Source organism: Budorcas taxicolor, chromosome 25, assembly GCF_023091745.1.
Source record: "Budorcas taxicolor isolate Tak-1 chromosome 25, Takin1.1, whole genome shotgun sequence".
Lineage (NCBI taxonomy): Eukaryota > Metazoa > Chordata > Mammalia > Artiodactyla > Bovidae > Budorcas > Budorcas taxicolor.
The window spans coordinates 27805824-27877912 of record NC_068934.1 but is presented as its reverse complement, the minus strand read 5'-3'; the positions used below and the strand labels follow the sequence as shown (position 1 = coordinate 27877912).

General features: G+C 37.3%; 7 protein-coding genes and 1 pseudogene across 7 annotated transcripts in view; all 8 read right to left on the bottom strand.

The window, feature by feature from the left end:
• Positions 1 to 1694, bottom strand: part of LOC128068612 (olfactory receptor 8G1-like) — a 1916-nt gene extending 222 nt beyond the window's left edge. Inside the window, exon 1 of the mRNA XM_052661720.1 lies at positions 781 to 1694. Within this exon, the coding sequence (XP_052517680.1) occupies positions 781 to 1694 (914 nt within the window). The remainder of the gene's footprint in view (positions 1 to 780) is intronic.
• A 5522-nt stretch (positions 1695 to 7216) lies between these two features.
• On the bottom strand, positions 7217 to 8176 carry LOC128069249 (olfactory receptor 8G1-like). The gene has a single exon (XM_052662548.1). The coding sequence runs from the start codon at positions 8162 to 8164 to the stop codon at positions 7217 to 7219; it is 948 nt and encodes a 315-aa protein (XP_052518508.1). The 5' UTR covers positions 8165 to 8176.
• A 5270-nt stretch (positions 8177 to 13446) lies between these two features.
• Positions 13447 to 14400, bottom strand: LOC128068872 (putative olfactory receptor 8G3; annotated as a pseudogene).
• Positions 14401 to 21229: 6829 nt separating this feature from the next.
• On the bottom strand, positions 21230 to 22165 carry LOC128068477 (olfactory receptor 8G1-like). The gene has a single exon (XM_052661574.1). The coding sequence runs from the start codon at positions 22163 to 22165 to the stop codon at positions 21230 to 21232; it is 936 nt and encodes a 311-aa protein (XP_052517534.1).
• A 10377-nt stretch (positions 22166 to 32542) lies between these two features.
• Positions 32543 to 33505, bottom strand: LOC128068614 (putative olfactory receptor 8G3). The gene has a single exon (XM_052661722.1). It carries the CDS (start codon positions 33476 to 33478, stop codon positions 32543 to 32545), a length of 936 nt encoding a protein of 311 aa, XP_052517682.1. The 5' UTR covers positions 33479 to 33505.
• Positions 33506 to 46228: 12723 nt separating this feature from the next.
• On the bottom strand, positions 46229 to 47152 carry LOC128069259 (putative olfactory receptor 8G3). Its single transcript, XM_052662560.1, has one exon. The coding sequence runs from the start codon at positions 47150 to 47152 to the stop codon at positions 46229 to 46231; it is 924 nt and encodes a 307-aa protein (XP_052518520.1).
• Positions 47153 to 57136: 9984 nt separating this feature from the next.
• On the bottom strand, positions 57137 to 59713 carry LOC128069226 (putative olfactory receptor 8G2). The gene is made up of 2 exons (XM_052662522.1): positions 59691 to 59713; positions 57137 to 58088 (listed from the first exon to the last, which is right to left on the bottom strand). The coding sequence occupies exons 1-2, from the start codon at positions 59711 to 59713 to the stop codon at positions 57137 to 57139; spliced, it is 975 nt and encodes a 324-aa protein (XP_052518482.1).
• Positions 59714 to 66780: 7067 nt separating this feature from the next.
• Positions 66781 to 67743, bottom strand: LOC128068673 (olfactory receptor 8G1-like). The gene is given in 1 exon segment (XM_052661826.1): positions 66781 to 67743. A coding segment is annotated over 1 exon segment (936 nt). The 5' UTR covers positions 67717 to 67743.
• Between the last annotated feature and the right edge of the window lie 4346 nt (positions 67744 to 72089).

The window sequence follows — 72089 nt, the reverse complement described above, 5'->3', positions numbered from 1 at the left end:
TTATCATAAAAAAGTGCCACTTAAGAAAGCAAAATATGAAACCTGGAAATTACTGTTTATCCATCTATCTACATATATATTAGATGTAAAAATAAAAGTGTATACACTTATCTAAAATCATCTTTTATTTTCTTAACACTGTCTTTGAAAAGCAAAATATTTTAATTTTGATGAAATCCACACTATTAATTTTTATGAGTTATGATTTTGGGATCATATCTAGAAATTTTTTCCAGGCCCAAGGTTGGTTGTCAATGCAACTTAATGACTTGAGGAATCAGATATTCACAAGTTAGGGTTTGGGAAAGGTACTTTTCCAGATTAGATGTGCAAAAGTTAGAGATTACAATCATTATACTGATAGCAGTTTTGCTGTTTTCTTTTCTTTTCTTTTTTTTTTGGACAGAAGAAAGAACATTAGTGCTAACTGCTAGAAGATATTTCATTGACAGAAGGTTTTTTATCAATTGTAGACAAGAACAGAGGGAGGAACGGTGTTGTGGCTTTAAGTGGGCCCATGTATCCAGATCATCCTATTTCTTTTAATCTGTATCTCAGTGATGTTTATGAGAGAAAAACTCAGAGACAAATGGCATCACAGGCCATACAAATATGAAATAATGTCAATAGAATGCCACTAAATGTATGGATATATATTAATAAATATATATTAACATGTGGGTTAAAATTAAATATTAACTTGCACAATAAAACAGCTAGTTAATTAGACTAAAACTTCATTCTCATATTATTTCTGATCAGAAGAATATTCTTCTCTCTAGCATTTTCTTCAGGGCAACATTGACATCCCTGTTCCGTAGACTATAAATCAGGGGGTTCAGCATGGGTACAACAATAGTGTAAAACACAGAGGACACTTTCCCTTCATCCATGGAACTGACTGATGATGGCTGCAAATACATGAATGCTGCAGACCCATAGAAAATAGCAACAGCTGAGATGTGGGAGCTGCATGTGCTGAAGGCTTTAGATCTGCCCTTCACTGAAGGAATGCGGAGGACGCTGGAAATAATGAAGACGTAGGAGCTGACAATGATCAGGCTGGGGGCAAAGATGTTAACTGCGCTAAAACATAGAACCAGCAATTCGTTGACATAGGTGCTAGAGCAGGAAAGCTTTAGGAGGGACAAAAGATCACAGAAATAATGGTTGATCACATCTAATTTGCAGAAATGAACTCTAAGCGTGCAGCCTGTGTGGGCGAAGGCACATATCAATCCCATCATATACAGTCCCGAAATGAGGGAGAAACAGGCCTGATGTGACATGATAATATTATACAGCAAGGGGATACAGATGGCAACATAGCGATCATATGCCATTGCAGCCAACATGTAACACTCAGAGATGGCAAAAAGAAGGAAGAAGTAAAGCTGAGTTATGCATTCAGGGTAGGAGATGATGCTCTTCTCTGTCAAAAAGTTCACCAGCATTCTGGGGGTAATGACAGTGGACTGACAGAGGTCAATGAAAGACAAGCTGCTTAGGAAATAGTACATGGGAGTGTGCAGGCAAGAACTAAGCCCAATCAATATGATCATGCCCAGGTTCCCCACCACCGTGACCACATAGATTCCTAGGAAAAGGAGGAAAAGGGGCAGCTGGAGTCGTGGCTGTTCTGTGAGGCCAGCAAGGATGAATTCAGTCACTGATGAGTGATTTCCAGGGTCCATTTTCTTCTCTGCAGGTTCTAAGTTTGAAAACAGAAAAATGAGTGCACGTGTGTGTGTGTGTGTTTGTGTATGTGTGTGTATGACAGAGATAGAGGCTTATGCATATATGTATGTGTGTGTGTGTGTGTGTGTTTGTTGGTGTGAGAGGCAGAGAATAATTCTGCAGAGATCATTCTTTATCCATCATCAGAGGACACACATAATGAAGGGAATTCTCCAGTATATCCTGCTACTGTAGGATAAACAATCATTCTGGTTGATTTAGAATAGAAATTATAAACTTCAAGCTGTTTATAATTAAGATATTTCATAAAGTTTAAGAGAAACAATTTATAAATTTTTAAAGCCAGTCAAAAGAAATATTTCTAATATTATTTCTGAGTATTCATCTTTCCTCCAAATTTTTATGTTTATATATTAATATCATCAATGTCAAGTGGCATAGAACTTTCCTTTCATTTATAATAAGTAATATAGTGTATGCTTTCTTTTCTTTTTTTTTTTTTTAGTGTATGCTTTCTATAATTAATAAAGAAAGGATTCACAAGTCTTTGAAAAGTAATTATATTAGTTGGGGTTATATTCTTTAGTAACATCTCAACTGGAAATATCTGATGACCAGTATCATTTCACCTGAGATCAATGCTTTAATGGCTCAGCTTCCTTCTCCCTGGATTTTGACTCCAGAGGGCAGAAATGCAACTGCTTGGCAGACATCATGTTTATACCTCAACAGATTTTCCCACCCCAGGAACCATTCATTCTTCTTATCCTAAATAGGATAATCTTAGGGGTGAGAATATAATGGCCTAAATAGAAGCCATGTACTCTACCACTATGACCAGGGCATCACTGTACTGAGATTGATCTATACAGAAACCCTTAAGTATTAGGTATGCCAATATTTTAAAAATATAATCATGTATTTTGTACATGTTCTCAAAAGAATTCAAAGATGGTAGAGATGTGGATGAGTAAAGTACATGCAAAATTTTCAATACTAGTCAACAGTGATATGTTTTTTTAAAGACCAGTGTACCTTTGGTCTAGATTTGCAAAGGAAATGAGTAGGTACTAGAAAATAGAAATTCATATTCTTAACACTCAAGCAATATTTGGACTATTGTGTTCAGTTTGAAGTAAAATACTGTGTGTGATAAAGGAGAAGCTGCACAGTTTCATAAATATGATCTAGAAATATGGTATTTTAAGATGGCTAAAACAATCAAATTTTTTTTTCCAGCAAAGGAAAAATTCTTGTGACACTGGGCAGTTATCTCAATGTTCATTATATGGCAGTGAGAGGTACTGAACTTATTTTATATGTTCAAGAGATTGAGTAAAATTAACTGCTTCAAATTATGGAAAGAAATATTTGGTTTTACAGCAAAGACAAATATCCCTATCATCAGACACACCCCAAGCTGACAATCATAAAATTTGAGCTCAGACTGAGAAACCATGTGCATAGCACGTATTCTTTAAGGACACACCTAATGAGTAGTTGGATTTAACGTACTTCTATTATCTTCATTCTAATGGAACCTGAATATGGTGGACAGTAGGAGACTGAATCCTCAGCTAAACACCATTCTTGCTGTGTGGTCTTGAGATAACATGTTTACTCTCCAACATTCTGAAAAACAGAAACAATAAAATCTACCTTCCATGTAAATTCTGATAAATGATTCCTATGAGATGCTTAGCATGGTCCATACCTTTGGAAAGACCTTAATACTGTCAATGTTATTTAATTTTGATCTATTGAGTTTGTTCCATTATATCTTTTGGTTCAGTGTCATTTTCATTTCTGCTATAATGGCTGGCTGCATATTGTCACTCTGGTTATTTAACTTATATGCATAGTACATCATGAGAATCGCTGGGCTGAATGAAGCACAAGCTGGAATCAAGATTTCTGGGAGAAATATCAATAACCTCAGATATGCAGATGACACCACCCTTATGACAGAAAACGAAGAAGAACTAAAGAGCCTCTTGATGAAAGTGAAAGAGGAGAGTGAAATATCTGGTTTAAAACTCAACATTGAGAAAACTAAGGTCATGGCATCTGATCCCATCACTTCATGGCAAATAGATGGGGAAACAGTGGAAAGAGTGACAGATTCTATTTTTTTGGGCTCCAAAATCATTGCAGATGGTGACTGCAGCCCTGAAATTAAGAGACACTTGTTCCTTGGAAGAAAAGATATGACCAACCTAGACAGCATATTCAAAAGCAGAGACATTACTTTGCCAACAAAGGTTGGTCTGGTCAAAGCTATGGTTTTTCCAGCAGTCATGTATGGATGTGAGAGTTGGACTATAAAGAAAGCTGAGTGCTGAAGAATTGATGCTTTTGAACTGTGGTGTTGGAAAAGACTCTTGAGAGTCCCTTGAACTTCAAGGAGATCCAACAAGTCCACCCTAATGGAAACCAGTCCTGATTATTCATTGGAAGGGCTGATGTTGAATCTGAAACTCCAATAGTTGGCCACCTGATGTGAAGAACTGAATCATTTGAAAAGACCCTGATGCTGGGAAGGGTTGAGGGCAGGAGAAGAAGGGGATGATGGAGGATAAGATGGTTAGATGACATCAATGATTCAATGGACATGAGTTTAGGTAAACTCTGGGAGTTGGTGATGGACAGGGAGGCCTTGTGTGCTGCAGTCCATGGGGTCACAAGTAGTTGGATACAACTGAGCCACTGAACTGAACTGAACTGATGTTGGCTGGAATTTTTTTTTTTCTTAAGACATTTTCTTGTCCCTCCTTTCTACCTAAATACATACAATGATCGTGAAATTTGGAGTTTTTACTAAATATAAACTTCCTAAATATTAATATTTTATAAGGTATCCAAATGAAGTTTGAATAAATTTCTGTCATTCAATGATTTATTTCACCCAACAACAAAAATTTTTATTTTTATGTCTTACCAGGTGTCACATGTTTTAAGTATTATACAAAACAGCATTTGATAGAATTTCTTTTATGACTCATTATATTTCTTTATCTTCTCTCACACAGTCCCAGTGTATCTGATGAAATATATTCAATAGTTAGAGTCCTTGAGTTAAAGGCTTTAATAATGGAAATCCCAGTTATAAGATCATTTTCTGTGTGCTGAGGATACCTTTCTCATGTTTACATTTAGTACGTGCTTAATTCTGTATCAATTATTATGAGTTATTTATCAGCTTTTCTTCTATACTAGACTGTTAACTCAATACAGTGTTTGGCACAATGCCTTATATACAAGTATCAATAAATATGATTTTTAATAAAATTCTTGAAAGGAGTGTAGTGATAAGCTAACATAGACTCCAACACAAGTGAACAAAGCTCTCACACTACCTGAGTTGAAATGAGTAAACAAAGAAATACTGGCCATACTTTTATCCAGCAGACACAGAGAGATGATAAGGGAACCTTTGCTCCTCAGGGAGTGTGGATATTAGAGTGAGGAGTGACAGAGACAGAAAAATAGCTACTCACATCTTTTCATCTGAGGGACCTAGAACAGAAGATTCAACTTTCTAAAGTCCTGGACTGGGATGCAGATACATCTCTCTTTGTCCCCAAAACACCAGTGCTGTGTATTCTTCTCCTCTATTTCTCTGTAGGGAAAATGGTTCTGGTGATGCAGGTGGATAGTTCTGAGTACTAACCTTGCAGAACTTCTTGTTGTAGGGTCATAACCTAGAAGACTCTGTTGAAATAATTGTGAGTCACTGGTCCTAGCTTCTGCTGAAGTCGATGGCCCCATGCAAATGTTGGTTGATGTGAATGGTGACTTATAATCTGAGTATTGATGCTAAGAGTCAGATGAGGAACAGATAATGCTAATGATCTCCCATTAGGATCATATCCCACACATATCAACTCTTGGGAAGAGTTACAATTAGCAATTCCCTCTTCTCCCATTGACTCTCTAGTGTTTAATTGACTCTCTAGTGTTTAATAGTGTCATATCATTGTAATTTATCATTTTTGTTAGATTATAGGTTGGAAGAAAGGCTGGGATAGATCTTATTAGAACTCTGGTGAATTTCATGTCAAGCTATATAAGAACTCAAAATTTTAGGAAAATTTTAAGACCTGCGTTAAAGGAACACTCTAAAGTGATTTCACAAAAGAGATTAAAAAAATAAAAATAAATTTGTGCGCAATATTTGAACAATTTTTTTCTCATTGACATATATTAACTGTATTCAGATGCCATGATGTATTTATAAAGCAGTAGTACTTGAAATATTTTAACATGTAGGCTGCAGGAAGGTTTCAACTGGTTACTGTCATAATCCCATGAAAAGTTCCTAACAAGTAGAATAAGTTAATGACTTTATCTAACTCTATAAAAAAAGAAATATTTAGGAATAATATAGAAATATGTCACTTAATGTGAAAAAGTTTACTAGTTGTTGTTTGCTTAATGCATAGAATAATTAAAAATCATGTTCTGGTTCAAAGTGACAGCCTAGGAAGATCCACAACTCTGATTGCAGCAATATAGCAAAATGTATTGTATTTTCCCTGTATCTTAAAAACAAATTTATTGAACTGTAATTTACATGTGGTAAAATTCTACTTATTAAGAATTTTCTCAATATCAATATAGGTGAAGTTCTTCTGCTTGGGTATAGGAAACCATGATAATCTAGACTGGAGTATTTGAGTTCCAGATACCAATGTATCTCCAAATTTGTTATGTTGACCCATCAGATACCAACCATACATACTATTTTTTAACACATGTAGACTGCATGCTTGAAAACCAAGAGTTTTGTTTCAAGGATATTGGCTTTTTAACTTTATTTAATGACTTAAGAAATCAGCTGTTCACAAGTTATCTTACCTGCACTGGGGCTTGATACAGAAGCTACTTACATTCATGCTTCTAAGTTTTTGTATAGAAATAATTTATGATGTCATCAGTTTTATTGCAGGTCTTTGAAGAACTCATCAAATATAAATTTAATTGATTTTAACTTGGCGGATTCATGTTGATGTATGGCAAAACCAATACAGTATTGTAAAGTAAAATAAAGTAAAAGAAAAAAAAAGAAAAATAAATAAATAAATAAAAATATTGAGAACTGAAAAAAAAAAGTCATATGTAGCTAATTAGAGAAAGTAATGGACAAAGACAGTATGAGATATACACAGCTTCACATAAATGTTTTTAAAAAGGAAATAAGGAAGTTATCAAAGTCTTTCTAGTGTCAAGAACTATTTTAGGTCCTGAAGATATGGAAGTAAAATACAAGCATGGGGGTAACCTTTATGAACATTACAGTAGATATATATTTTGGACAGTAAGCATGCAAGTACACACCAAAAACAATAAATGGCATAGTAGGAGGCATATGGGTTTAAGCAATGTAACAAAGCATGAAACTTTGTTTTTAACTCAGATTTTAAGCTCTGGTAAGGATTTTGAAGTAAGGGAATCATACATCCATTCAATGTAATAAGCAATGACTAGATCTAAAATATCATGCTCATGTTATGTCTGGTCACAAAAATACTCTTCTCTCAAGAATTTTCTTCAGGGCAACATTGACATCTTTATTCCTGAGGCTGTAGATTAGGGGATTCAGCAATGGCACAACAATAGTATAAAACACAGAGGACACTTTCCCTTGGTCCATGGAACTCACAGATGATGGCTGTAGGTACATGAATGCTTCAGATCCATAGAAAATAGTGACAGCTGAGATGTGGGAGCTGCATGTGCTGAAGGCTTTGGACCTGCCCTCCATGGAACGAATGTGGAGGATGCTGGAGATGATGAAGATGTAGGAGCTGAGGATGGTCAGGATGGGGGCAAAGATGTTAAGTGCACCAAAGCATAGAACCAGTATTTCGTTGACATAGGTGCTAGAGCAGGAGAGCTTTAGGAGAGGTAGAAGATCACAGAAATAATGGTTGATCACATCTAATTTGCAGAAATGAACCCTAAGCATGCAGCCTGTGTGAGAGAATGCACATACCAATCCCATCATATACACTCCCGAAATGAGGGAGAAACAGGCCTGATGTGACATGATGGAATTATACAGCAAGGGGCTACAGATGGCAACATAGCGGTCATATGCCATTGCAGCCAACAGGTAACATTCTGCAATTATAAAAACAAGAAAGAAAAAGAGCTGGGTCATGCATTCAGGGTAGGAGATGATGTTCTTCTCTGTCACAAAGTTCGCCAGCATTTTGGGGGTAACGACAGTGGACTGACAGAGGTCAATGAAGGACAAACTGCTTAGGAAATAGTACATGGGGGTGTGCAGGCGAGAACTGAGCCCAATCAGTATGATCATGCCCACATTCCCCACCACCGTGACCACATAGATTCCTAGGAAGAGGAGGAAAAGGGGCAGCTGGAGTCGTGGCTGTTCTGTGAGCCCAGCAAGGATGAACTCAGTCACTGAGGAGTGATTTTCTGCTGCCATTTCCATCTGCATAGTCTCTGGAGGGGAAAGAGTAAAACACTGTCATTGGAGGGAATTCATTCCGTTCTTTTTAATTTGGAGCAGAGTGCTCCATATAAATGATTCACATTTTTGGCATCCTGTCCACCTGTATAATCACTTAACTCTGTGTCTATTTATGGAAGGAAAGTGCATCTAAAGCCAGAAAGAAAGACACCAATACAGTATACTAACGCATATATATAGAATTTAGAAAGACGGTAACGATAACCCTCTATGCGAGATAGCAAAAGAGACACAGATGTATAGAACAGTCTTTTGGACTCTATGGGATAAGGAGAGGGTGGGATGATTTGGGAGAGTGGCATTGAAACATGTATAATATCATATAAGAAATGAATCACCAGTCCGGGTTCAATGCAGGATACAGGATGCTTGGGGCTAGTGCACTGGGATGACCCAGAGTGATGGTACAGGGAGGAAGGAGGGAGGGGGGTTCAGGATGGGGAACATGGGTACACTCGTGGCTGATTCATGTTGATGTATGGCAAAACCAATACAATGTTGTAATTAGCCTCCAATTAAAATAAATAAATTAAAAAAGAAATCTCAATAAAAAATAAATTCAATATTTATAAAGCCTCATTTTCAAATATAATAAATATATTTTCTTTTTTTAAATGTAAATTTATTTATTTTAATTGGAGGTTAATTATATTACCATATTGTATTGATTTTGCTTCTATTAAAGCTTTTAGCCATGTTTATAATAATAAAAACATGCATGGCAGCTTTATGCATAACAATGCAAATTGGAAACAATTCAAATTTATGTCCATCACTGATGAATAGATGAGTGAGTCATAGTATAGTAGGTACATACATAATCATATGCCTATCCACATATATACATATATGTATGTGTATATATAAACATATACAGCAACATATATTGATGGTATCTATAGATTGGATTTAAAGTGTGACATTCAGATCTTTTAATTTATCATCAACCACAAACTGCCTCATCCATCTACCCTTTGATGCCATGTCAGTATTACCATTTTCTATTTATGCCATAAAAACCAACCCTGAATATTCATTGGACAGGATTGTTGCTGAAGCTGAAGCTCCAATACTTTTGCCACCTGATGTGAAGAGCTGACTCATTGGAAAAGACCCTGATGCTGGAAAAGATTGAAGGCTAAAGGAGAAGTAGGCAGCAGCTGTCTGTCTTTTTTTTTTTTCCCACATGAAATAATCCTATCATCTCTCTTTGTCTCTGTTGTGTGGTAAATATGTTCTCTTTTCTTTTCAATCTTACTTAAGTTAGAAATCATCATGAAAACATTCTCTAACACCTTGTAATTGATTTAACTTTCCCACTTTACATTCAGAAAACCGTCATTTCTAAACAGCACATTTTTAGACTTGCGATATATTGTAAGTCAGTTGATACAACGAATCATATTTATTCTCCTCTGTATAACAAGTATATTGCATAGTGTTTAGGACATAGGGGGATATAAATGGGATTTTATAAGTAATTCCATACGAGAATATATGAAGACTATTTGCCTGAATTTTCTTGGTATTATTTCCAGGCTTAATAGTCTCAAGCCACAAATGTGAGATGAATGCACTCACCTTTCTTCTTGCTGGAAATCTCAATACCAAATTTTGTTTGCAACATTCTTCCTTTGACTCAGAAGATAGCTCTGTATTGGTGTCAGGAATGATAGGTACCCAGCTTTCTGCTGTCTTTAGTGTTGAGAGGGCTGGCACAGACCCTTTTGAAGCTGGTCTATATCACAGGTCAGCATCTCTAATTCTAAGTCTTCAGTGTGTGTTTCTTCAGCTTCAAGGTAGCAAACACCTGCACCTTTTTCAGTTCTCCCTTGAGCGGTTGTGATCACTGTGCTATGAAGGTGTGTCACGGATATCAAATAAGCCAGGCAATAAATAACATGGAGTCAAATACTCTCCAAGGATTTCCATTTCTCAGAAGACAAGCTCTTGAGAAAGAAGCAGCTGTGGTTGACATGTCCCCAGTTGTCTATCTTTTTCCTTAAGAGGAATTCTCTGTCAATCCTGAACTCAACAATTAGTGACCAAGATTTCTTCACAGGATCACCTGGAGATTTTTTCAAAATAAAATCCTCAACCAGCATCAGATCCTTCTCAAGAGCATTTGAGATTTTGAAATTCTGCATCTCATACAAGCTCCTGGCCAGTTCTAGTTTTTCCTAGTCCACTCTGTGAGTAAAAGGTTTTAGAGGATTGGGCAACATTCTGACAAGTTATCTTAATGTTAAAATCGAAACAATTTTTAATATGATGAGGTAAATCATTTATCCTTGCAAAAATGTATTTAATCCATTTTACATGTAAATACAAAATATACATATTAATTCAAGTCAAATCTATATGTTATTGGATTTAAAGTTATGGGGTAAGAATTCAGAATATTGACAATTTTTGATCTTTTAGGTGCTCACTATTAATGATTCTTGTGCTAAGCTGCATATATAAAACATTTTGTTAGGCGCTTATGCTTCATGTTTCCTCTGTTCTTATGTATTGTATTTTCACTTTTTGTTCTACAACAGGAAAATTGGAAACAGAAATGATTGAATTAAGGTAAATTGCACACTCAAGTCAGGAGAAATCTTATAGTTAAATATAAGAAGACTCAGTTTTATTTTTTACCAGTTTATACTTTTGTTACATTGAAAGTAAAAGTCACTCAGTTGTTTCTGATTCCTTGTGACCGCATGGACTATGAGTCCACAGAATTCTCCAGGCCAGAATACTGGAGTGGTTAGCCTTTCCCTTCTCCCTGGGATCTTCCCAACCCATGTCTCCTGCTTTGCAGGTGGATTCTTTACAAGCTGAGCCACAAGGGAAGTTAATGCTTCTCAATTTTAGATATTCATTTAAACTCATTAAAAAAATTATCAGGGAAGTTTTTTTTCTTTTAATTTCAATACCGAGGTTGAACCCTATGCCAATTAAGTCAAAATTTCAGGGTGTGAGGTCAGATATCAATATTTTTCAAAAGCTCCTCAACTTTAAATGTGCATGGGAATAACCTAAGGATCTTGATCAAAAGCAGATTCTTATAGTAAGTCTTTTTTTTTTTTTAAGGCTACTAGTTTAAATTTTATTTTATTAATATAAATTTATTTATTTCAATTGGAGGTTAATTACTTTACAATAGATTTGAGATTATACATTTTAAATAAAATCTTTCAGATTTTGCCACTGCTTCTCATCTATCGACCACTCTGAGAAACAAGGTTCTAGAGGGTCTCTTGTTTTGAATACCTTCCACTGGAGTTCTTTCAGATTCAAGGAAAATCCACCCTACCCATGCACCAAAAATCTTTTAGCTTTGTGTGTGCTATGGCTGCAGGATTCTGATATGTTTGGAGAAGAATACTGTGTGTCTGGAATGCCACTGTATAAGTGAACAGACTATGATTGAAGTTGCTTCAGTGTGCCAAATAAAAGAAGTAAAAAAGAGTTGGAATTTGGTAAAGGTCAGATATAGAAAGAATGTAAACAAGAAGTAAAGAGATCATTCCTATACTTATTCAGAAATTAAAAATATGAAGAGATCCAATAAGCCATATGTTCATTTCTGACAGGCTATATGTTCTGATTTAGCTGATTTATATATATATTTATATATTCTGGACTATATATAGCAGACTAGGAATTATGCCTAAGGTAGAAGTTGTAATTGTAGCCATTCTACCTTCTTTTATAGTATTGATGAATAGTAGGTCAAATAATATGAAAATAATAAGACAAATAATATGAAAATTAAGTCAAATAACATGAAATAGATGAAGATGAATGTTTGCCATTGATGAATGAATGGATAATGAAATACACGTGTGGTAAATAAAATTATGTTACATATATATATAGTTGCATATTTGGACACTATAGGTGAATAAGGCAGCACACTACCCAAAGAATGTCGATCTGTCAGTAATGAGTAAGATGGTTTGAACTGAGAAGAGGCTGACGACAACTGGGTATTCAGAGTTTCATGTGAATTTATAGTTACCAGATGTTAATGCCCAGAAGCTTAAAAGGAACAATATGAGGGGAGATATGAGATGTTTCCAAGATAAAACTGACAAGAAATGGCAATTGTTTATAACTTATATAGCAAAAGGCGTGAACCTCATGAAAGTAATACAACTTACAGAATTTGGGTTTATTATGAGTAGCTGTTAACATACATTTATTGTTGTAGTTTAGTGGCAAGGTTATGTTGGATGGACGCTTTGCAACCCTGTGGACTGTAGCCTGCAGGCTCCTCTCTCCATGGGATTTCTCAGGCAAGAATACTGGAGTGGGTTACCAGTTCCTTCTCCAGGGGATCTTTCCCACCCAAGGGCTGAACCCACGTCTCCTGCATTGGCAGCTGTCTTCTTTACCGCTGAGCCACCAGGGAAGCACCTGTTACATAAACAGTATAGCACTAATGGTTTAAAGATAAAAATGTGTTGAGCTACTTGTGTAGAAATTGTTGGTATTGAACATGATAATTTGAATCTCTTTGATAAGTCTTATCATAAGATTCTGCAGTCACTCTGCATTTGGTGTTTTTGCTTGATCAACACAGGTTTGAAATATTTTGATTATTTTCATTAAATCAAATGAAATAAAAGTAAAAATAGCATTGGAGAGATCTAACAAAAAGCAATACAATCTCACACAAAAGGTAGATGCTTAATGTGTAGAAAGAAATTACTGGGAAGGCCTTACACCTACCCACAATTACATAGAGCCAATAGATTACTTTGAGTAAAATTACCATTCTCGGAGCCAGACATTCTAGCCTCTGTCTTTATTATGTTTGGGACTATGGGGACATTTACTCAAAGTAAACAGGCTTCAGTTGATTAATCTCTCAAATGGAAACAATACTAAGGCTTGCCTTGAGGGAATATCATAAATATTAAAGAAAGTTGTCTAATATAAAGTGCTGGGCACATTGTTTGATATTTTATACTATCTCAATAATAATATGTCATAACTTTATGATGATCATCATAGTTATTCTTGTTTTTTTTAATATTACACTGAAACTTTAAATCTTGAGTCTCTGACTTTATTCTTGATATTTCTCCATAGTCATATAACACAAATTCAAAAGTTTTAGCCTGAAGAGAATTTGGGAAATGTATTGTCTGAGAAAACGATCCTGAATTTCCAAAAATTTGAACAATAAAAATAAAATATTACATATCTCAGTAAAGCAAAGGTTTATTTCTGATATGGCACCAACACTGAGTCTATTCATCTACATTTTCAACTGTCCAGAATTTTCTTCAGGGCCAATTTGACATCCTTATTCTGCAGAGTGTAGATCAGAGGGTTCAGCATGGGCACAGTGCAGGTATAAAACCCTTGTCTTTATATGAGCCCCTTGGTCCATGGGACTCACAGATGATGACTGCAGGTACATGAATGTTGCAGATCCATGGAAAACAGCAACAGGAAAGATGTGGGAACTGCAGGTGCTAAAGGCTTTGGACCTGCCCTCCGTGGAGTGTATGTGGAAGGTTTTGTAGAGAATGAAGATGGAGAAGATAAGAATAGTTAAGACAGAAATCAGGACATTGAAAGAACTGTAGACTAGAGCCAAAAAATTGTTGAAATAGATGCTAGAACAGGATAGCTCCAAGAGTGAAAAAACATTGCAGAAATAATGGTTAACCACATTGGCCTTGCAGAAATAGAGTCTCAAGATAAGGCAAGTATGGAAGGTCGACTGAGTGATTCACAAGACATAAATTGCTGCTGTGAGCTGGAAGCACCTATAATAAGACATGAATGCATTATAAAGCAAGGGGTTACAGATAGCAACGTAGTAGTCATATGCCATTTCAGCCAACAAATAACTCTCTGCAATAATAAAAAGAAGAAAGAAATAGAGCTGAGTCAAGCATTCAGGGTAGGAGACGACATTTTTCTCTGTAACAAAGTTCACCAGCATTTTGAGGGTAATGACAGTGGACTGACAGAGATCAATAAAGGACAAGTTGCCAAGGAAATAGTACATGCGGGTGTTCAGGTGAGAACTGACCCCCATCAGTGTGATCATGCCCTGGTTCCCCACTACCGTGACCAAATAGATTCCTAGGAAGAGGAGGAAAAGGGGCAGCTGGAATTGTGGCTGTTCTGTGAGGCAGCGAGGATGAACTCACTGAGGAGTGATTTCCAGGGTCCATTTTCTTCTCGGCAGATTCTAATTAAAAAAACAGAAAATGAATGTATTTCTGTGTGTGTGTGTGTGAGAGAGAGAGACGACACACACACACACACACACACACAGAGACAGAGAGAGAGAGACAGAGAGAGAGAGAGAGAGAGGCAGAGAGTAATTCTGTGGAGATCATTCTTTATCCTTCATCAGAGGACATACATGATGCAGGGAATTCTCCAGTATCTCCTACTACTCGAGGACAAACAATCATTCTGGTTGAACTAGAACAGAAATTATAAACATCAAGAACTTTATAATTAAGAAATTTCATAAAGTTTAAGAGAAACAATTTATAGATGTTTAAAGTCAGTCAACATGAAGATTTCTAGTATTATTTCTGAGTACTCTTCTTTCCTCCAAGTTTCTCTGTTGATATATTAATATCATGCATGTCAAATGACATAGCATTTTCCTTCCATTTATAATAAATAATAGTAGTGTGTGCTTTCTATAATTAATGCAAGAGGATTCACCAGTCTGTGGAAAGTAGTTATATTAGTTGGGGCTGTCTTTAATAACATATCAAGTGAAAATACCTGAAATGTGACCACCAGTATCACTTCACCTGAGATCTGATGGACTAATGTCCCAGCTTCCTTCTCCCTGGACTTTGACTCCAGAGGGCAGATATGCAACTGCTTGGCAGACATCATGCCTATACCTCAATAAGTTTTTCCACACCAGGAACCATTCTTATTCTAATTTGGATAATCTCAGGGGTGAGAGTATAATGGCCTAAATACAAGTCATGTACTCCAACACTGTAACCAGGGCATCAGTGTACCAAGATTGATCTATGCAATTTGGATTTCATGATTTAAATGGTGGAGGTAAGAAAATGATTCTATTCTCCAAATCATAAAGTTCTTTTGAACACAAACACTAGGTGTTTGGTATGCCAACCTTTTAAAAATATAGTCATGTATTTTGCATGTGTTCTCAATAGAATTCAAAGATGGACGAGATGTGGATGAGTAAAGAACATGCAAAATAAAATAAGTAATTTTAGTCTCAATTCAATACTAGTCAAAAGTGTGATGTATTTTTTAAAGACCAATGTATCTTTAGATTTGCACAGGAAATGAGTAGGTTCTAAAAAATAGAAATTCATATTCTTAACACTCAAGTGATATTTGGCTATTGTGCTCAGTTTGAAGTAAAATACTGTAGGAAAAGCTACACAGTTTCCTAAATATGATCTAGAAATCAGTTATTTTAAGATGGCCAAAATAACTGAGAATATTTTTTTTTTCTGGCAAAGCAAAAATTCACGTGGCACAAGACAGTTATTTCAAAATTCATCATATGGCAGTGAGAGGTACTGAACTTACTGTATACTTTCAAGAGACTGGGTAAAATGAACTGCCTCAAACCATGGGAAGAAATATTTAGTTTCACAGCAAAGACAAACATCCCTATCACCAGACCCACCCTGAGCTGACAGTCATAAAGTTGGAGCACAGCCTGAATAGCCACGTAGACAGCAGATATTCTTTAAGGACACACCTAATGGGTAGTTGGGTTAAATGTACTTCTATTATCTTCATTCTAATGGATCCTGAATATGGTAGAGGTTAGAGGTTTGAATCCTCAATTCAACCCCATTCTTGCTGTGCGGTCTTGAGATAATATATCTACTTTCCAACTCTCCGAAAAACAGAAATACTAAAATCTACATTCTGTGTATATTCAGATAAATGATTCCTATGAGATGCTTAGCACAGTCTCATTTCTTTTTAATCTATTGAGTTTCTTTCCATTATATCTTTTATTTCAGCAGCAGTTTCATTCCTGCAATGATAGCGGGTTTTTTTTTTTTTTCTTTAAGACATTTTTTTGTTCCTCCTTTCTACCTAAATATATACAATGATACTGAAATTTGAAAGTTTTACTAAATATTAACTCCTAAATATCAATATTTTCCAAGGTTTCCAAATAAAGTTTGAATAAATTTCTGTCATTCAATGATTTATATCACCCAACAAAAAAATCTTTTAATTTCATGTCCCATCAGGTATCACATGATTTAACAATTACGCAAAACAGCATTTGGTAGAATCTCTTTCTTTGACTCATTATATTTCTTTATCTTCTCTTACACATTCCCAGTGTATCTGATGAAATTTATTAAATAGTTAGGTCACTAAGTTAAGGGCTTTAATAATGAAAATCCCAGTTAATAAGACCATTTTTATGTGCTGACGAATACCCTTCTTATGTTTACGTTTCAGTTCAGTTCAGTTCAGTCGCTTAGTCATGTCCGACTCTTTGCGACCCCATGAATCGCAGCACGCCAGGCTTTCCTGTCCATCACCAACTCCCGGAGTTCACTCAGAATCGCGTCCATTGAGTCAGTGGTGCCATCCAGCCATCTCATCCTCTGTGGTCCTCTTCTCCTCCTGCCCCCAATCCCTCCCAGCATCAAAGTCTTCTGCAATGAGTCAGCTCTTCGCATGAGGTGGCCAAAGTACTGGAGTTTCAGCTTTAGTATCATTCCTTCCAAAGAAATCCCAGACATGAACCCGCCTCCCTTTGGGAACGCATGTACACCCGTGGTGGATTCATGTCAATGTATGGCAAAACGAATACAGTATTGTAAAGTAAAATAAAGTAAAAATAAAAATTAAAAAAAATAAAAAATAAAATATTAACAATAACGATATTATAAAAGAATCATAAAATATTATTTTAAAAATATTTCCCTTATTGAATTCTAACTGGAAAGAAAAAGAAAACATTTCACTTGGTAAATAAAGATGTTTATCTAACTGAAAAAAAAAAAAAAAAGAAATCCCAGGGTTGATCTCCTTCAGAATGGACTGGTTGGATCTCCTTGCCGTCCAAGGGACTCTCAAGAGTCTTCTCCAACACCATAGTTCAAAATCATCTGTATCAATTATTATGAGTTATTTATTGGCTTTTCTTCTGTACTAGACTGGAAACTCAATACAGTGCTTGGTACAATGCCTTATATGCAAGTGTCAATAAATATGATTATTAAATAAAATTATTGAAAGGAGTGCAGTGGTAAGTTAACATAGAGCCCAAAACAAGTGAGTGAATCTCTCACACTGTGTGAGTGGAGGTGAGTAAACAAAGAAATACTGGCCATAAGTTTCTCCAGCGGGGACAGAGAGATGATAAGGGAAACTTTGCTCCTCAGGGAGTGTGAATATTAGAGTGAGGACAGAGAGAGACAGAAAAATAGCTACTCACATCTATTAGTGCACTGTGAAGGAGATGGTTGGATGGCATCACTAACTCAATGGACATGAGTTTGGGTAAACTCCAGAAGTTGGTGATGGACAGGGAGGCCTGGCATGCTGCAGTTCATGGGGTCGCAAAGAGTTGGACACAACTGAGCAACTGAACTGAACTGAACTGAACTGAACTGAAGGGAGCTAGAACAGAAGATCAAATTTTTTAAAATCTAGGACTGAGACTCAGATACATCCCTCTTGTTCCCCTTATTCTCTTTTATTTCTCTGAAGGGAAAATGGTCTGGTGATGCTGGTAGATAGTTCTGAGTACTATGCTGGCAGGACTTCTTGTTGTAGGGTCATAAACTAGAAGACTCTGTTGTAATGATTTTGAGTCATTGGTCCTGACTTCTGTTGAAGGGGATTCAGTTCAGCCACTCAGTCGTTATCTGACTTTTGTGAACCCATGAACCACAGCACGCCAGGCCTCCCTGTCCATCACCAATGCCCAGAGTCCACCCAAACCAATGTCTATTGAGTCGGTGATGCCATCCAACCATCTCATCTTTTGTCGTCCCCTTCTACTCCTGCCCTCAATCTTTCCCAGCATCAGGGTCTTTTCCAATGAATCAACACTTCGCATAGGATGGACCAAGTGTTGGAGTTTCAGCTTTCGCATCATTCCTTCCAAAGAAATCCCAGGGCTGATCTCCTTCAGGATGGACTGGTTGGATCTACTTGCAGTCCAAGGGACTCTCAAGAGTCTTCTCCAACACCACAGTTCAAAAGCATCAATTCTTTGGTGCTCAGCTTTCTTCACAGTCCAACTCTCTCATCCATACATGACCACTGGAAAAACCATAGCCTTGACTAGAGGGACCTTAGTCGGCAAAGTAATGTCTCTGCTTTTAAACATGTTGTTTAGGTTGGTCATAACTTTTCTTCCAAGGAGTAAGCGTCTTTTAATTTCATGGTTGCAGTCACCATCTGCAATGATTTTGGAGCCCAGAAAAGTAAAGTCAGCCACTGTTTTCACTGTTTTCCCATCTATTTGCAATTAGGTGATGGAACTGGATGCTATGATCTTGGTTTTCTGAATGTTGAGCTTTAAGCCAACTTTTTCACTTTCCTCTTTCACTTTCACCAAGAGGCTTTTTAATTCCTCTTCACTTTCTGCCATAATGGTGGTGTCATCTGCATATCTGAGGTGATTGATATTTCTCCCAGCAATCTTGATACCAGCTTGTGCTTCATGCAGCCCAGCATTTCTCATGATGTACTCTGTATATAAGTTAAATAAGCAGGGTGACAATATACAGCCATGACGTACACCTTTTCCTATTTGGAACCAGTCTGTTGTTCCATGTCCAGTTCTAACTGTTGCTTCCTGACCTGTACACAGGTTTCTCAAGAGGCAAGTCAGGTGGTCTGGTATTCCCATCTTTTTCAGAATTTTCCAGTTTGTTGTGATCCACACAGTCAAAGGCTTTGGCATAGTGAATAAAACAGAAATAGATGTTTTTCTGGAACTCTCTTGCTTTTTCAATGATCCAGCAGATGTTGGCAATTTGATCTTTGGTTGCTCTGCCTTTTCTAAAACCAGCTTGAACATCGAAAAGTTCACGGTTCACATACTGTTGAAGCCTGGCTTGGAAAATGTTAAGCATTACTTTACTATCATGTGAGATGAGTGCTATTGTGTGGTAGTTTGAACATTCTTTTGGATTGCCTTTCTTTGGGACTGGAATGAAAACTGACATTTTCCAGTCCTGTGGCCACTGCCAGGTTTTCCAAATTTGCTGGCATATTGAGTCCAGCACTTTCACAGCATCTTCTTTCAGGATTTGAAATAGCTCAACTGGAATTCCATCACCTCCACTAGCTTTGTTCATAGTGATGCTTCCCAAGGCCCACTTGACTTCACATTCCAGGATGTCTGGCTCTAGGAGAGTGAAGTCAGTGGGCCCTTGCAAATGTTGGTTGATGTGAATGGTGACTTATAATCTGAGTATTGATGCTAAGAGTCAGATGAAGAACAGATAATGCTAGTGATCTCCTATTAGGATTATATCCCACAAGTATCAACTCTTGGGAAAAGTTACAATTAGCAATTCCCTTTTCTCCCATTGACTCTCACATGTTTACTTCAGTTCAGTTCAGTCGCTCAGTCTAGTATCATATTATTGTAATTTATTGTTTTTGTTAGATTATAGGTTGGAAGCAAGCCTGGGATAGATCTTATTAGAAATCTGGAGAATTTCATGTCAAGCTCTATAAGAATTCAAAATTTTAGGGAATTTTTAAGACCTGCATTAAAGGAACCCTCTAAAGTGATTTTACACAAGAGATAAATAAAAAATCAGAAAAAATATCTTTGTGTGCAATATTTGATTGATATTTTTTTCTCATTGACCTATATAAACTGTATTTAGACCCCATGATGTATTTATAGAACAGTAGTACTTAAAAAATTGTAACATATAGGCTGCAGGAAGGTTTCAACTGTTATTGTCATAACCCCAGGAAAATTTCCTTCTAGGTACAGTAAGGTAATGGCTTTATTTAACTCTATAAATAAAAGAAATATTGAGGAATCACATAGAAATCTGTCACCTAATGTGAAAAAATTTACTGATGTGTTTTGCTTAATGTATAGAGTAATAAAGAAATCATGTTCTGGTTCATGGTGGCAATCTAGGAAGATCCACAACTCTGAAATATTATAGGTTATCATATTTTCTCTTTATCTTGAAATTAAATTTTTTGAATTATAATTTGCATGTGGTAAAATTCTACATACTAAGAATTTTCTCAGTGTCAGTATAGGTGAAGTTCTATTTTAGTCTGGTTATGGGAAACCCTGGTAATCGAGGCTGGAGTAATCGAGTTCCAGAACCCACTGTATCTCCAGATTTGCTATGTTGACTCATCAGATAACAAATACACATATTATTTTTTAACACATGTATGCTGCATGCTTAAAAACCAAGAGTTTTAGTTCAAGGATTTTGGGTTGTTGACTTTATTTAATGACTTAAAAAATCAGGTGTTCACAAGTTATCTTACCTGTATTGGGGCTTGATACTGAAGTTACTCAAGTTTATGCTTCTAAATTTTTGAATAGAAATAATTTAGGATGTTATCAGTTTTGTTGCAGATCTTTGAAGAACTATTCAAACATAAATTTAATTGATTTTAACTTTTGAAAGTCATATGTAGCTATTAGAGAAAGTAATGGATAATGACATTATGAGATATATATGGCTTCCTATAAGTATTTTTAAAAAGGAAATGAGAAAATTATCAAGGTCTTTCTAATGCCAGGAACTATCTTAGGTCCTGCAGATACAGCAGTGAAATACATGCATGGGGATAATCTTCATGAACATTACAGCACAGTGCATTTTGGACAATAAGCAGGCAAGTACACACTGAAAACAATAAATGGCATAGTAGGAGCATACAGGTTTGATCAATGTTACAAAGCATGAAGGGTTCTTAGCTCAGAAATTAAGCACTGGTAAGGATTTTGACATAAGAGAATCATACATTCATACAGTGTAACAAGCAATGACTAGACCTAAAATATCATGCTCATGTCATGTCTGGTCACAAAAATATTCTTCTCTCAAGAATTTTCTTCAGGGCAACATTGACATCTTTATTCCTGAGGCTGTAGATCAGGGGATTAAGCATGGGCACAATAATAGTATAAAACACAGAGGACACTTTCCCTTGGTCCATGGAGCTCACAGATGATGGCTGCAGGTACACAAATGCTGCAGATCCATAGAAAATAGTGACAGCTGAGATGTGGGAGCTGCATGTGCTGAAGGCTTTGGACCTGCCCTCCATGGAACGAATGTGGAGGATGCTGGAGATGATGAAGATGTAGGAGCTGAGGATGGTCAGGATGGGGGCAAAGATGTTAAGTGCACCAAAGCATAGAACCAGTATTTCGTTGACATAGGTGCTAGAGCAGGAGAGCTTTAGGAGAGGTAGAAGATCACAGAAATAATGGTTGATCACATCTAATTTGCAGAAATGAACCCTAAGCATGCAGCCTGTGTGAGAGAATGCACATACCAATCCCATCATATACACTCCCGAAATGAGGGAGAAACAGGCCTGATGTGACATGATGGAATTATACAGCAAGGGGCTACAGATGGCAGCATAGCGGTCATATGCCATTGCAGCCAACATGTAGCACTCAGAGGCAGCAAAAAGGAGAAAGAAGTAAAGCTGAGTTATGCATTCAGGGTAGGAGATGATGTTCTTCTCTATCACAAAGTTCACCAGCATTTTTGGGGTAATGACAGTGGAATGACAGAGGTCAATGAAAGACAAGCTACTGAGGAAATAGTACATGGGGGTGTGCAGGTGAGAACTAAGACCAATCAGTGTGATCATGCCCACGTTCCCCACCACCGTGACCGCATAGATTCCTAGGAAGAGGAGGAAAAGGGGCACCTGGAGTTGTGACTGTTCTGTTAGTCCAGCGAGGATGAACTCAGTCACTGAGGAGTGATTTCCTTTTGCCATTTTATCTGGGAAGTTTCTGAAGGAGAGAGAGAGAGAAAGGGACAGCTTTGAAGATGTGTCTTTTTTATTCTTTGTTTATTAAAGTTATCTCACATAGAAGGTTAACTGTTTGAATATTTCCTTGGTTTCTATGAAAAGTTTAAACTCCAGATAGTTTTCTAAACAACATTTTCTTAATAAAATGTTTTTACAGTTTGACAGAAAATATATTAAGCTATTTCACTTACACATTTTTCAGCCATAATAGTGATCATTTTACCTATTTGAATGGCTATTCCATAATTGAAACATTCACTTATTTTAAGCACTTCTTTTCCCAATTGAGGACCCAAATCTTAGAGGACCTATTAAAATGACAGAAACTGGTTGAGCATCAACCTGGAGTGAGCAAATCTCATGTAAGTGCAGAACCTTTTATTAACTAGAATTTAATTTCTGTCAGAGAAGAAGAGACACATCAAAACAGATTTTGTAATTATTTTTTCTGATAATTATAAAACATGGTTTCTATATAAAAATCTTCACTTTTTGATTTTTTTAAAAAATAAAACAGCACAAACAACATTCACTGTGAACTAGTCCACTGTTGGCATGTTTGTGGACTAAATGCTTTAAGAAAAGATATATGAATTGTGCTTGTGAGTTAAAGTGCAAGTATCTGCATTCATCTACTGACTCATCAATTACCACTTGATAACCTTTGAATAGTAAAATAATCTCATTGTCTAATTAGAAAAGATTAGCAGTCTGAAAATGGTAATAATAACAATAGCTGTTTTTATTGTTGTTATACCATGCTATTATTTGGAAAATAGAAGATAATTACACACTTCAAAATACAGAAAGAACACGTATAATGGCTAAACTTTTTCTTTTCCATCTTTCATCAACTAAAAAGGTATTAAAACTAGTCATAAAATTAGGGGATATAGAATCAGAAATGCAGTCCCCTATTCTGTTAAGCAGTAAACAGATTATCATTACATATGGGTAGAAATAAAATAGAAAAATTGTTACTTGAATACAAATTAAAAAGAAAAAGATCTAAATTGTTCTACTTCACAGCTAAATAAAAATAAAATTGAAGTGAATCTTAAATCTAGGCATAAAGATTAAACTGTTAAACTTTGTGAGAAAACACTAAAGAACATACAACATATTGGACTAGTCTAAGAATTTGTTAGAAAGAACACACATACATACTAACCAATATAACCAAATAATATAACCGATATAACCAAACAATATTGATAAATTCTTTTTATTCAAATTAAAAACTATTCCTCAAAATACATTATTAGAATATTAAAAGCACTATGGACTGTTATTGAGAGTATGAAATATAATACCGAAACGATAATAACATGAAGACAGTCAAACAAGGTAAAAATAAGAGTGTGAAATTATGTAAACAGATATATCACAGGTGAAGATAAAAGAAAATTAACAAGAACATAAAAAGATACTGAAATCTTTATTCACCAGAGAAATGAAAACAAAACTAAACCATAATCGGAAACAACTGCACATCTAACATGTTAATGTCTGGCCTTCATGCCTATCTCCCTTCCTCCTTGTATCTGGGTTCATTTAAAATATACATATACCATCAGAAAATGACTCTCTTTCTAGATTCCAACCTATCTCAAGTCAGAGGAATTTTACAGTGAGGACAATATTTTAGTTTCTCAATATGAACATGAAAGAGACTCAACTTACCTTCACTTCACACAGCCAAGTGTCGCTGGCTCTCATGATGTTATTGTGGGTAAGATGGAGTTCTGTGGGCTGGTCACTTTTCAGTGAGATATAGAACACATCTGAACACAGAGTGTCTGTTAATTCAATGACTCCCCAATATTGTTTGATCATCAGAGTCATCTAGAGAGCTTAAAGTATCTGCAAAAATAATGACTGTAAACATGTAAACATGATTATAATTAAGAATAAAATTTCCTGAATCATTGTCCTTATACTCTTTTGCTCTGGGATGTTAGTATTTGCAGAAGATCAATGATAAAAAATTTTTGCTTCTATTTCTTCTCCTAAAGATTACCTTTACAGCTCAAAATAATTCACAGACTCTTGGTACTTCCAGAGTTAATGACTTCAACATTTTATTGAAATTCCATTCTATTGCATAAGCAGTACCACTTCATAAATTTTACTTTAATATTTGATACTTATATTTAAAAAAATCTTTTCTTTGTTTCTTTTTTATCTTTAAAAATATTCTCAAACGTTTTTATTCATCAGCTCTCCAAATTCTCTCAACTCATCTGGAGAAATTTTTATTACACATTTTATAACTTAACATCAGAATTAAGGATTTAGAATCTTTGAGGATTTTAAAAGATCTGAACTTTCAATAAAGTAATTTAGAACAAGCAAGCCAATAAACCTGCCAATGTAATTCTGATGATTAGCCATGTTTGGGAACTACTAAATTAGAAGACCCAAAGTCAGTGTAGTGGCATGTTTTAGGTGGAGAATTTGAAACATTCTGTTTTTTAATTTTTTTAATTTTTTCTTTTGTCTTTTCATTTTTTCCCTCCTTTCTTCTCTTTCCTCCTTTTTATCCTTCTTCTGCTCCTTCTTTCTTCTTTCTCTTCTCAATAATTTAGTAAAAATTCATGAGACAGCATTTACCAAAAAGCAAGGTCTATTCTAGAGTGTTAAAATTACGCACATAAAATTAAAGATGATATTCATCATAAAGTAACATAATATGCAAAAATTGGAGTGAAAACTCAGAGGGCCATGCAAATTTGCATAGATCTCCTAATGGATTCAGAGCTAGGGAACAGAATATTTTGGAATTTTTATTTCAAAATGTCTTCTGTTATTTATTAGTCCTGACACAATGTCCATAGGATCTACCTATGAGAGTCTGAATATTTCTTTGGAAACAAGTTATTATACTCTACTTACATAAGAATCAATTAAAGATAGAGATTTCCCTATCATATATAGATAGATTAGATATACTAGAAAAATTAAGAATTCGATGTGTATAGCAATGCCAATTAAGTAGCATGGCCACTTAAGCAGGGTTAAGTCTTTTGTCAAAATATGAGATGAGATCACTAAACATTAAAAATGACAAAATACTTTTTACTGGCCTTTCAATATTTGAATTTTAAAGGGGATAGGAAGAAGTAAAGGTAGAAAAGAGCAGTTGGGGCTCAAACTCCCTCTGTGAAAATTTTCTTTCTCAGTGAAGCTTGAACTTGAAGATTGCCAGTCCCTTCCAGTGTAGTACACACTCTATAGTCAACAAAACTGCTGAAGTTCCCACAACCTACTCCCTAAGGAAGGACAATAACTGGAAACTTGAATAGAGACACTAAAAACACTTAAAACAAATAAACTGAGATTTAGCAAAGCAAAGAATTGTTATGTTTAAAATTTAGATTAAAAAAAACCCAATTCTTTGTATACTGGTTATAGCTTTGGGTGCAATTCACCTGAAAAGAATAAGGTGTCAATTCATTATTAACTCAATAAAACCCACAAAGTAAGTGGCTGGTTAATAAATTAGTTTCAGATTACACTTGTAGAAACACAATATCTAGAGTATGATCAGTAGTAACCCCAATAATATAGTTTTCTAACATTAGTTCCATGGAACTACAAAGCCACAAATCATCATATGGGTTCATAGGTCTTGGGTTCTTAACATATCTGGAAGAGGGGATGAACCAACTTCCTCATGTGTTAAGTTGGTCACCACTGGTCATATGCATCCTGATCCTTAACCTGTCAATTCACATAATATTACCATTTTCTATGTGTGCAATTAGGTTAGGAAGCACTGTGCTAAACTTACATTATATCTGGAGTTTGGCGTTATAGAAATTCTTTTTAAGGCGAGACATCAACAAGATAAAAGGCAAATAAAAACTGTGATGAACTTAGAAAATATGTGAGGATAATGGAATACATAACAGATCTATCTATCTATCTATCTATCTTGGCAGATATATCTCAAGGGACATATAGCCTAAAGAAAATCAACTCTGAATATTCGTTGGAAGGACTGATGCTGAAGCCAAAACATCAGTAGTTTGACCACCTGTGAAGAAGAGCTGATTCACTGGAAAAGACCCCGATGCTGGGAAAGGTTGAAAGCAAAAGGGGAAGGGATTGGAAGAGGATGAGATGGTTAGATAGCAGCACCAACTCAATGGATATGAATTTGAGTAAGCGCCAAGAGATAGTGAATGACAGGGAAGGCTGGCATACTGCAGTCCATGGGGTCACAAAGAGTTCGACAGGACTTTTCAACTAAGCAATAACTTCTGAAGGGGATCTAAAGGGAAGAAAGACACTTTATGTATGACATTTGAAAGATCAAAGAAAATCAGTTCAGTCTCTCAGTCGTGTCCAACTCTTTGTGACCCCATGAACTGCAGCACGCCAGGCATCCCTGTCCATCACCAAATCCGGGAGTTCACCCAAACTCATGTCCATTGAATTGGTGGTGCCATCCAGCCATCTCATCCTCTATTGTTCCCTTCTCCTCCTGCCCTCAATCTTTCCCAGCATCAGGGTCTTTTCAAATGAGTCAGCTCTTTGCATAAGGTGGCTGAAGTATTGGAGTTTCAGCTTCAGCGTCAGTCCTTCCAATGAATATACCCTTCACTATATACACGGGAAATTTTTCTAAAAATTGGGGTTCTTAGAAATGGCAATTCTCGATCATTGAATACACTTAACCGTAAATCAGATAATGAACCACTAGGGACGTTAGGAAAAGGATTTTCTTCATGGCTTTTAAGACAAAGTATGGATATCTACACCACCTCTTGCCACTTTCCAGACTCAGTTTGTATCTGGCTCCTTTCAGTTTCAGGTTACATTCAAATTCACAACATTTTGTTTTTCTAGAATAAGTCAAATTCTCTCAACTTATCTATATTTTTATTTACTCATGCTTTCATTATTTCACATGAAAAAAAGTAGTATTAGCAACCCCATTATCTCTATTGTCTGCTATTTTTTTTCTTTTCTAATCTCATTTACAATTAATGTCATCATGAAAACCTCCAATTCCTTGAAATTGGTTAGACTTTCTTACTACATGCTCAAGAATCTTCCATTTCTAAATAGCATGTTTTCAGACTGAAGTTGGTCTATAAATCAGATGAACAAATCAGACTTATTCTCCTCTGGTCAGTAAGCAGCCTACATCTGGCACATCAGAGCAAGTCAAAAATATGCTATAAATAAATTGATAATTATATGAATAACTGTATTGTGGAATATTTGCCTAAATGCCAATGGTTATTACTTTCATAATTAAAGTCTCAAAAAAAGAACGTAAAATCAACACACCTTTTTTCTTCTGGAAACCACAATGCCAAATCTCGTTGGAAACATGCTCTTACGGAAGAATAGTACTAGTGTTAGTGTTGGGAGTGATAGGTATCCAGCATTCTGCTCTTTAGTGCTGAGAGGGCAGGGACAACCCTGGTCTCAGAGCCACTTTTGAAGCTGATCTGCATGACAGGTCAGCATCTCCAATTCTAAGTCTTCAGTGTGTTTGTTCAGCTTCAAGGTAGCAAACATCTGCACCTTCCTCAGTTCTCCCCTGAGTGGTTGTGATCACTGTGCTATGAAGGTGTGTCCTGGATTTAGCTATGCCAGCCAATAGATAACATGGAGTAAAATACTCTCCAAGGGTTTCCATTTCTCAGGAGACAAGCTCTTGAAAAAGAAGCAATTGCAGTTAACATGTCCCCAGTTGACCTGTCCCCAGATTTTTCCTTCAAGAAGGATTGTTTGCCAATCCTGAACTCATCAGTTAGTGGTAAAGATTTCTTCACAGGATCACCTGGGGACTTTTTTTTAATGCAGATCCTCATCCAGTGGTTTGGAGGAGTATTTGAGATTTTGAGATTCTGCATCTCCTACAAGCTCCTTGCCAATGCTACTGGTTCCCAGTCCACTCTGTGAATAAAAGGTTTTAGAGGATCATGGCTCATCTGACAAGTTGCATGCATGAGTACTGAGTCACTTCAGTAATGTCTGACTCTTCTGAGATTCTATGAACGGTAGCCTGCCAGGCTTCTCTGTCCCTGGGATTCCCCAGGAAATCATACTGGAGTGGGTTGCCATGCCCTCCTCCAGGAGATCTTCCTGACCCAGGGATTGAACCTGTGTCTCATATGTCTCCTGCATTGGCAGGCTGGTTCTTTACCACTAGCACCACCTGGAAAACCTCCTGACAAGTTATCTTAATGTTAATAAGACAATAGATTTTAAAATAATGAAGTAAACTGATTAAGCTTGTATAAGAATGCATTTAATTCCTTTAATTTTAAATAGGAAATATAAATATTGATTCAAAAGTTAAACCTATATAAAATTGGATTTAAGTTTTCAGGTAAGAATTCAGAATATTTATGTTATATTTGTTTTTTTTTTTTAGGTCCTCACTATTAAAAATTCTAGTTGCGATATATAAATAAACATTTTATTAGGCATCTTTGTTTCTTATTCCTTCTATTTTTTATTTGTTTGTATATTTTCATTTTTTGTTCCAAAATCAGAAAATGGGAAATAATATAAGGTTTAACTTAATCAAAGTAAACTGGACACTCAAGTGAGGAGAAATACTATAAAATATAGTTAAATATATCCGTTCAATTATTATTACCAGTTTATGCTTGCATGCATTCGTATTTCTCAATTTTGGATACTCATTTCAAGTTAACAAGGGAGTTTATTTTATTATTATTTCAATACCCATGGTACACCCTATTTCAATAAAGTCAAAATTTTAAGAGTATAACATAAGATTTCAGCATTTTTGAAAACTTCTAAACCTTTAATGTGCACAAGAATAACCTAAGGATCTTGATCAAAAGTTGTTTGTGATAGTAAGTCTCATAGATGGCTTGATATTATGCATTTTAAATAAAACCTCTCAGATCTTGTCACTGCTCGTCTATGGACCTCTTGGAAAAATGAAGGGTAGAAGATCTGTTGTTTTGAATAACTTCCCTAGAGTTCTTTCAGATTTAAGTAAGGTGCCCCCCAATTAAAATGTTTCTTTAGTATTGGATTTGCTGTGGCTGCAGGATTCTGGGATGTTGGAAGGGCAATATGTGTGTCTGGAATGCCACCTTATAGGTGAGCAGACAATGATTTACAGTTTCTTCTGTGTGCTGAATAAAAAAAAGTGAGAAAGAGATTATGGAGTTTAATAAAGGTCAAGGCTGTATATTATCACCCTGCTTATTTAACTTGTATGCAGAGTACATCATGCAAAATGCCTGGCTGGCTAAAGCACAAGGTGGAGCCAAGGTTGCTGGGAGAAATATCAATAATCTCAGATATGCAGATGACACCACCCTTATGACAGAAAGAGAAGAGGAACTAAAGAGCCTCTTGACAAAGGTGAAAGAGGACAGTGAAAAGCTGACTTAAAACTCAATGTTCAAAAAACTAAGATCATGGCATCTGGTCCCATCACTTCATGGCAAATAGATGGGAAGAAACAGAAATAGTAGACTCCAAAATCACTGCAGATGATGCCTGCAGCCACAAATTTAAAAGACGTGTACTCCTTGGAAGAAAAGCTGTGACCAACCTAGACAACATATTAAAAAGCAGATACATTACTTTAATGACAAAGGTCTGTCTGGTCAAAGCTTTGGCTTTTCCAGTAGTTATGTATGGATGTGAGAGCTGGACCATAAAGGATGAGTGCCGAAGAACTGATACTTTTGAACTGTGTTGTTGGAGAAGACTCTTGAGAGTCCTTTGGACTGCAAGGAGATCAAACCAGTTAATCCTAAAGGAAATAAATCCTGAATATTCATTAGAAGGATTGATGCTGAAGCTGAAGCTCCAATACTTTGGCCACCTGATGTGAAGAGCTGACTCACTGGAAAAGACCCTGATGCTGGGAAAGATTGAACATAGGAGAAAAAGGAGGGCACAACAGAAGATGAGATGGTTGGATGGCATCACTGACTCAGTGGACATGAGTCTGAGTAAGCCCCAGGAGATGGTGAAAGACAGGGAAGTCTGGAGTGCTCCAGTTCCTGAGGTCACAAAGAGTCAGACATGACTGAGTGAGTGAACAACAACAACAACAAAAGGTCAGACACAGAAAAGATGTAAACAAAAAGTAAAAACAGATATTTTTCCTATGACTGTACATCCTGAAAAGCGTTAAGAAACCCACAGATGCCATTCTTTCAGTTCCAATAGGGTATATGTTCTGATATGTTGGTGTTCAGTTGCTCAGTCATGTCTGACTCTTTGTGATCCCATGGACTGCAGCACACCAGGCTTCCCTGTCCTTCCCCACCTCTCAGAGCTTGCTCAAACTCATGTGCATTGAATTGGTGATGCCATCCAACCATCTCATCCTCTGTAGTCCCCTTCTCCTTCTGACTTCAATCTTTCCCAGCTTCAAGGTTTTTCTAATAGGTCAGCTCTTTGCATCAGGTGGCCAAAGTACTGGAGCTTCAGTTTCAGCATCAGTCCTCCCAATGAATGTCTGGGGTTGATTTCCTTTAGGATTGATTGGTTTGATCTCATTGTAGTCCAGAGGATTCTTAGGAATCTTCTCCAACACAGCAATTCAAAAGCATCAGTTCTTAAGTTTGTGCTTCCAGGTTATGGAATCAAGATTGCACAAGCAGAAAGAATATATATATATATATATATATATATATATATATATATATATATATATATAAAATTTGTGTGTGTATGTATATACATATATATTCTGGAATATATATATATATATATATATATATATATATATATATATATACACACACACATATATATAGCAGAGTAGGAATCATGCCTGAGACAGGAGGTTTTTTAAAAATCATTTTTCTAAATTAATTTTAATTGGAAGGATAGGAGTTTTAATTGTAGCCATTTATCTTCTTTTAAAATACTGATTAAAATTAAGTCAAATAATATGAGAGCACTTGGAAAACGAATGTCTGACATCAATGAGTTAATGGATAATGGGATACAAGGGTAGTAAATAATATTATGTTATATGTGTTTTTGTTACATAATTAGACACTACAGGTGAATAAGGTTAAACACTTTCTAAAGAACACTGACCTGTTATTAATGAGTAAATGTTTTGAACTGAGAAGAGACAGAAGACAGCTGAATATTTAGAATTTCATGAGAGTTTATAGTTGTTGCTTAGTCCCTGAGTCATGTCCAACTCTTTTTTGACACCCGTGGACTACAGACCACCAGGCTCCTCTGTCCATGGAATTTCCCAGGTTAGAATATTGGAGTGGGTTGACATTTCTTTCTCTAAGGGGTCTTCCTTACTCAGGGGTTAGACTCACTTGTCCTGCATTACCAGGCAGATTCTTTGCCACTGAGGTACCAGGGAAGACCCAGATTTATAGTAACCAGATGGTAAAATGCCCAGAAGCAAATAAGGAATCATATAAGGGGAAAGAAGAAATGTTTCCAAGATAAAACTGATGTGAATGGCAATTATTTGTAAATTATAGCTTTTTTGGCTACTATGAGTAGTTTTTCCATAAATAACACAACATTACTCATACAAAGATAAAAATGTGTTGGACCACTTTTATAAAAATTGTTGGTGTTGAGCATGAAAATTTGAATCTCTTTAGTGAGTTTCCATCATAAGATTCTGCAGTAACTCTCCAACTGATTTCTTTTTCCTTTGATCAAGACAGGTTTGAAATATTTTGATTATTTTCATTATATCAAATGAAACAAAAGTGATACTAAGATTGGCGAGAGAGAAGAAAATGACACAGTCTTATAAGGAACTGTAGGTTAATGTTCAGAAGAAAATTACTGGGAAGGCCTTAGACTTACCCACAATTACTTGGGGCCAATATATCACTTTGAGTAAAATCACAGATTCTGGAGCCAGACATTCTAGACCTTGTCATTATTATGTTTGGGAGCTTAGACATTTACTGAAACTAAATAAGTGTCAGTTCATTCAGATTTCAAAGTAAAATAGCACTAGGGCTTGCTCTGAGAGAAACCTGTAAATATTAAATGAAGTCATCTACTTTAAAGTGCTGGGCTTTGTGCTTGATATTTTATACCATTTCAATCATGTATGTCATTATTTTATGATGATCATCATAGTTGTTGTGGTTTGTATTTTTTTTAACCAAACTGGAACTTCTTTAATTCTTAAGACTCTCTGACTTTATTCTTGGTATTTCTCCATACATAGTCACTGTAACACAGGTTCAATGGAAGTGGCTCAGAGAGAATTTGGGAAAAGCATTATATGAGAAAATGATTCTGAATTTCCAAAAATTTGAACAATAAAACTAAAGCATTGTATATCTCAGCAAACCAATGACACTATGACATTGAGTCTATTCATCTACATTTTCCGCTGTCCAGAATTTTCTTCAGAGCAAATTTGACATCCTTATTCCGCAGACTGTAGATTAGAGGGTTTAGCATGGGTACAATGCAGGTATAAAACACAGAGGACACTTTCCCTTGGTCCATGGAGCTGACTGATGATGGCTGCAGGTACATAAATGCTACAGATCCATAGAAAACAGCAACAGCTGAGATATGGGAGCTGCAGGTGCTGAAGGCTTTGGACCTGCCTTCAGTGGAGTGGATTTGAAGGATGCTAGAGAGGATGAAGATGTAGGAAGCAAGGATGATTAAAACAGGAATCAGGATATTAAAAGCACTAAAGATTAGAGCCAATAATTCATTCATGGAGATGCTAGAACAGGATAGCTCCAAGAGTGGCAAGAGATCACAAAAATAATGGTTAATCACATTGGCCTTGCAGAAATAGAGTCTAATCATAAAGCCTGTATGGATTGCAGATTCAATGATGCACAAAATATAAACTGTCACTGTGAGCTGGAAGCACCTATAATAAGACATGATGACATTGTAAAGCAAAGGGTTACAGATGGCAACATAGCGGTCATATGCCATTACAGCCAGCATATAACATTCTGCAATAATAAAAACAATAAAGAAATAGAGCTGAGTCATACACTCCAGGTAGGAGATGATATTCTTCTCTGTCAGAAAGTTCACCAGCATTTTGGGGGTAACGACAGTGGAATGATAGAAATCAATAAAGGACAAATTGGTGAGGAAATAGTACATGGGGGTGTGCAGGTGAGAACTGAGCCCTATCAGTGTGATCATGCCCAGGTTCCCCACCACTGTGACTGAGTAGATTCCTAGGAAGAAGACCAGAAGGGGAATCTGGAGCTCTGGTTTCTCTGTGAGCCCAGCGAGGATGAACTCAGTCACTGAGGAGTGATTTCCAGGGTCCATTTTCTTCTCAGCAGGTTCTAAGTTTAAAAATAAGGAAATGAGTGTATTTTTGTGTTGAGGTGTGTGTGTGTGTGTGTGTGTGTGTGTGTGTGTGTGTGAGAGAGAGAGAGAGAGAGAGAGAGAGAGAGATATTTATGAACATAAGCATGTGCATGTGTGTGAGGCAGAGAGTAATCCTGCTGAGATCATTCTTTAATGGTCATCAGAGGACATACATAATATGGGGATTTCTTTAGCTTCTATTGTCGTTCTAGGACAAACTATGATTCTGGTTGAACTAGGATAAAAATGATAAACTTCAAGAATCTTATAATTGAGATATTTCATAAAGTTTAAGAGAAACACTGATTTCTGGACTTTTAAAGGCAGTCAAAATGAACGTTTCTACTATTATTTGAGCACTCTTCTTTCCTCCAAATTTCTGGATTCCAACCTATTTCAAGTCAAAAGAATTTTACATCAAGGCCAAGGTTTTAGTTTGTGAACATGAACGTGATATAATAACATCATCACTTCACATAGTCAAGTGGCACTGGCTCTCATGATATGCTCGTGGGTAAGATGGAGTTCTGCGGGCTGGTCACTGTACAGTCAGATGTAAAAGAACATATCAACACAAAGATGGTCTGTTAATTCAGGATTCCCCAATATGGTTGATCATCAGAATCACCTAGAGAGATCACAACATTTATAAAAGTAATGAGTGTAGAAATGTAAACATATAATTGAAAATGAAAATCTTTAATCATCTTCCTTAACATTCTTTACTCCAGGGATAGATTAATCTCTGTAGAATAGCTCTGATAAATCATTTTTTCTTTCTGTCTCTGAAAGATTGCCTCTACAATTTTAAATAATTCACAAATTTGGTACTTCCAGAATTCCAGAATTTTATCAAATCTCTCTTTTATTATATATGCTGTTACTTTAGTTAAATCATTACCACTGCCTCCTTTTTAGTCTGATATTTGATAGTTTTATTTAAAAAATGCTTTTCCTTTTTGCTCTTTATCTTTAAAAATGTCCTCAAAAGTGTTTAGAATCTTGGAAAATTTTAAAGATCTCAACACCTGATAATCAAAATAATATAAAACAAATAAGCCAACAAAACTGCCAGTGTAATTCTGATGATCAGTGAGGTTTGGGAACTACTGTGTTAGTAGCAGCATGTTTTAGGTGGAGAACTTGAGAAATTTTTTTCTCCTTTCTTTTCCTTTTATCTTCTTATTTCTTTCCCCCCTTTCTTCCCTTTCTTCCTTTTTATCCTTCCTCTACCTCCTTCCTTCTTCCTTTCTTCAATAATTTGGTAAAAATTGCTGAAACAGCACTTCATTTCAAAATGAAGTTTAGAGTATAAAAATTACAAAAACACAGTTACTTACCTTATGAAATTCAAAACTTGATATTAAGAAGGCCTAATATTTATTATAAAGGAGCATAGTATGAAAATAAAATTGGAGTGAAAACTCAGAGGGGCATGAAAATTTGAACAGCTCTCCTAATGGATTCAGATCTAGGGAATGGAATATTTTGTAATTTTTGTTTCAAAATGCCTTCTGATATTTATTAGTCCTGATCCAATGCCCATCTTATACACCTAATGTAAGAATTAGGTGTATATAGGAATGACATAAACCCTGTTTATATGGGGTTTGAGTCATTTGTTAGAATGTAAGATGCAATCACTGAACTTTAAAAACGACAAAGTTACTACTTACTGGCCTTAGCTTATTTGACTTTTAATGCGGATAGGTAGGAATACAATTAGAAAACAGCAGTTGGTACTCAAACTCTCTGCTGAAATTTTTCTTTTCTCAGTGAAGCTTGGGCTTGAAAATCGCCAGTGCCCCCTGATTAGTGCACACTCTGTGATCAACAAAACCTTCCAAGTTTGTACGACTTAGACCCCGAGGGTGACAGCAACTGGAAAAATGAATAGAGACACTGAAAACAATTAAAACAAACAAATTGAAGTTTAGCAAAATAAGGGTATTTATGTTTAAAATTTAGATTAAAAAAACCTAATCATTTGAATATTGGATATAGCTTTGTGTGCCATTCATTTGAAAAGAATAAGGGGTCAATTTTTTATTAACTCAATAAAATTCACAAAGTAAGTGACTGGTTAATAAAGAAATTAGTTTCAGATTACACAATGTCTAGAGTATGATCAGCAGTAATTCCAGTCACATGATTTTCTAATATTAGTTCCATGGAACTACAAAGCCACAGATATGAGGAAGTGAGATAAAACCAATGAGTTAAGCTAGTCACCACTGGCCACATGCAGCCTGACTCACTTAACCTGTCACTGCACACAAATATTACCATTTTCTATGTGTGCGATTAGGTTGGGAAGCACTATACTACACTTAAATTATAAATGAGTTTGGAGCTTAGTTCCAGATATTCTTTTTAAGGAGAGATACTGACAAGATAAAAAGCAAATAAAGACTGTAAAACTTGAAAAATATTTGAGATGTTGGGATAATTTAACAGATGTCGTTATATATCTCAAGGGACTCTAAAGAGGCAACAGACATTTTATGTACGGCATTTGAAAGATCTAAGAATACAAGGAAAAATATTCTAAAATTTTGGGTTCTTAGAAATGTCTGTTCTTAATCAACGAGTACATTCAGTCAGACTCAGTTCACATCTGATTCCTTCCGGTTTCATAAACTTACACTCAAATTAGGAAAATGTTCGTTTTCTGGAATAAGTCAAATTCTCTCAACTTATCTAGATTTTTACTTACTCATATGAAATAATAGCCTCACCAACCCCATTCGTCTCTATTATCTGCTACATAGTTTTTCTTTACTAATCTCATTTAGAATTAATGTCATTATAGTAGTAGTAGTGTTAGCTGCTCAGTCATTTCTGACTCTTTGTGACCTCATGTAGCCCACCAGGCTTCTCTGTCCACGGGATACTCTAGGCAAGATTATTGGAGTGGGTCACCATTCTCTTCTCCAGGGGATCTTCTCAACCCAGATATCAAACCCAGTCTCCTGCATAGCAGGCAGATTCTTTATCACCTGAGCCACCAGGAAAGCAGAATATCATCATGAAAACTTCATATTCCTTCTAATTGATTAGACTTTCTTACTACAAGCTCAATAATCCTCCATTTCTAAACAGCACATTTTCAGACTCCAGCTGTACTATAGATTAAATGATGAACAAGTCTGACTTAGTTTCCTCTGTATCCAAGAAAATATCCCACATTTGGCACATCACAGAAAGTTTAAAAACATGGTTTATGAATAAACTGACAATTTTATGAATGAAGATGTTGTGGAATATTTGCCTGAATGCCAATGGTTATTACTTTCATAATTGAAATCTCAAATACTAAGTATAAAATCAACACACTCACCTTTCTTTGTTCCTGGAAATCTCAATGCCAAATCTATTTCACAATGTGCTCTCAAAGAATAGCACTAGTGTTAGTGTGGGGAGTGATAGGTACCCAGCATTCTGCTGTCTTTAGTGCTGGGAGGGCGGGCCTGACAGCCCTGGTCTCAGGAGTCACTTGTGAAGCCGTTATGCATCACAGATCAGCATCTTCAATTCTAAGTCTTCAGTGTGTGTTTCTTCAGCTTCAAGGTAGCAAACATCTGCACCTTTTTAGTTTTCTGTTGAGCAGTTGTGATCACTGTGCTATGAAGGTACATCCTGGATTTAGCTATACCAGGCAATAAGTAACATGGATTCAAATACTCTCCAAGGATTTTCATTTCTCAGGAGACTGGCTCTTGAGAAAAGAGGCAATTGCAGGTGAAGTGTCTCCAGTTGTCAAACATTTTCCTTCAAAAGGTATTATTTGTCAATCCTGAACTTATCAACTAGCAATAAATATTTGTTCACAGGCTTCTGCTAAGGATTTTGTTAAACTGGAGATCCTGATCTGGCCAGTCTAAGCTGGATCTGAGATTCTGCACTTCTGACAAGCTCCTACCAATGCTGTGGCTTCACCATCTAGACTGTGAATAGTAGATTTAGAGCATCAGGACATATTCTGAAAATTTATCCTACTGTTAATAAAGCCAGAAATTTTTAATAATGAATTTAAATCATTTTTCCTGTAGTATATATATTTAATTTTTATAATAATAGATGATATAAATAATTGATTCAAAAATGAAATATATATATAATTGAATTTTAGAGTTTTATGGGCAAGAATACAGAATATTGATGTAATTTTTTTTGAAGTGGTCACTAATAATAATTTTACTTGTTAAATTTAAATGTTAAATTTAAATGTTAAATTTAAATTTTAAATTTAAATTTTACTTGTATATTTAATGAAACAGTTTATTATAAGGCAATTATGTTTCATAATCCTTCTTTTTTATATACTTTGACTTTTTCTTTCCCAAAGCTGAAATAACTGGAAGCAGTCTTAGATTGTAGTATGATGTAAGATAAACTGGAAACTAATATCAGGGAGCACTTATAAGATATGATTAAATGAATTAGGCTCAATTATTTTTAAAAGACTTTACAGTTGGGCAACACAGTGCTTCTCAATCAATTTCCACATTAAAATTGTAGAAAAACTTACTCATTTACTCAAGTGAAATAAGCTTCAATTATACTAGAGCTTGCCTTAAGGGAATACAATAAATAGTTTCCCATTTGAAAATAGGGCATAGTGTTTATATTTCACAAAATCTGTTATTATTTGTTATATTTATTGGAGTATAATTGCTTTACAATGTTGTGTCAGTTTTTCCTTTACAACAAACGATATTTGTCTTTCTCTTTCTGCCTTCAGTTCAGTTCAGGCGCTCAGTTGTTTCTGACTCTTTGTTACCCCAAGAATTGCAGCACGCCGGGCCTCCCTGTCCATCACCATCTCCCGGAGTTCACTCAAACTGCCTCCCATTGAGTCGGTGATGCCATCCAGCCATCTCATCCTCTGTCGTCCCCTTCTCCTCCTGCCCCCAGTCCCTCCCAGCATCAGGGTCTTTTCCAATGAGTCAACTCTTCGCATGAGGTGGCCAAAGTACTGGAGTTTCAGCTTTAGCATCATTCCTTCCTAAGAACACTCAGGACTGATCTCTTTTAGGAAGGACTGGTTGGATCTCCTTGCAGTCCAAGGGACTCTCAAGAGTCTTCTCCAACACCACAGTTCAAAAGCATCAATTCTTCAGTGCCCAGCTTTCTTCACAGTTCAACTTTCACATCCATACATGACTACTGGAAAAATCATATCCTTGACTAAATTGAGCTTTGTTGGCAAAGTAATGTCTCTGCTTTTGAATATGCTACCTAGGTTGGTCATAATTTTCCTTCCAAGGGGTAAGCGTCTTTTAATTTCATGGTTGCAATCACCATCTGCCGTGATTTTGGAGCTCAAAAAAAATAAAGTCTGACACTCTCTCCACCGTTTCCCCATTTATTTCCCATGAAGTGGTGGGACTGGATGCCATGATCTTCATTTTCTGAATGTTGAGCTCTAAGCCAATTTTTTCACTCTCCTCTCTCACTTTCATAAAGAGGCTCTTTATTTCCTCCTCACTTTCTGTCAAAATAGGGGTGTCATCTGTATACCTGAGCTTATTGATATTTCTCCCAACAATCTTGATTCCAGCTTGTGCTTCTTCCAGCCCAGCGTTTCTCATGATGTCCTCTGCATATAAGTTCAATAAGTAGGGTGACAATATACTGCCTTGACATACTCCTTTTCCTATTTGGAACCAGTCTGTTGTTCCATGTCCAGTTCTAACTGTTGCTTCCTGACCTGCATATAGATTTGTTAAGAGGCAGGTCAGGTGGTCAGGTATTTCTATCTCTTTCAGAATTTTCCACAGTTTATTGTGATCCATGCAGTCAAAGACTTTGGCATAGTCAATAAAGCAGAAATAGATGTTTTTCTGGAACTCTCTTGCTTTTTCTGTGATCCAGTGGATGTTGGCAATTTGATCTTTGCTTCCTCTACCTTTTCTAAAACCAGCTTGAACATCTGGAAGTTCACAGTCCACATATTGCTGAAGCCTGGCTTGTAGAATTTGAGCATTACTCTACTATGGTGTGAGATGAGTGCAACTGTGTGGTAGATTGAGCATACTTTGGCATTGCCTTTCTTTGTCACACTTCTCTGAGAGAATGTGGTTCACTGGAGAAGGGAATGGCAAACCACTTCTGTATTCTTGCCTTGAGAACTCCATGAACAGTATGAAAAGGCAAAATGATAGGATACTGAAAGAGGAACTCCCCAGGTTGGTAGGTGCCCAATATGCTACTGGAGATCAGTGGAGAAATAACTCCAGAAAGAATGAAGGGACAGAGCCAAAGCAAAAACAATACCTAGCTGTGGATGTGACTGGTGATAGAAGCAAGGTCTGGTGCTGTAAAGAGCAATATTGCATAGGAACTTGGAATGTTAGGTCCATGAATCAAGGCAAATTGGAAGTGGTCAAACAGGAGATGGCAAGACTGAATGTCAACATTCTAGGAATCAGCGAACTAAAATGGACTGGAGTGGATGAATTTAACTTAGATGATCATTATATCTACTACTGTGGGCAGGAATCCCTTAGAAGAAATGGAGTAGCCATCATAGTCAACAGAAGAGTCCGAAATGCAGTACTTGGATGCAATCTCAAAAATGACAGAATGCTATCTGTTCATTTCCAAGGTAAACCATTCAATATCATGGTAATACAAGCCTATGGCCCAACCGGTAATGCTGAAGAATCTGAAGATGAACAGTTCTATGAAGACCTATAAGACCTTTTAGAACTAACACCCCAAAAAGATGTCCTTTTCATTACAGGGGACTGAAATGCAAAAGTAGGAAGTCAAGAAACACCTGGGGTAACAGGCAAACTTGGCCTTGTAGTATGGAATGAAGCAGGGCAAAGGCTAATAAAGTTTTGCCAAGAGAACACACTGGTCATAGCAAACACTCTCTTCCAACAACACAAGAGAAAACTACACAGGGACATCACCAGATGGTCAATATGAAATCAGACTGATTACATTCTTTGCAGCCAAAGATGGAGAAGCTCTATACAGTCAGCAAAAACAAGACCGGGACCTGACTGTGGCTCAGATCATGAACTCCTTATAGCCAAATTCAGACTTACATTAAAGAAAGTAGGGAAAACCACTAGACCATTCAGGTTAGATCTAAATCAAATCCCTTATGATTATACAGTGGAAGTGAGAAATAGATTTAAGGGCCTAGATCTGATAGATAGAGTGCCTGATGAACTATGGACAGAGGTTTGTGACACTGTACAGGAGACAGGGATTAAGACCATCCCCATGGAAAAGAAATGCAGAAAAGCAAAATGGCTGTCTGGGGAGGCCTTACAAATAGCTGTGAAAAGAAGAGAAACAAAAAGCAAAGGAGAAAAGGAAAGATATATCCATTTTTATAGAGTTCAAAGAATAGCAAGGAGAGATAAGAAAGCCTTCCTCAGCAATCAATGCAAAGAAATAGAGGAAAAGAACAGAATGGGAAAGACTAGCATCTCTTCAAGAAAATTAGAGATACCAAGGGAACATTTCATGCAAAGATGAGCTTGATAAAGGACAGAAGTGGTATGGGTCTAAGAGAAGCAGGAGATATTAAGAAGAGGTGGCAAGAATACACAGAAGAACTGTACAAAACAGATCTTCATGACCCAGATGATCACTACGGTGTGATTACTCACCTAGAGCCAGACATCTGGAATGTGAGGTCAAGTGGGCCTTAGAAAGCATCACTACGAACAAAGCTAGTGGAGGTGATGGAATTCCAGTTGAGCTATTTCAAATTCTGAAAGACGATGCTGTGAAAGTGCTGCACTCAATATGCCAACAAATTTGGAAAACTCAGCATGGCAACAGGACTGAAAAGTCAGTATTCATTCCAATCCCCAAAAAAGACAATGCCAAAGAATGCTCAAACTACCACTCAATTGCACACATCTCTGACCTGGGAGCAGTGCACTAAGAATAGTTTAGGCAATTTGAGCTTCATGGTTGAAGTACTGGCAGTCAGATAATTACCCATATTTCCAAAATATAATAATGGCTTTTGAAGACAAACACTAAGGGTCATTTATGATGTGTTTTAAAAAATAATCATGTGTTTTGCATATGTTCTCCATAGAATTCAAAGACAGTGGGGTTATGAATTAGTAGAATATATGCAAAATACAAGTAGAAATTTTAGTAAACATTAGTCAACAGTTACATTAAATAGTTGGTGTATTTTTATAAAGACAAATCTGTTACATTAACTAGCAACAGTTACATTAACTAGTTAGTGTATTATTTTTTTAAGACCGATGTGTTTTTAGTTTAACTTTATGAAGAAGTTTTAGTTCAGTTCAGCCACTCAGTCATGTCTGACTCTTTGTGACCCCATGGACTGCAGCACGCTGGGATTCCCTGTCCATCACTAGCTCCTGGAGCTTACTCAAACTCAAAATGATATAGAATAATGCACTTTAGAATGACTGAAATAGCTGAAGACATTTTTTAGCAAAGCAAAACTGCACATGGCACATACAGTCATCTCAATGTTAAATGTATTGACTTATTTTAGAGGTATGTCTTTGTATGTCTTAAGAGATTAAAGTAACATTAACTGCTTGAAACTGTAGGGAGAATATTAGGTTTCATAACAAAGGCTTAACATTCCAATCATCAGACAGACCATGATCTTATAGCCAAAATGTTTCTGGTTGTTCTGAGTGTCAACTGCATAGCAAATATTGTTTAAAGATAAAAGCACCTGGTTGAATTCAATTACGTTTAGCATTTATTCCAGTTCCCAAATTTCATGATTTCATAATTCTTATTGGTTATGATACTAAGTTACACAGTAGTGAATAGAAAATTTAATTCAACATCATACTTGCTGTTTGACCTGGGGATAATCTCTTCTACTCTTCAACTCTCTGAAAAACAAAAACTTAAATATCTGCTTTGTTTGAAAACTTAGTTAAATGTTGCTTACTTGTTGCTTTTTTTCTGATGATCGAATGGTTGTTGGCAATTTGATCTCTGGTTCCTCTGCCTGTTCTAAATGCAGCTTGAACATCTGGAAGTTCACAGTTCAGGTTCTGTTGAAGCCTGGCTTGGAGAAATTTTTAGCATCACTTTGCTAGCATGAGATTAGTGCAATTGTGTGGTAGTTCAAGCATTGTTTGCATTGCCTTTCTTTGGGACTGGAATGAAAACTGACCATTTCCAGTCCAGTGGCGAGTGCTGAGTTTTCCAAATTTGCTACCATATTGATTGCAGCACTTTCACAGCATCATCTTTTAGGACTTGAAATAGCTCAACTGGAATTCCGTTACATTCACTAGCTTTCACTAGCTTTCTTCGTAGTGATGCTTCCTAAGGCCCACTTGATTTCACATTCCAGGATGTCTGGCTCTATGTGAGTGATAACACCTTTGTGGTTATCTGGGTCAGGAAGATCTTTTTTGTATAGTTCTTCTGTGTATTCTTGGCACCTCTTCTTAATATATTCTGCTTCTGTTAGGTTCATACCATCTTTGCTTTTCATTGTGCCCATCTTTGTATAAAATATTCCCTTGGTATCTCTAACTTTCTTGAAGAGATCTCCAGTCTTTCCCATTCTATAGTTTTCCTCTATTTCTTTGCACTGATCACTGAGGAAGGCTTTCTATCTCTCCTTGCTATTCTTTGGAACTCTGCATTCAAATGGGTATGTGTTTCCTTTTTTCCTTTGCCTTTTGCTTCTCTTCTTTCCTCAGCTATTTGTAAGGCCTTCTCAGACAACCATTTTGCCTTTTTCATTTCTTTTTCTTGGGGATGGCCTTGATCACTGCCTCCTGTACAATGTCACGAACCTCTGTCCATAGTTCTTCAGGCACTCTGTCTATCAGACCTAATCCCTTGAATCTATTTGCTACTTCCACTGTATAATCATAAGGGATTTGATATAGGTCATACCTCAATGGTCTAGTGGTTTTCTCTACTTTCTTTACGTCAGAATTTGGCAATAAGCAGTTCAAAATCTGAGCCACAGTCAGCTCTGGGTCTTTGTTTTTCTGAGTGTATAGTGCTTCTCTATCTTTGGCTGCAAAGACTACAATCAATCTGATGTCAGCATTGACCATCTGGTGATGTCCACATGTAGAGTCATCTCTTGTGTTGTTGGAAGAGGGTGTTTGCTATGACCAGTGTGTTCTCTTGGCAAAGCTCTATTAGGCTTTGCCCTGCTTCATTCTGAACTCCAAGGCCACATTTGCCTGCTTTATTGACTATGCCAGAGACTTTGACTGTGTGGATCACAATAAACTGTGGAAAATCCTTAAAGAAATGGGAATACTAGACCACCTCACCTGCCTCCTGAGAAATCTGTATGCAGGTCAAGAAGCAAAATTAGAACTAAACTTGGAACAACGGACTGGTTCTAAATTGGGAAAGGAGTACGTCAAGTCTGTATATTGTCACCCTGCTTATTTAACTTCTATGCAGAGTACATCATGAGAAATGCTGGGCTGGACAAAGCACAAACTGGAATCAAGATTGTCAGGAGAAATATCAATAACCTCAAATATGCAGATGACACCACCCTTATGGCAGAAAGTGAAGAGAAACTAAAAAGCCTCTTGATGAAAGTGAAAAAGGAGAGTGAAAAAGTTGGCTTAAAGCTCAACATTCAGAAAACGAAGATCATGGCATCTGGTCCCATCACTTCATGGGAAATAGATAGGGAAACAGTAGAAACAGTGTCAGACTTTATTTTTCTGGGCTCCAAGATCACTGCAGATGGTGACTGTAGCCAGGAAATTAAAAGACGCTTACTCCTTGGAAGGAAAGTTATGACCAACCTAGAAAGCATGTTAAAAAGCAGAGACATTACTTTACCAATAAAGGTCCATCTAGTCAAGGCTATGGTTATTCCAGTAGTCATGTATGGATATGAGAGTTGGACTGTGAAGAAAGGTGAGCGCCGAAGAATTGATGCTTTTGAACTGTGGTGTTGGAGAACACTCTTGAGAATCCCTTGGACTGCAAGGAGATCCAACCAGTCCATCCTAAATGAGATCAGTCCTGGGTGTTCATTGGAAGGACTGATGCTGAAGCTGAAACTCCAGTACTTTGGCCACCTCATGCGAAGAGGACTCATTGGAAAAGACCCTGATGCTGGGAGGGATTGGGGGCAGGAGGAGAAGGGGTGACAGAGGATGAGATGGTTGCATGGCATCACCGACTCAATGGACATGAATTTGGGTAATCTCAGGAAGTTGGTGATGGACAGGGAGGCCTGGAGTGCTGTGATTCATGGGGTCTCAAAGTGTTGGACACGACTGTGCGACTGAACTGAACTGAACTGAGGTCTGTTGTTCTGTCCTCAAGTGGTGTCCTACTCTTTGTGACCCCATGAACTGTAGCACAACAGGCTTCCCTGTCCTGCACTATCTCCTGGAGTTTGCTCAAACAAATGTCCATTGAGTCAGTGATACTATCTAACCATCTCATCCTCTGCCGCTCCCTTCTCCTCCTGCCCTCAGTCTTTCCCCACATCAGGGTCTTTTCCAGTGAGTTAGCTCTTCACATCAGGTGGCCAAAGTATTGAAGTTTGAGCTTTAGCATCAGTCCTTCCAATGAATATTCAGGGTTGATTTCTTTTGGGATTGACTATTTTGATCTTTGTTGTCCAATGGACTCTCAAGAGTATTCTCCAGCATCACAATTTGAGAAAAAATATTTTTCAGCACTCAGCCTTCTTGATGGTCCAACTCTCACATCCATACATGACTAATGGAAAAAAACTTTACTTTGGCTATGTTGACCTTTGTTGGCAAAGTGATGTCTTTGCTTTTTAATATGCTGTCTAGGTTTCTCATGGCGTTTTTTCCTAGGAGATAACGTCTTAATTTTGTAGCTGCAGTCACTGTCCAAAGGGATTGTAGAGCCCAAGCAAATAAAATCTATCACTGTTTCCTCTTATTCCCCACCTATTTTCCATGTAGTGGTGGCACCAGATGCCAAGATCTTAGTTTTTTGAATGTTGAGTTTAGAAAGTATTTTACCACCCAATGAGATTTAAACTAGAACATAAGAATTAAAAAATCACAGTTACTGATGTTATGAAATTTGGAACTTCATATTAAGGAGGCCTAATATCTATCATAATGAAACAAAATATGAAAATAAAATTGGAATAAAATGAGAGAGACATACTGTGGCCACCTGATGTGAAGAGCCAACTCATTGGAAAATACCATGATGCTGGGAGAGATTGAAGGCAGGAAAAGAAGGAGAAAACAGAGGATGAGATGGTAGGATTGCATCACCGATTCAATGGACATGTGTTTGAGCAAAGTCCAGGAGATAGAGAAGGACAGAGAAGCCTCAGATGCTGAGTTCATGTGGTAATAAACAGTCGGACTTGACTGAGTGACTGAGCAACAACAGAGAGAAATGGAAATTTGAATGGGTCTCCTAACGGATTCAGAATAGAGAGCAGAATAGAGAATAGTTGCAACATCTTGGAATTTTTATTAATTTCAAATAATTTTCTCTATTACTTATTAGTTCTGACCTAATCTCCAAAGAATCCACCTCTCAGAGTCTGATTAATATATTTTGTTGTAAAACAAGTTAGTGAGATCTATTATGAAAGGATCAATTAAGGTTAGAGGTTTCTCTATTAAATATATTGTAGATATATTGTAGATAATTAAGAATTGGGGAATTCCTTGGCAGTCCAAATAACTGACATGCCATCATAATATCGACTCTGTTCATATATGTTTTTCACAGTTTAAAATTTTTTTTCAGGGCAAATTTGACATCCCCATTCCGTAGGCTATAGATCAGGGGGTTTAGCATGGGCACAATGATGGTATAAAACACAGAGGACACTTTCCCTTGGTCCATGGAGCTGACTGATGATGGCTGTAGGTACATGAATGCAGCAGATCCATAGAAAATAGCAACAGCAGCGATGTGAGAACTGCAGGTGCTGAAGGCTTTGGACCTGCCTTCCATGGAGTGGATTTGGAGGATGCTGGAAATGATGAAGATGTAGGAAGCAAGAATAACTAGAGCAGGAGTCAAAATGTTAAATGCACTCAAGAATATAACCAATAATTCATTGACATAGATGCTGGAACAGGATACCTCCAAGAGTGGAAAGAGATCACAGAAATAATGGTTAACGATATTGGTCTTGCAGAAAAAGAGTCTCAACATAAATCCTGTATGGATTGTGGATCCAGTGATGCCCAAAATATAAACTGCCACTGTGAGGAAGAAGCAGATGTGATAAGACATGGTGATGTTGTAAAGCAAGGGGTTGCAGATGGCAACATAGCGGTCATATGCCATTGCAGCCAACATGTGACTTTCTGCAATAGCAAAAATGATGAAGAAATAAAGTTGAGTCATGCATTCAGGATAGGAGATAATATTCTTCTCTGTCACAAAGTTCATCAGCATTTTGGGGGTAATGACAGTCGACTGACAGAGATCAATAAAGGACAAGTTGGTGAGGAAATAGTACATGGGGGTGTGCAGGTGAGAACTGAGCCCAGTCAGTGTGATCATGCCCAGGTTCCCCACCACCGTGACCACATAGATTCCTAGGAAGAGGAAGAAAAGGGGCAGTTGGAGTTGTGGCTGTTCTGTGAGCCCAGCGAGGATAAACTCAGTCACTGAGGAGTGATTTCCAGGGTCCATTTTCTTCTCAGTTCCTTCTATATTTAAAGAGAAAATGAGAATATTTTATGCCTGTGTGGGCACGTGTGTGAGTGTCTGTGTGCACGTGTGTACATCTGAGTGGGTGTTGGGGAGAGTAATTCTGGGTAAGTCATTGTTCAGTCTCTCATCAAAGAAGGCTCATAATGCAGTGATCTCCTGAGTCTCTCCTGCTTGCTTCTCTGAGATAATGATGTTAGCTGAACCAGAGAAAAAAATAAAATTAAAATTAATTATTTTATAATTAAGATATTTCATAACATTTTAAGAGAAAATACCAATTTCTAGATTTTTAAAATCAGAGTGAATATTACTATTGCTACTTATGAGGACTTTTTCTTTCTTTCCATATTCTTTATGTATGTGTTAATACTCATGTAAAATGGCATAGTATTTTTTATATAAATTTACTTATTTTAATTGGAGGTTAATTACTTTACAATATTGTATTGGTTTTGCCATACATCAACATGAATCCACCACAGGTATACATGTGTTCCCCATCCTGAGCCCCCCTCCCTCCTCCCTCCCCATACCAGTGATCCCTCTGGGTCGTCCCAGTGCACCAGTCCCAAGCATCCAGTATCATGCATCAAACCTGGACTGGTGATTCGTTTCATATATGATATTATACATGTTTCAATGCCATTCTCCCATATCATCCCACCCTCTCCCTCTCCCACAGAGTCCAAAAGACTATTCTGTACATCTGTGTCTCTTTTGCTGTCTCGCATACAGGGTTATCATTACCCTCTTTCTAAATTCCACATATATGTGTTAGTATACTGTATTGATGTTTTTCTTTCTGGCTTACTTCACTCTGTATAATCAGCTCCAGTTTCATCCACCTCATTAGAACTGATTCAAATGTATTCTTTTTAATGGCTGAGTAATACTCCATTGTGTATATGTAACTCGAAATAGAACTGCCGTATGACCCAGGAATCCCACTGCTGGGCATACACACAGAGGAAACAAGAATTGAAAGAGACACATGTACCCCAATGTTCATTGCAGCACTGTTTATAATAGCCAGGACATGGAAGCAACCTAGATGTCCATCAGCAGATGAATGGATAAGAAAGCTGTGGTACATATATGCAATGGAGTATTACTCAGCCATTAAAATGGCATAGTATTTTTATTTCACCCAGAATATGTGAGTAGTGTGTGCTTTCTCTAGCAAATTAACATATAATTCATAAATATGAAAAGTTTATTAATTTCAGATATTTTCTGTACTAGAATCATAACTCAAAATATCTGCAGGACTGGGCAACTATCTGTATCATTTCACCTGAGATCTACTTCTTTAATGTCCCAACATCCTTCCCCCTGAACTATGACCCCAGGGAGCAGAAACATAACTGCATGGCAGACATCATCCTTATACCTCAATAGGTTTTCCAGACTCAAGAACCTTCTTCCTTTATTCTAATTTTGATAATTGGGAGTCAGAATATATGACCTCAATATAGGGGTCATCACTGTGACCAGGGGATCAGTGTACAAAGTTTAGTTCATCACTGTGACCAGGGGATCAGTGTACAAAGTTTAGTTCATGGAATTTGCACTTCATGGTTGATGGAAAAGATGAGAAAACTATAATCACACTCCCCCAACCCCTGCTTAATATGAGAAGCATTTTTGAACACAAATACTAGGTCTTGTTTATTCTGGTCTTTTTTATTAATATAATCCTGTATTTTGCAGATGCTCTCTATGGAACTCAAGGATGATAGAGATGTGGGTTAGTAGAGCACATGCAAAATACAATTAGAAATTTTAATTTAAACTCAGTATTTATCAACTGTGGGATGTGTTCTTTGTTTAAAGACCAACTCACTTTTAGTTTACATTTGTATAGATAATGAGTAGATTCTAGAAAATGGAAATTCAAAATCTTACTTAAAACTCAAGCAATAGTTGGATTAATGTGTTCATTCAAGATGCAATACTTTATGTGATAGAGAAAAACTGGAAAACTAGTAAACTAGTAAAATGATCTAAACTCTGCCATATTAGAATGGTTAGAATAACTAAGAATGTATTTCTAGCAAAATTAAAACCTGTGTGACACCTGACAGCTATAGTTCAACATGTTGGTTTGTTTAAGAGTTATTGGGCTCATTTTATGTGTCACCAATAGAATGAAGTAAAAATCACTGCTTAAAACTATTGGAGAAATATTTGGTTTCACAACAAAACAAACACTCCAACTATCAAAATACCCAGATCTTTCAGGCAAAATGTTGATTTCATCTTAAATAACTAGTTACTTAGCAGGAATTATTAATAACAGTAAGCATCTCATGCTTGGATTAAATAATTTTTAACATCTCAGTTTCACTGTTTCATGATTTTATAATTCTTAAAAAATCTGCCTGCAATGCAGGAGACAGAGAAGGAATCAAACCAGGAATCACAGGTTTGATCAAACCAGGAATCAAACCAGGAATCACGGATTTGATCCCTGTGTCAGGAAGATCCCCCGGAGGAGGAAATGGCAACCCACTCCAGTATTATTGCCTGGAGAATCCCATGGACAGAGGAGTCTGGTGGGCTATAGTCTATGAGGTCACAGAGAGTTGGACATGACTTAGTGACTAAACACACACACACAAGCCCTGGTAGCAAGTTAGAATTAGTGGATTGAAGTCGCTGAACTCCATACTTACCACAAGACCTTGAGATAATCAGATCTGCTCTCCAACTCTGAAAAAAGCAAAAATCTGTTTCATGTGAAAATTAAGTAAAATGATTCTCACAAGGAGCTTGGCCCACTCCCTGGCTCTTGGTAAGAAAATGTCAAAGTTATTTTACTGTTAAACTATTCAGCTTCTCCCTATAATATGCTTTATTTGACCAGCATTTTTATTCTTTAATCATGGCCAGAATGTTAAGTTTTCTTATCCTTAGAACATCTTCTTGTTGCTCCTTTCTACATTAATACATATAGTAATATAGAGATTTGAAATATTTTACTGAATATTAACTTCTTAAATTATGAATATTTTCCATGGTCTCCAAATAAGGCCAAGCCAAATTATTTGTCATTCCTAGATTCAGATCATCTGACAAGAAAAATTTTCTTTTTGATGTTCCAACAGGTATCACAAGTTTTAATTATTTTACAAAAGAACATAATAGGCTTTCATTTTTGACTCATCAAATTCCTTTAGCTCGTCTCACTCTATGCCCTTTATCTTATAAAATGCATTTGATTTTGAAGACCCATTAGTTAAGGACTTTACCAGTGGAAGCCCCAGTTAATAAGAAAATTTTCTATGTGCCCATGAATATATTTTTATATTATATTTAGTACATAAATAAATCTGCATCAATTATTATGGCTTATTTATTGATTTTTCTTCAGCACTAGAGTGTTTTGTTTACTCAATACAATGTTTGGCATGGTGCCTTACGTACAGCAAGCATCAATAAACATGAGCCTTTAATAAAAATCATTTGAAAGATGCTTAGCTACATGTTAATATAGACTCCACATAAGTGAACAAAATTCTCACACTATCTCTGTCAAAGTGAGTAAAGAAGGAAGTGTTGGTCACAATTTTACTCAACTAGGGACAGTAGAGTGTCCTTGCTTGGAGGCAGGCTTTGCTCATTTACTGTTGTTTAGTCACTCTGTCATGTCTGATTCTTTGCAAGGACTATAGCATGGACTGTACAGTCCCTAGACTGTAGCATGCTAGGCTTCCCTGGCCTTCGCCATCTCCCAGAGTTGCACAAACTCATGTCCAGTGATGCCATTCAATCATCTCATCCTCTCCTTATTCGTAAGGTAGTATGACTATTAGAGTGAGGACAGACAGATATTTAAAAAAGAAAGAAAGAAAGAAAAACTTACTGCATTTGTAATTGCACTTGGAGGCAGCCACAGAGGGCTTCCCAGGTGGTGCTAGTGGTAAAGAACCTGCCTGCCCATGCAAGTAGATGTAAGAGATGCAGATTCTATCCCTGGGTTGGGAAGACCCCCTAGAGGAGGGCACGCCCACCCACTCCAGTATTCTTGTCTGGAGGATCCCATGGGCAGAGGAGCCTGGTGGGCTATAGTCCACGGGGTCACAAAAAGTTGGACACAACTGAAGTGATTTAGCACAGAGCCACAGCTGAAGTTCTAAAATCATAAAAGTCAGGGCTGGGATTCAGACACACAGTCCTTGTTCCCTGAAATTTCAGAGTTATGTGTTTCTCCCCAGTTTCTCCGAAGGGGGGGGCGGATATCTGATGTTGCTGGTGGATAGCTCTGAATACTAACCTTGCAGGGCTGTTAGATGTTGAAGCGTCATAGCCTAATAGCCTCCATGATAATGATAGGTCCTGACTTCTGATGAAAGTAACGGCTCTCGGTAAAGACTGGTTGATATGAATGATAATTTTATACTCTGCATATTGATTCTTAGAGTCTAATTAGAAAAAATGAGAGTGAACTCCCATTAGGTTCATATCCCATAAGTATCAACTCTTGGGAAAAGAATCAATTAGAGTTTTGCTTTTCCCCCTTTGGTTCTCATGTGTTTAATAGTGTCATGTAGCTGTGATTCAGTGCTCTTGTTGGATTCTGTATTGTAAACAAGGATGTGACAGACAGAGTTTGTTAGAGCTCCAGTGAATTTCATGTCCACTTATGGATAAAGTAATTTCCCACTAGGTGAAAATGAGAAAATCGAGGGAAACAAACTTTATAGGTAAGATGTGAAAGCTTTTTTTTTTTTTTCTTTTTCATGTAAAATACTAATTGTGCTTAAATATTGTGATATACTCAGGAAACAAACATACTTGTATTATTTTAGTATCCGTGAGGAACTGGAAGTGTACCTGATAATAGAGTGATCAGAAATGCATGGAGAATTAGAAAGGTGTATAAGACTAAAAAAGGAGAATGGAGTCAAGATGTCATTTCAGGGTGGAAAAGCAGCATGCCAAGGTCATAGGGATGAACCTAGCAATGTTGAGATCTTACAGAACTACCTAGAACAACTTAAGAGCTTTGTAGTAGATACTAACAGTTGTGAAAATAGTAGTATTTTTTATTTATGCCCTATATATTTTATTTTAACCAATTTCATATTGCCATCCTCCTCAGATGCACTGTTAAATTCAAATGTTGACTCTAGATGGAACAACATACAGTTGTTTAGGACTAAATGTAAATATTGAAAGAGTGTAGGAGATTGCTGGTTATTCCTAATTTTCATTCTCCCATTTTTCCTCAACAATAAATGCCCTGAATCTTATTTGGGTGCATGGCTATCTAGACACCTTGGTATTTTCTTTAAAAAAAAATTGTTTATTTTAATTGGAGGCTAATTGCTTTACAATATTGTGGTGGGTTTTGCCAAACATCGACATGAACCAGCCATGGGCACACATGTGTTCCCCATCCTGAACCCTCCCTCCCACCTCTCTCCCCATCCGATCCCTCTGGGTCATCCCAGTGCACCAGCCCTGAGCACCCTGTCTCATGCATTGAACCTGGACTGGTGATCTATTTCACATATGGTAATATACATGTTTCAATGCTATTCTCTCAAAACATCCCACCCTTGCTTTATCCCACAGAGTCCAAAAGACTGTTTTTTATATCTGTGTCTCTTCTGTCTCGCATACAGGGTTATTGTTACCATCTTTCTAAATTCCATATATATGCGTTTGTATACTGTATTGGTGTTTTCCTCTCTGACTTACTTCACTCTGTATAATAAGTATTTTCTTAGCCTCTCTTCCAGCTGAGTTTGATTGCCTGGCCAAATTTCACCAAAGGGAAATAGGAGGAGGTAAGGTCTGTCGCTTCAAGTGGTGATCTTCAAGTTAGGAGACATTTCTTTTCCTTCCACATCTTTTCTTCTGATGGCTGAGGGATGAAGATGCAAGATCTGTCTGGAGCTATTGTCTGAGACCGAGAGATGGATGGAAGCTAGATGTTGTAGCAGATCAAAATTTAAAAGAAGTTTATGTTCTGCAGTGAACCACTGAACCAGTCCTGAAGGTCTTTAAGGCATGTGTGTGTGGGGCTGTGTGTGACATACAGTTAAACCTAATTGCAGCTAAGTTTAATTGCAATTAATTTTGAAAATAAAAATAAATGCAAACTAAAGATCCTGAAGCATGCTAATTGTACATCAGGAACAGTTTTTTTTTCTTTTTTTCTTTTTTTTTAAGAAATTAATATGGTGTTGAATCCAATTTAATGAATGTAAATTCTGTATGGAACATTATTCAAGTCCATCAGAATGCCTACTTTAGAATGCATTTACTCAAGTCATGCTCTTTTCAATTACTAAAACATTTGAAAACATCTCCTGCCATAATAATGTTTAGCAAATCTTATGTATTCATTAAAATTGTTTTCATTTGTAGTAGATCTCCAAGTCCTTGATTTCTGTTTTTTGTGTTTTGGAAATATTCTGATATCTATTCTAATATGTTAATACTACATCTTCCACGAGTTCTCAGATTGAGATCCATAACCCTGCAGATCCATAGAAAATTCCTAAGGAAGCTTTAAATTTTTACCTAGCTTAGTACTTCTAAAGTTTGTGTGTGTTAGGACTTCCCTGGTGACTCAGACAGCAAAGAATCTCCTGCAAAGCAGGAAACCCAGGTTCAGTCCCTGGGTCAGGAACATCCCTTGGAGAAGGAAATGGCAACCCACTCCAGCATTCTTGCCTGGAGAATTCCATGGACAGAAGACCTGGTGGGCTACAGTCTATGGGGTCACAAAGAGTTGGACACGACCGAGCGACTAACACACACACATTTACATTTTAAATTTTGTAACACTTTTTAAAAGTTTTAAATATTTACAAATGCTTGAAAACACAAAAAATTTCATAGTCATTTTCATATATCAAACATCAGTGTAAGAAATTTACTAGCTGTTTTTTGATTAATGTGTAGTGTACTAAAATAGAAATACATATGGGTGCTCTGGTTCAAAGAAATAACGTACAGAATTCACATTCTCCCATGGATACAATGAATTTAGAGCTACATAGAAAATAATTTCCTGTGGGGTGGTTTTTGAGGAGAGGAGGACTAGTTGATCAATTCTTACACATTGGGCAAACAAGGAAAGGCCACACTGAAGTGGATATGAGAGGCTGAGACACAATCTTGTCGTAAATCACAGCTCGCTGCAACAAACCACAGTCAGCATAACTCAGGACCCTGAGCTGCTTCTTGAGGAGCTAACAGCTTGAACCCCACATCTGGCACCACAACTGTTAAGACCTGAACCAAATAGAGAAGTCCACAAAACATTTAGCAGGAAAGTCAGCAGGGTTTGTGATCATGAGACCCACAATGCTATAGGGAGACGAGAAACAGTTCTTAAAGAAAAACTTCATTTTTTTTTTTTTTTGGTCTCCTGGGCCTTCATTGTTGCCTGCAGGTTCAGTAGTTGTGCTGCACAGGTTTCTCTAGTTACAGCATTTGGGCTTTGTTGCCCTATGGCATGGAGAAGGCAATGGCACCCCACTTCAGTACTCCTGCCTGGAAAATCCCATGGACAGAGGAGCCTGGTAGGCTGCAGTCCATGGGGTTGCTAAGAGTCGGACACAACTGAACAACTTCACTTTCACTTTTCACTTTCAGGCATTAGAGAAGGAAATGGCACCCCACTCCAATGTTCATGCCTGGGGAATCCCAGGGACGGGGGAGCCTGGTTAGCTGGCATATATGGGGTCGCACAGGGTCGGACATGACTGAAGCGACTTAGCAGCAGCAGCAGGAGCCCTACGGCATGTGGGAATCTTAGTTCCCTGAGTAGGGATTGAATCCATGTCCCCTGCATTGGAAGGCAGATCCTGAACCACTGGACCACCAGGGACATCCCTGAGAAACCATTTTTAAAACTCACATTCAGGTAGACTGACCCACCCCAGAGCTCACCTCAAGGCAACTCCCTTTTAGAAAAGCACCTGGGCTTTTTGTGAAAGAGGATTTTTTGCTTATTTTTTGCTTATTTTTAAGCATAGGCAAGAAGAATAGGCATCTAAGGAGACACACATTGAGAGCTTATTGAAATACTTTCTGGGATACAGGCAACAGGGCAGCAGGTCTGCACTCTCCCTGTCCCTAACTCCAGCTTCCAGTTATCTCCTGGCAGGGAGATCATAGTCTTGTCTGGAACCCTGACTTTTGTGGCTGCGGCTCAGAGGACTGCTCATTGGAAGGACTGAGGTTGAAGCTGAAACTCCAATACTCTGGCCGCCTGATGCAAAGAGCCGACTCATTGGAAAAAACCCTGATGCTGGGATTAAGGGCAGGAGGAGAATGGGACAACAGAGGATGAAATGGTTGGATGGCATCAGTGACTCAATGAACATGAGTTTGTGCTGCAGTTCATGGAGTTGCAAAGAGTCAGACATGTCTTAGCAACTGAATAAAAACAGCTTAGTGGACACTGCTAGGTCACCTGGCTGTGGTCATCAACCAGGCTTGTACAGTTGAATCTCAGGATTAAACTGATAGAGAAAGAGCTCAGAAATGGGAAGAATTTAACCAAGTCTTTAATAAATAATTTTACAACTATAAAAAATTACTAAGAGATCATAAGAGCCATTGTTTTAATTCTATCAGTGCATCTGTACTTGTTATATCAGATAAGATAGCACACTAGCCAAAGAACATCAGTCTGGCAAATAAGATGATTTGAATTGGGAAAAGATAGAAAACACTGAGTATTTAAGATATCATGCAAATTCATACATACAAGATGTTAAATGAAATACAATAAAACAACATAAGAGAAAAGATATTTCAAAGATACAACTGACATGAAATGGTGATTATTTATAAGTTATAGGGGGAAAGAGCATGAACTATATGACAGTGATACAGCTTAGCTGGGATGTTGGCTTTCATGAGCATCTGCTTTCATAAATAGCTATTTCTTGTCTAAAGATAAGACAATATTGTTGAGGCTGTTTTATAAAATTATTGCCACATATTGCTTTATTATATCAAGTATAACAATTCAATCTCTGCTCAGTTGCTCAGTCGTGTCCAACTCTTTGGAGGACTGTAATCTGCCAGACTCCTCTCTCCATGGAATTTTTCAAGCAAGAATACTGGAGTGGGTTGACATTTCCTACTCCAGGGGATCTTCCCTGACCAGGGATCAAAACTTCATATTTTGTGTCTCCTGCATTGGCAGGCATATTTTTTACCAATAGCATCACCTGGAAAGCCCCAAGTCTCTGAGACTCAAATGACTCTTTTTCTTTTGTTTTGATGAAGTCAGGTTTGAATGTTTTTCATTATTTTCATGATATCAGAAGAAATAAATAGGAAAAAAGTATGAAAGAGATCCGGAGGAAAGAAACTCAGTCTTATAGGGAACTGAGGTTGCTTTATGTATAGAAGAAAATTCCTATGGAGGCTTTAGATCTGCCCACAATTACCTGGGGCCAAAATATAACCGAGTAAAATCATGGATTCTGGAGCCAAACTCCCCACATCCTATCATTTGTTACGTTTGGGACCATGACATTTACTCACGGTCCCAAACTAAATGCCTTTCAATTTCATTTCCCTCCTAAGAGAAATAATACTACGATGTGCTTATATAATACTGTGAATATAAAATAAAGTTATTCACTTAAATGCCAGACATTGTGTTTTATACAAAATTATATAGATTACTATGATTGACGTCAAAATCTTCATCTTCTTCCTCAATACTTTTCTTCTGGTTTGGATTATCACTAAAAATAAAACTAAGACCACTTTATCTTCTGGAGTTTTTTACTTTATTCATAATCATAGCCTATGACTTTACATATAAATATTACAATATAGGCTCAAGAAGTGGCCTGGATAAAATCTTGGAGATGTGTTATATAGGCAAGTATGATTGCTTTTTTCATATCCAATAAGCTTAATACATAATATATCTTAGTGAATCAAATGACTGATATGACATCATTATATTGTTTCTATTCATATACACTTTCCACTCTCTACAATTTTTTTCAGGGCGAATTTGACATCCCTATTTCGTAGACTATAGATCAGAGGGTTTAGCACGGGCACGATGATAGTATAAAACACAGAGGACACTTTCCCTTGGTCCATGGAGCTCACAGATGAAGGCTGCAGGTACATGAATGCTGCAGATCCATAGAAAACAGCAACAGCTGAGATGTGGGAACTGCAGGTGCTGAAGGCTTTGGACCTGCCCTCAGTGGAACGAATATGTAGGATGCTGGAGATGATGAAGATATATGAAGCGAGAATAGCTAAGGCAGGGGTCAAAATGTTAAATGCACTCAAGAATATAACCAATAATTCATTGACATAGATGCTGGAGCAGGATAGCTCCAAAAGTGGAAAGAGATCACAGAAATAATGGTTAACCACCTTGTTTTTGCAGAAAAGGAGTCTCAACAAAAATCCTGTGTGGATTGTGGATCCAATGATTCCTAAAATATAAACTCCCATTGTGAGGAAGAAGCAGATGTGATAAGACATGGTGATGTTGTAAAACAAGGGATTGCAGATGGCAACATAGCGATCATATGCCATTACAGCCAACATGTGACACTCTGCAATAGCAAAAATGAGGAAGAAATAGAGCTGTGTCATACATTCAGGGTAGGAAATGATGTTCTTCTCTGTCACAAAGTTCATCAGCATTTTGGGGGTAATGACAGTGGAATGACAGAGATCGATAAAGGACAAATTGATGAGGAAATAGTACATGGGGGTGTGCAGATGAGAACTGAGCCCAATCAGTGTGATCATGCCCAGGTTCCCCACCACCGTGACCACATAGATTCCTAGGAAGAGGAAGAAAAGGGGCAGTTGGAGTTGTGGCTGTTCTGTGAGCCCAACAAGGATAAACTCAGTCACTGAGGAGTGATTTCCAGGGTCCATCATCCTCTCCAAGGTTCTAAGTTTAAAAATGAGAAAATGAGTGTACATGTGTGAGAAGACGTGGTCATGTGAGTGTATTTAACGAGGGGGAGGGACAGATTCTGTGGAGCTCATTATTTGATCCCTCATCAGATGACATACATAAAGCAGAAATCTCTTGTGTCTCTCCTGCTACTTGGGGACAAACGATGATTCTGGTTGAACCAGAGAAGGAAATATAAACTTCACAACCCTTAGAATTCAAACACTGCCTCACTTTAGAAGAGAAAACACCCATCTATATATTTTTAAAATCAGTCAGAATGAACATTGCTCTTTTTATTTCTGAGGACCTTTTCTTTCTTCCCATATACTATATTTATAAGTTATTCTGCTATGGCTAAGTCCCTTCAGTCATGTCCGACTCCATGGGACCCCATAGATGGCAGCCCACCAGGCTCCCCCGTCCCTGGGATTCTCCAGGCAAGAACACTGGAGTGGGGTGCCATTTCCTTCTCCAATGCATGAAAGTAAAAAATGAAAATGAAGTCGCTCAGTCATGTCAGACTCTTCGTGACCCCATAGACTGTAGCCTACCAGGCTCCTCTGTTGATGAGATTTTCCAGGCAAGAGTACTGGAGTGGGTTGCCATTGCCTTCTCCATATGTATATGTTATTCATAATCAACAGTTAGAACTGGACATGGAACAACAGACTGGTTCCAAATAGGAAAAGGAGTACATCAAGGCTGTATATTGTCACCCTGCTTATTGAACTTATATACAGAGTACATCATGAGAAACGCTGGGCTGCAAGAAACACAAGCTGGAATCAAGACTGCCAGGAGAAATATAAATAACCTCAGATATGCGGATGACACCACCCTTATGGAAGAAAGTGAAGAGGAGCTAAAAAGCCTCTTGATGAAAGTAAAAGAGGAGAGTGAAAAAGTTGGCTTAAAGCTCAACATTCAGAAAAAGAAGATCATGGCATCTGGTCCCATCACTTCATGGGAAATAGATGGGGAAACAGTGGAAACAGTGTTAGACTTTATTTCTTTGGGCTCCAAAATCACTGCAGATGGTGACTGCAGCCATGAAATTAAAAGACGCTTACTCCTTGGAAGAAAAGTTATGACCAACCTAGATAGCATATTCAAAAGCAGGGACATTACTTTGCTGACTAAGGTCTGTCTAGTAAAGGCTATGGTTTTTCCTGTGGTCATGTATGGATGTGAGACTTGGACTGTGAAGAAGGCTGAGCGCCAAAGAATTGATGCGTTTGAACTGTGGTGTTGGAGAAGACTCTTGAGGTTCCCTTGGACTGCAAGGAGATGCAACCAGTCCATTCTGAAGGAGATCAACCCTGGGATTTCTTTGGAAGGAATGATGCTAAAGCTGAAGCTCCAGTACTTTGGCCATCTCATGCGAAGAGTTGACTCATTGGAAAAGACTCTGATGCTGGGAGGGATTGGGGGCAGGAGGAGAAGGGGATGACCCAGGATGAGACAGCTGGATGGCATCACGGACTCGATGGACGTGAGTCTGAGTGAACTCCGGGAGTTGGTGATGGACAGGGAGGCCTTGCGTGCTGCGATTCATGGGGTCCCAAAGAGTCGGACACGACTGAGCGACTGAACTGAACTGAACTGAACTGAATCATATAAATTAGCATAGGATTTTTATCTCACTTGAAATAAATAATAATGGTGTATACTTTCTATAATAAACAGAAGATTCACTCCCCATGTGATTTTGTGTTTGTTACATCTACTCTCCAACACTCTTATAAACAAAAACACCAATATCCATTTTATGTGAAAATTAAGTTAAAAGATTCTCACACGGAGTTTAGTGCTGTTACTTGCTCTTTGTAAGCAAATGTCATTTTTTAACCTATTGAGTTTGTCTCTGTTATATCTTTCATTTGACCAATATTTTCATTTCTAAATGATGACCACAGTTTTAAATTTTCTTTTCCTTAGCACATCTTCTTATTGCTCCTTTCTATATACATTAACATATACAGTAAAAATAGAGATTTTAGTTATTTTATTTGCTATTAGCTTTCTAAATTATTAATATTATGTATCAATTAACAGTATTTTCCATGGTCTCTAAATAAATTCAAGTCAATTTGTTTGTTATTTAAACATGTATATCATCTGACGATAAACTTTTTTTTAAGGTCACAATAGCTGTCACATGATTTAATTATCTAACAAAGAAACATGGTTCACTGTCACTTTTGACACATTAGATTCCTTCAGTTTTTTTCTCTTTATCCCCTTTATCCTGGAACTAACAGTCAACATCCTTAAGTTGAGGACTTAAATGGTGGAAGCCCCAGTTAATAAAACCATTTTCTATGTGCCCAGAAATACATTTTTTAATCTGATAAAGAATTAACTTACCAATGCAGGAGACATGAGTTCGATCACTGAGTTGGGAAGATCCCCAGGAGAAGGAAATGGCAACCCACTTCAGTATTCTTTCCTGGGAAATCCCAAGGACAGAGGAGCCTGGAGGGCTATAGCCCATTGAATTACAGAGTCGGACACAACTGAGTGACTAGGCAACAACACATTACATTTAATGCATACAAATCTGTATTAATTATTGAGAGTTATTTACTGGTTATTCTGTACTAGATAATATTTGGCACCATGACTTACATAGAGAAAGTATCCACAAATATGCTATTTTAATAAAATTATTGAAAGAAGTTTAGTGAGAGGTTAACATAGACTCCCTGGAGAAAGAAATGGCAACCCACTCTAGTATTCTTGCCTGGAGAAACCCATGGACAGAGGAGTCTGGCAGGCTACAGTCCATGGGATCACAAGAGTCAGACATGACTAAGTGACGAAACCACCACCACCACCACATAAGTGAACAAGGTTCTTGCAATGCCTGAGCTGAAGTGACTAAATAAAGAAATGTTGGCCATAATTTTATCCAGCAGGGACAGGTAGATGATAAGGGAAACTTTGCTGCTTTGGGAGTGTGACTATTAGACTAAGGACAGATAGAAACAGGAAGATCACTACCTACATCTGTTAGTGCCCTGGGAGAGTGCTGTGGTAAAAGACCTAAAATTTTTAAATTCAAGACTGGGATAGATCCTCCCCAGGCCTTCCCTGGTGGTTCAGTTGGTAAAGAATCCACCTGCAATGCAGGAGACTAAGATTCATTTCCTGGCTGGGGAAGGCCTTCCAGAGAAGGGAAATGGCAGCCCACTCCAGTATTCTTGCATGGAAAATCCCATGGACAAAGGAAGCTGGCATGCTGCTGTCCATCAGTTACAAAAAGTTGGACATGACAGCGACTAACCAGCACCACCCCCTCCCTAAAACTTTAGAGCTATGGGTTTCTCCCCCAACTCTGAAGGTAAAAATGATTCTGATGATGGTGGCGGATAGCTCTGAGTACTAACCTTTCAGGATTTCTTGGTGTTGAGGGTCATAATCTAAAAGTCTCTGTTTTTGTGATTTTGCATCACTGGTCCTGACCTCTGGTGAAGCTGATGATCCTTAGCAAAGATGGTTGATATTAATGGTGATTTTATATTCTCAGTATTGATGCCAAGAGTCTAATGTGGAATAAATAATGATTCTTACTTCCCTTTGGAACCTTATCCCACAAGTATCAACTCTTGGGAAAATTAGACAATTAGAATTTCTCTCTTTTCTCCATTGCATCTCAAGTGTTTAATCTGGTCACATGGATGTGGTTCATTGCTCTTGTTATATTATACACTGTAAGCAAGGATGTGATAGAGTTTTTAGAGCTCCAGTGAATTTCATGTCAAGTTAATTGAAAGTTCAAAATTTCAGGAAATTACAAAGACATACACTAAAGGAGTTTTCTAAAGTGATTTTCCACAAGGGGAATAATAGATAATCAGAGAGCAACATTTACCTGTAAGCTTTACAAGTTTCTTTTTTCATTTTCTCTATTAACTGTATTTATCTATCATGATACACCCATTAAAAAAAATGCTTTTAGCATTTTAACTTGGGGACTGAATGAAAACATCTGTTAGATAGTGCCATAATCCCATGAGTTCTAACAAGTCTAACAAGAAAAAATAATGACTTATTTTCCTCTAATATTATAAGAAGTATGTTGAGAAACAATATAGAGACACATGTGTTATCAAGATTATTTTAATTCTACATAAATTCTGAATTGTATTTGTTAGGAAATAAAAATTGTATTTAATGTCTTTATTCAAAATATGTGTTAAATGTTATATCATTTTGAGGAAAAATTTACTATGAAATGTGTTGATAAAGTTTGCTTTTTTCAGCTTTGAGATATAATTGACATATAACATTGTATAAGCTTACTAAATACAATTGATTTGATACAATTTAATGTTGCAAATTGGTTTCCACTATGGTTTTAGCTAACAACTCCATCATGTCATATAGTTACCATTTCCTTTTTATGGTAAAAATATTTAAGATTTACTCTACTAGAAACATATAAAATGGACTTCCCTGGTGATCCAGTGGTTAAGACTCTGCACTTCCACTTCAAGGGGCTCAGGTTCAACCCCTAGTTAGGGAACTAAGGTCCCACATGCCATGTGGCCAAAAAAATTTAAAAAGAAGAATTAAATGAAAAAATAAACATACAATACAATATTATTAACTGTAGTCATTATTTTGTATATTAGATCCCCAGAGCTATTTATCTTACAGCTGTAAGTTTGTGCTCTTTGACCTGCATCTCCTTATACCCCAATTGACCATCTGGTAAAAACCATTCTACTTTCGGTTTCTATGAGATCAGATTTGTCAGATTCCACATATAAGTGATATTATACAATATTTGTCTTTCTTTTACTTATTTCACTTAACCTAATGTCTCTAGGTCATTCCATGTTGTTCCAAATGACAGAATAATATTCCATCGTGTGTATATCCCACATACCTTAGGTTCTTTCTGTATATTGGCTAATCAAAGTTTGAAAGGCTTTAGATTACTGTTGGGTATCAGATTTTAATCAGATTTTAAGGTATTGTTGCAAATTTCTGTGAAAAAAGGGTAGCATAAACATAGGATAGAACAATCCATAAACACATAGGAAAATGTTGCTCATCAATAATTATCAAACCTAGCACAATAAATATGGTACGATGTAACACAAAAAATTGTTCTCAACTTTCTGATAACTTTTATAGAATACCCACAAGCATTCTTTAATGATAAGCAGTACCATAAAAGACATCATTATTGCAGTATGTGTGAGGAACAAGAAATGTGCTTGATAATAGTGTGAAGTGGTCAGAAATACATGGAGAATTAAAACTTGCATTTGTTCTTGAAAGGTGTTTATAACTGAAAGGTGTGAAAAGCTGGAAAATGAGAATGGATTCACGAAGCTATGTCAGGACTGGAAAGCAGCAAGAATGAAGTGACAGGAATAAACCACATTGCTAAGATATTATAGGAACTATTCCACCCAGCAGGGCAAACAGTTTTCTGGCAGATTCTAATAGCTATGAAATATTAATATATTTTGCATGTTATGCATATCATTTTAATCACAGTTCACATTATTATTCTTTTAGATACAAAGTCAAATTCAAATGTTAACTCTAGGGAGAACAACACACAGCTGTCCGGGATGAAATACAAATACTCAAAAGAGTGGAAGACAGTTAGTTATTCCTAATTTTCTCTTTTTTCCTCAATAATAAATGCCTTGATTTTTTGGGGGGTGGGCAGGTGGCTACAAAGATACCATGGTATTTCTTAGCCCCTCTTACAGCCACCTTGGACTATATGACTGGGTCACACCAAAGGGAAATAGGAGGAGGTGAGGTCTGTCACTTCCAGGCAGTTGTCTTCAAGTTGGGGGACATTCTCTCTCCTTCCTTGTCTTTGGTTCTGATGGCTGAGGGTTACAGATGAAGGATGAATCTGGAACTATTGTCTGAGACCAAAAGATAGATGGAAACTAGATGTTGTAGCAGAGCAACAATCGATAAGCAGCTTATGTCCCCACTGAGCCACTGAACCTGTCCTGAGTCACCTGTAGGTTTAGGTACCAGAGTATGCGTGTACTTCTGTGTGTGTGATGAACAGTTATACCTAACTGTGACTAAAACAGAAAATATAAAGTAATTTTCTGAAATCCACTCCTGTGACATCCTTGAAAATGCTAATTGTATGTGAGGAACTGGACATTTTTTAGAAATTAATATATGCTTGTGTGAGAATTAATGAAAGACAAACTCTGTATGAGAGCTTAATCCAAGCTTATCATAGTGCCTAGTGTTAGAATATATTTTTGTATCATGTTCTTTTCCATTATTAAAACATTGTGCCCATCTGTACTGGTATCTAAAAAAATCCTATGTATTTGTTAACTTTTGTCTCATTTGTAGTAGTTCTTCAAATCCTTTACCTCTCATTTTTGTGGTAAAGTTTCATTTCCACTTGGAATCTGTCTGCAATCTACTCCAATATTTTAATCGCATATCTTCTACCAGTTCTCATATCACTAGAGTCAGTGCAGACATGTTTTATTTTTCTTTAATCTTTTGATAGCTTTAATGCACAAATAGAGCTTCCGAGGTGGCAGTAATGGTAAAGAATCTGCCTGCCAATGCAGGAGATGTACGAGACACAGGTTTGATCCCTGAGTTGGAAAGATCCCCTGGAGGAGGAAATGGCAACCCACTCCAGTATTCTTGCCTGGAGAATCCCATGGACAGAGTTCACAGAGACTGTAGCCTAATGGTCTACAGTCCATGGGGTCACAGAGAGTCAGACACGACTGAGCATTGAGCAGCAGAAATACACAAATGCATGCTCAGAAACAAACAAAAATTCTCAGAAATATTCCTTCCTATCTTTCAGCCATCCATGTGAAAAAAAATGTATTCAATGTTGTTTGTTGAATGCATAGAGTAATAAAATAATTATTACACACATAAGCCTTATAAAACATATCCTAGCAATAAAAATGGAGATTGGTTTATAATATATAACATTCATATTAGTTGCACATAAACATAGACATATATACATACACATATGTACACATATGGATAGATATATATGTATACAGAGAGTTTTTATAGGATCAAAGAGTGGAGTATGAACTTGAGGAATGATTGGTATATAGAAAGTCAAGAGGGAATTTTCCTCTAATTCTCAAAGAGAGGAATAAGCTTGCCTTGCACATTATGAATTTAGGTTTTATGAGGTAAGATAAATGGTGCTATCTCACAGAAGTGTTACTGTTACATGTCTGAAGGCAAGCTGACCTCAAAGAAAACACTACCTTAGAATTTTTAGATGGGACTCATGATGTTTAAAACACAGTTTGAAAAGAAAAGTGAAAGTGTTAGTCACTCAGTCATGCCTGAGTCTTTGTGACTCCAAGGACTGTAGCCCACTTTGCTTCTCTGTCCATGGACTTTTCCAGGCAAGAACACTAGAGTGGGTTGCCATTTCCACCTCCAGGGGATCTTCCAGGCCCAAGGACTGAATCCGTGTCTCCTGCACTGGAAGGCAGACTCTTCACCGTCTGAGCCACCAGGGATTTTTACCAAGTATAACAGCTCATGCTGAGTCAAAGGGGTAAAGAGGGTATTTATTGTTTACATATACCTTTTTCCTCTTCAAAATAACTTAGTTTCTTTTCTATCAGATAATTTGGGGATAAGATGGGTACTTACCATTAAACAGAAAATAATTTTTCAATTTTAAATGCCTATGTGAATGAATGATCCATATGGTTATAATAATAAAAGAATATCACTTCTAAATCTAAGATTCTATAATGTGAATGGCAACAAAAGGATATAATTTTTAGAGACAAGAGAAAATCAGTACAACATTATCAGGGAAACGCAGGTGGTAGAATTATCTCAGAAATGTGGAGTAAGGAAAGCTGCACAAAGATATAAGTCAAAATACACATAATTCTTCAGGGCCATTTATAGCTGTCAATCTCTTCCACAATAGTGTGGACCATATGTGTGTCCTGTGACATAGAAATTATGTCTTATCACCCATCATATGCCCTTGTACTTCCTAATACATTTTGTGCACAAACTAAGAATTAAAGATTGAGTTTTATAGATTGTAAATGGTTAAACATTGTTTACTTTAGAGATCTCACTTTTGGAGATATTTGCCGTATTAGTAAATAGCACCAGGGATACAAGATATTGAGAAAGTCAAAAGATATATATCAGATGGATTTATTCCTTGAATTAAGATAAATAAATTTTGGAATTTCCCTGGCAGTCCAGTGATTAGGACTCAGCACTTTCACTGCAGTAGACCTGAGTTTAGTTCTTGGTCAGGGGAACTAAGATCCTGCAAGTCACACATTGCATCCAAAAAATAAAAGTTTAAACTTAAAAAAATAATTTTTAAAAGATGAATAAATCTTGACTAAAGAAGTTCCATATTCCATGCATATAATAATCCACACGAAGGCCTTCGTATATTGTTTTAACGTTTAGAGGTAATACAGAATTTTATGGACATGTGGACGCTGGCACATCCTCAAATGATGCTGTTCTCCATATGATAACACTATGAGTCCAGTCCTTTCCCTGCCACTTCCCCCCAAATAATCAAGTCTTAATAGTAGCAATGATCTCATTAATTGTGGACATACATTCCTGTGTCTGGACTATTTCCTTACCAAACTTTCTCAGGAAATCGTAAATTTCTTCCAAGGCAAAATACTCTTTTTCATAGGGAACTTATTCTTTCAAGGATTTTATTAAAGGCAATTTAGACATAGTTATTCTTCAGGCTATAGATCAGAGGATTCAGCATGGGCACAATAATGGTATAAAACACAGAAGACACTTTCCCTTGTTCCATGGAGCTGACTGATGATGGCTGCAGGTGCATGAATGCTGCAGATCCATAGAAAATAGTGACAGCTGAGATGTGGGAGCTGCATGTGCTGAAGGCTTTAGACCTGCCCTCCGTGGAACGAATGTGGAGGATGCTGGAGATGATGAAGATGTAGGAGCTGAAGATGGTCAGGATTCGAGTGAGGATATTAAATGCACTGAAACACAAAACTACCACCTCTTTTATCTAAGTACTGGAGCAGGAGAGCTCCAGTAGAGGAAAAAGATCACGGAGATAATGGTTGATCACATTAGCCTTGCAGAAAAGCACTCTTAGCATGCAGCCTGTGTGAGCTGTGGCACCAGTCAAGCCCATGATATAAATCCCAACTACCATGCAAGAACAGAGCTGATAAGACATGGTGACATTGTAAAGCAAGGGGTTACAGATGGCAGCATAGCGATCATATGCCATTACAGCCAACATATGACATTCTGATATAACAAAAAGAAGGAAGAAGAAGAGTTGAGTCATACATGCTGGGTAGGAGATAGTATTCTTCTCTGTCACAAAGCTCACCAGCATTTTGGGGGTAATGACAGTGGACTGACCGAGGTCAATGAAGGACAAGCTACAGAGGAAATAGTACATGGGGGTGTGCAGGTGAGAACTGAGCCCAGTCAGTGTGATCATGCCCAGGTTCCCCACCACCGTGACCACATAGATTCCTAGGAAGAGGAGGAAAAGGGGCAGCTGGAGTCGTGGCTGTTCTGTGAGCCCAGCAAGGATGAACTCAGTCACTGAGGAGTGATTTCCTGCTGCCATTTTCCTCTGGGAATTTATGGAAGAAATGAAGAATTGAAGTGGATATTTATAGTCTTATAACACAATGATGTGTAATATAAAAACCAGACTTTTCAAGCAGATAGCTCCAGTTCTCTGTCTGTTCCTTATCTACGTTAGTGGTCAAAGTGCATCTCAGTAACATAGAAGATGTAAATATTAATAAGTATAAGATAGAATGTTCCTTTGTTTGTTCAATGTTATCAAACCAAAGAATTCTCCCAATGGGTCTCAGTATTGCCCAGTGCCTAGAGAGCAAAAGAAATTTTCTGTTAACTTTATTATAAGAACTTTCCATGATTTGTTTTCATTCCTCTCAACTCTTCTACAGAGCAAATACTAGTATGCCTACTTTACATGCTGGATAACTAATATAGTGGTTGGATATTTTCTCACAGTTAGGCATGTAAGAAGTACATGGTCAAGCATACAAAAAAAGCCTTTCTGTCTCACTTTCCATCTCCTCTTTTAGCTACTCATATCTGCCCTTCTATCTCTTTGTCATATCAGAGCAACCATTCACAGTAATTATAGTAAGTGGAAAAATTAATATAAAGTACTGACTAAGCTAAGTCACTACAGTTGTGTCCGACTCTGTGCAACCCCACAGATGGCAGGCCACCAGGCTTCCCCATCCCTGGGATTCTCTAGGCAAGAACACTGGAGTGGGTTGCCACTTACTTCTCCAATGTATGAAAGTGAAAAATGAAAGTGAAGTCGCTCAGTCTTGTCCACTCTTAGTGACCCCATAGACTGCAGCCCACCAGGCTCCTCCGTCCATGGGATTTTCCAGGCAAGAGTACTGGAGTGGGTTGCCATGGTGTTCTTCAGTAGTGTATAAATAACTGATCCTTTGCAGTGAATACTGTCATTATAGTCACCTTTTCAAAAATAATGAAGAGAATTCAGAAGCGTGAAATATTAAAGCCTAAATTCATTCATCCTAAAATCTCTTATGAAATATTACCATATGCAATGTACTTTGTATGACCTGTTATTGTCCTGGGCTTAGGTGCTGGGAAACCAGGGCTGCAGAATGTCAATCTTGCATGATCCTTAGGCTATAACAACAGTATGGTTGTGGTCTTGGTGTCTTTGTACTCACCTTCAAATTAGCCTTCAAACCAAAACACTCCCCCATAGGCACAAGAGAACAAAGCAGAAAGAATATTTGCATCATTCTATCTCTGGGATATGGGGGAAGAAGGCTGATGATTCCATGCACAGCACAGTGTGATGACTTCAAAAGAAAGAGACCCAAAAGGTATCAACAGAGGTTATCAGTGTATCAAAACTGATTAGTATTTATTCAGTGCATACTATGTGTTGTGCAAGGCCTTTTAAAAATGGTGTCCCAGCAATCTTTTTTTTTAAATTTGTTTATTTTTCCCAGCAATCTTATGAGTGTATTATTCCCATTATATAGATGAAGATGCCATTAATAAATTCAGAGACTTTAGTGATTTTTTAGCCATGACTAGTTTTTCAATATAAATGTGGATAATGAGAGATCATATTGCCAACATCTGCTGGATCATCGAAAAAGCAAGAGAGTTCCAGAAAAACTTCTCAGTTCAGTTCAGTTCAGTCGCTCAGTCATGTCCAACTCCTTGCGACCCCATGAATCGCAGCACGCCAGGCCTCCCGGTCCATCACCATCTCCCTGAATTCACTGAGACTCACATCCATCGAGTCCGTGATGCCATCCAGCTGTCTCATCCTGGGTCATCCCCTTCTCCTCCTGCCTCCAATCCCTCCCAGCATCAGTCTTTTCCAATGAGTCAGCTCTTCGGATGAGGTGGTCAAAGGACTGGATCTTCAGCTTTAGCATCATTCCTTCCAAAGAAATCCCAGGGTTGATCTCCTTCAGAATGGACTGGTTGGATCTCCTTGCAGTCCAAGGGACTCTCAAGAGTCTTCTCCAACACCACAGTTCAAACGCATCAATTCTTCGGCCCTCAGCCTTCTTCACAGTCCAACTCTCACATCCATACATGACCACAGGAAAAATCATAGACTTCACTAGATGGACCTTAGTTGGCAAAGTAATGTCTCTGCTTTTGAATATACTATCTAGGTTGGTCATAACTTTTCTTCCAAAGAGTAAGCGTCTTTTAATTTCATGGCTGCAGTCACCATCTGCAGTGATTTTGGAGCCCCCCAAAATAAAGTCTGACACTGTTTCCACTGTTTCCACATCTATTTCCCATGAAGTGATGGGACCAGATGCCATGATCTTGGTTTTCTGAATGTTAAGCTGTAAGCCAACTTTTTCACTCTCCTCTTTCACTTTCATCAAGAGGCTTTTTAGCTCCTCTTCACTTTCTGCCATAAGGGTGGTGTCATCTGCATATCTGAGATTGTTGATATTTCTCCCAGCAATCTTGATTCCAGCTTGTGTTTCTTCCAGTCCAGCATTTCTCATGATGTACTCTGCATATAAGTTCAATAAGCAGGGTGACAATATACAGCCTTGATGTACTCCTTTTCCTATTTGGAACCAGTCTGTTGTTCCATGTCCAGTTCTAACTGTTGCTTCCTGACCTGCATACAGATTTCTCAAGAGGCAGGTTAGGTGGTCTGGTATTCCCATCTCTTGAAGAATTTTCCACAGCTTATTGTGATCCACACACTCAAAGGCTTTGGCATAGTCAATAAAGCAGAAATAGATGTTTTTCTGAAACACTCTTTTTTTTCCCACGATCCAGCGGATGTCGCAATTTGATCTCTGGTTGCTCTGCCTTTTCTAAAACCAGCTTGAACATCAGAGAGTTCACGGTTCACGTATTGCTGAAGTCGGGCTTGGAGAATTTTCAGCATTACTTTACTAGCATGTGAGATGCGTGCAATTGTGCGGTAGTTTGAGCATTCTTTGGCATTGCCTTTCTTTGGAATTGGAATGAAAACTGACCTTTTCCAGTCCTGTGGCCACTGCTGAGTTTTCCAAACTTGCTGGCATATTGAGTGCAGCACTTTCACAGCATCCTCTTTCAGGATTTCAAACAGCTCAACTGGAATTCCATCACCTCCACTAACTTTGTTTGTAGTGATGCTTTCTAAGGCCCACTTGACTTCACATTCCAAGATGTCTGGCTCTAGACCTAAATCAAATCCCTTATGATTATACAGTGGAAGTGAAAAATAGATTTAAGGGTCTAGATCTGATAGATAGAGTGCCTGATGAACTATGGAATGAGGTTCGTGACATTGTACAGGAGACAGGGATCAAGACCATCCCCATGGAAAAGAAATGCAAACAAGCAAACAAGCAAAATGGCTGTCTGGGGAGGCCTTACAAATAGCTATGAAAAGAAGAGAGAAAAAGCAAAGGAGAAAAGGAAAGATATAAGCATCTGAATGCAGATTTCCAAAGAATAGCAAGAAGAGATGAGAAAGACTTCTTCAGCGATCAATGCAAAGAAATAGAGGGAAACAACAGAATGGGAAAGACTAGAGATTTCTTCAAGAAAATTAGAGATACCAAGGGTACATTTCATGCAAAGATGGGCTCAATAAAGGACAGAAATGGTATGGGCCTAAAAGAAGCAGAAGACATTGAGAAGAGGTGGCAAGAATACACAGAAGAACTGTACAAAGAAGATTTTCACGATCCAGAAAAACATCTATTTCTGCTTTACTGACTATGCCAAAGCCTTTGATTATGTGGATCACAATAAACTGTAGAAAATTCCGAAAGAGATGGGAATACCAGATCACCTGATCTGCCTCTTGAGAAACCTATATGCAGGTCAGGAAGCAACAGTTAGAACTGGACGTGGAACAACAGATTGGTTCCAAATAGGAAAAGGAGTACGTCAAGGCTGTATATTGTCACTCTGCTTATTGAACTTATATGCAGAGTACATCATGAGAAATGCTGGACTGGAAGAAGCACAAGCTGGAATCAAGATTGCTGGGAGAAATATCAGTAACCTCAGATATGCAGATGACACCACCCTTATGGCAGAAAATGAAGAGGAACTAAAAAGTCTTTTGATGAAAGTGAAAGTGGAGAGTGAAAAAAGTTGGCTTACAGCTTAACATTCAGAAAACCAAGATCATGGCATCTGGTCCCATCACTTCATGGGAAATAGATGTGGAAACAGTGGAAACAGTGTCAGACTTTATTTTTTGGGGCTCCAAAATCACTGCAGATGGTGACTGCAGCCATGAAATTAAAAGACGCTTACTCTTTGGAAGAAAAGTTATGACCAACCTAGATAGTATATTCAAAAGCAGAGACATCACTTTGCCAACAAAGGTCCGTCTAGTCAAGGCTATGGTTTTTCCAGTGGTTATGTATGAATGTAAGAGTTGGACTGTGAAGAATCAATGCTTTTGAACTGTGGTGTTGG

Coding starts and splice junctions, on each gene's coding strand:
- LOC128069259 (XM_052662560.1), bottom strand. CDS start 47,152: ATGGACCCTGGAAATCACTCCTCAGTGACTGAGTTTATCCTCGCTGGG.
- LOC128068477 (XM_052661574.1), bottom strand. CDS start 22,165: ATGGCAAAAGGAAATCACTCCTCAGTGACTGAGTTCATCCTCGCTGGA.
- LOC128069226 (XM_052662522.1), bottom strand. CDS start 59,713: ATGATTCAGTTCAGTTCAGTTCA. Junction 58,089..59,690: donor ATTCAGTTCAGTTCAGTTCA/GTTCAGTCGCTC, acceptor TTTTAAACTTAG/AACCTTGGAGAGGATGATGG.
- LOC128068614 (XM_052661722.1), bottom strand. CDS start 33,478: ATGGACCCTGGAAATCACTCCTCAGTGACTGAGTTCATCCTCGCTGGG.
- LOC128069249 (XM_052662548.1), bottom strand. CDS start 8,164: ATGCAGATGGAAATGGCAGCAGAAAATCACTCCTCAGTGACTGAGTTC.